Source organism: Vulpes vulpes, chromosome 5 (genome assembly GCF_048418805.1).
Source record: "Vulpes vulpes isolate BD-2025 chromosome 5, VulVul3, whole genome shotgun sequence".
NCBI lineage: Eukaryota > Metazoa > Chordata > Mammalia > Carnivora > Canidae > Vulpes > Vulpes vulpes.
This window is the reverse complement of record NC_132784.1, coordinates 113925242-113996793: the sequence shown is the minus strand read 5'-3', so window position 1 is coordinate 113996793 and position 71552 is coordinate 113925242. Positions and strand designations below refer to the sequence as shown.

At 47.3% G+C, this 71552-nt stretch overlaps 2 protein-coding genes and 2 pseudogenes across 5 annotated transcripts; 3 read left to right on the top strand and 1 right to left on the bottom strand.

Annotated features, from left to right (window-relative positions):
- The first annotated feature begins 20518 nt into the window (after positions 1 to 20518).
- Positions 20519 to 21448, top strand: LOC112910051 (olfactory receptor 10J1-like). The gene has a single exon (XM_025986290.2). It carries the CDS (start codon positions 20519 to 20521, stop codon positions 21446 to 21448), a length of 930 nt encoding a protein of 309 aa, XP_025842075.2.
- An 18506-nt stretch (positions 21449 to 39954) lies between these two features.
- Positions 39955 to 57680, bottom strand: LOC140599131 (olfactory receptor 10J4-like; annotated as a pseudogene).
- LOC112912975 (olfactory receptor 10J4-like) lies at positions 56381 to 62769 on the top strand. Of its 4 annotated transcripts, none has more exons than XM_072759728.1 (6): positions 56381 to 56535; positions 57360 to 57427; positions 58247 to 59758; positions 59994 to 60286; positions 60537 to 60945; positions 61048 to 61554. In XM_072759728.1, exons 5-6 carry the CDS (start codon positions 60551 to 60553, stop codon positions 61484 to 61486), a joined length of 834 nt encoding a protein of 277 aa, XP_072615829.1. In that variant the 5' UTR covers positions 56381 to 56535; positions 57360 to 57427; positions 58247 to 59758; positions 59994 to 60286; positions 60537 to 60550; the 3' UTR covers positions 61487 to 61554. The 4 variants fall into 4 exon arrangements, with proteins under 4 accessions (XP_072615829.1, XP_072615828.1, XP_072615827.1 ...); XM_072759726.1 differs by having other exon boundaries at positions 56382 to 56535; positions 58247 to 58837; positions 59531 to 59758; positions 60110 to 60286; positions 60537 to 62769; XM_072759727.1 differs by having other exon boundaries at positions 59994 to 60109; positions 60537 to 62769.
- A 5553-nt stretch (positions 62770 to 68322) lies between these two features.
- On the top strand, positions 68323 to 69726 carry LOC112910092 (olfactory receptor 10J1-like; annotated as a pseudogene).
- Positions 69727 to 71552: the final 1826 nt, after the last annotated feature.

The window sequence follows — 71552 nt, the reverse complement described above, 5'->3', positions numbered from 1 at the left end:
TTAGTCTTTCTAGAGATTTATCAATTTCATTGATTTTTCAAAGAGCCCAATTTGTTACACTGATTTTTTTCTATTTTCTTATTTTCAATTTCATTGACTTCTGCTCTTTATCATTCTTTTTTGCTTGCTTTGGGATTTTGTGACTCTACTTTCTTTAGGTAGGAACTTTAGATTATTATTTTGAGAGGTTTCTTCCTTTCTAATGTAAGCATTTAGTGCTATAAATTTCCCCAGCAGCACAGCTTTAGCTGCATCTGCATGATAAATCGTACATTCATTTCCATTTTCTTCTATATTTTCTTTTGAGACTTTGACCTGTGGATTTGTCAGAAACATAATGCTTAAATTTTTTATACTTTTAGAACTTTTATCATCCTTCTGTTACTTTGGGTTTGTATCCTGACCATTTTGTCTATTATGTTAGAAGACTATAGACCCTACTTAAATCTTTTACTTCAGCAGGTAGTTGCCTAATTTAGGATTAGTATGCAGGGCCTGACCTACTTTTGTTGCCTGTAGTTTCAGTAACATTTAATTTTCAGAACATTTTCTGTTTTGGGGGGTGTGTTTGGCTTATTTGGTGCTGTTGATATGACTTCGCTGGTGTTGCCTGAGGGATAGAAGGGATTTCCCCAAGCTGGAGAGGAGTCTCAGCCTGTGGGGATAGAGACTTCTCTAGACAGGTACTTGTTAGGGTTACATGCCCCTTATATGTGGGGATGGAGATCCTCTCCTACTTGTACACCCTACCCCTAAACTCATGTCGCTGAAGGATGGAGGGAAGTTGGAGGGAGGAAGGAAGCATCAGGCTCACATGTCAAAGAGAACTGGAGTTGGTGGGAGCAGCAGCCCTAGTGTTTCAGGTCAGGGCACAGAGCTACAGGCCCTTCGAGTAGAGAACACACTTTCCATGGCTACTGTTAGTGTGGCTCCCTAATGGGTCCCCTTGCGAGTAGTGATAGGCCCACCAGCTACTGTGGGAGGGACTCCTATTTGATCCAGGATGGGGGGAGGTTAGGATTTCCTGCCACTGGTGCTGCTCCTCTTACCACCTAGAATTCTCCTTTGGTTGCCTCTTGGGTTATTTCCAGGGGTTATGGTTGTACTTAAGGGGAGAGATGAATCTATAACCTTTTATCTGTACCAGAAATTCATTTTTCTGTAAATTTTGCACATTTCTTAAGTTCATTCTTTGACATTTCTTATAGTTTCGCAATTGAAAATGGCTTTTCTTCCATTATATTATTAATTGGGTTTTATTTCTGTGTAGCTAGGATGATGATAAATCTGAACCCAGACTCTTTATAGAATAATTTTGATGTAATAATTTTTCAGTGAATCCTCTTGGGTTATTTCCGAGTATTCTATTATATCACCTGGGAAATATTATAATTCTACCCTTTCCTTTACAGTTTTTATACCTTTTAATTCTTTCTCTTGATGTATTTATGTTCGTCTGCAGATTTAAACAGAGTTAAACAGAGTTGAAACAATACAGAGTTGTTTGAGAGTTAAACAATAATGGTTATAGTGATCATTTTGTTTCATTTAATGGGAGGATTTCTCATTTTCCCCTATGAAGCCCGAATCTGGATTTTTAGTTGAGATACCTTTTCATGTTAAGGAATTATTTATCTAATCCTATTTAATTGAGTATTTTAAATGAAGAATAGAAATCACATTTGATCATATGTCTCTCAGCATCTAGAGAGAAAGGCATATGATTTTGCTCTTTTTATATGGTTTATGGTTTATTAAATTTATTAATAGATTTAAAAATTCAGAACCCTCCTTGTATTGCTGCTTTAATAGCTAACATATTGAATACTTACTATGTGTCAGGCAATTTTCTAAGGATATATGCTAATCCACTGATTTCATCCTCAAAACAATCCTATGATATAGATACTATCATTACCCTCACCTGATAGGTACAAATACTGTTAGAACTACTTTCCAGAAAAGGAAACTGAGGCACCTAGAAGTTAAATAATAGGCCTAAGCTCACATAGTTCATAAATGGTAAAGTTTTGAACTCCAAGAAGTTTTCGATCCAAGAGTTTTGCTATTGATCACATGCAGTATTGCATTACACCCCGTCACAGCACACTATTTTAATCTAACACTGGTTTCTCTATTTACTTCAGTGAAATTTGTATTTTGCGTCTGCCTAGAGCCGGCAGCCGAAGATGGGTTACTTTGTTGTGAACACTATTTTGAGTTAAAAGCGATTGAAATCCAGCAGATTCAGGAAAAGCTCTTGACCTCCCCTCCTCAACTATGTACATCAGTCCCAGGAAGAGTGTTGGTAGCAGAGATTCCTCTTTACCTAAGGAACTTACTGCATAATAGAGCACCTTGGCTTTCCAAAGCTCCCCTTCTCACCTTCCCCCTGGGGGTCTTCCTCCCCTTTGTATCCTCAGACCCCGCCCCTCTCCTGAGCTCACGGAAGCTTCCCGATGCCTGTCTTTGAAATCCCATGTCTGTGTGGATTCCTCATACATTTGCTATTAAACTTGATTTTTGTCAGAGCACCTTCTCTGTGTTAGATGGGATGCTGCCTGACAGCATTAAATAAATCACTAAATAAAAGCAATTAGATCTTCACATTGAAAAATAAAAAAATAAAAAATAAACTTGATTTTCTCCTGTTAATCTCTCTCATGTCAATTTGATTCTTAGTCCAGCCAGAAGAACCTTCAAGGGTAAAATAAATTCTTCCTCCCCCACACATGTGTGTCCTGTGTACGTGTGATAAACAAATCAGCCTTTGTTTTTAATGCTGTTCACTTCATAAAATAATTTGAAGGGTTTCCTCCTTTTCTAGGCTTCCCACCTTTTTAAAGAGTATTGTGGTTATTTATTCCACAAAGTTTTGGTAGAATTATCCTGATTTTACATCATATGATTTCTAGAATTCCCTGGGGCTGAGATTCTTGTGGAAAGTTTTGACCACTTTCTCTATGACTTTGGTTCTTGTTGCTTTATGCTGATAACAAAGAAAAAGGGCAAATCTCAAATTTATAATTCCAGCTCCAGATGCAGGCTTGTGTAACTAGCCGCCTTCTTCTGACACTTCCATTTAGAGGTCTAGGATCGTTCCGAAAAAAACACACAAATTAGTGTACATCCCTCCTAGTAAATGGCACCCTCTCTACCCAGTTGCTCAATCCTAAAGCCAGTGAGCCTGTCTGGAATCTTTTTTTTCCCTCCTCCTCCCAGCACTGAATCCGTCAGCACATTTTTATGCAAAAGAGGGCAAAGATAACATCCTAGCAGAACTACAGGGTGTTAAGCAAAACAAAGTTATAAGGAGAAAATCTTCAAGAGTGCACACAATCTCCCAAACTCTCATTAACCTGTAGCTTTAGTTGTGCATAAGTGGGCTGGTTATACTGTGGGAATGGCACATTTATTTAAAAAAGAAGAAACAGGGACCATCTAAGTGATTATCTAGCAACAGGAGCTCCCAGGTGGAAATAGCCCAGGTGGGAAACAGCCATGTAGAGAGAAGGGCAGCAGGGAAAATTCGGCAGCTGGCGTCTGCGTCTTCTTCTACCCAAGTTCCTTAGAACTGCTCTGTCAGCTGTTTGCCAAGCTACTAACAGGAAAGAGAAAATGAGCCTGTGGGGCCATCTAGACTGGTGTCTCCTGACAAGCTTTGTCAGTTCTATCTTCAAAACACCACATGAATTTATACATTTCCTTCCACCTCCACTGAAACTACTTTTATCCAGAAAAATCTCTTGCTGTGCACTCCCCTTGTTTACTCTTGTTCTTTTCCAATCAATTCTCTACATAATAGCAAAGTTATCTTCTAAAAATGAAAACAAAAATTAGAAAACTAAATAAAAATTAAAACCAGATGACACCCTTCCCCTAATTAAACTATCCAATAGATTCCCATTGCACTCAAAATAAAATCCACTTTCCTCATGGTGGCCTAAAAGGCCCCACCTGTCCGTACCACCCATGCCTTTAGGAAGGACCTCATCTTTTACTGCTAATCGCCTGCTACTCAAGCACCCATCCCCATGGAAGGTTTATTCCCACTTAGGATCTTCATACTTGCCATCCCTTCACTGTAGAGTGCTGTTCTCCAGATTCCCGCTTGTTCATTCCCCATCATTCAGGCCTCAAGGGAAATGAGCAGCTGTCCTCAGGGATTCCTTCCCTGACCACTTCATTTACCATAATGCCCACCAATGACATTCCCCATTAGCTGTTTTATGGTGGTTATAGCACTTACCACTATCTGAAACAAAATAATAAGGTTGAAAATAAGAGATGGGAAACTGTTTACCAGATAAAATACTAAATAGAAGGAAGCAAAAAGCACTAATAAAAACAAACAAGCTGTGAACAAAGGACCTGCCGTCACAGTTCATACTCAAGAACATACATGATTTTCAAAGTATGTATGTAATATATGTTATCTCAGTAAGGGATAAGTGTCTGAAGATAAAGCAAAAAGGACAAAAACATAGTCATTCCTGGCAGCTAGAAGAGCAGATCTTTTAGGTCAGGTGGTCAGGAAAGGCCTGCAGTGACTTGAGCAGAAAAATGGAGGAAGGACTGAGCCATAAGAGAACCCAGGGGAAGAACACTCCAGGCTGAGATCAGAGCATGGGAAGAGCCCACGGAGGGGTAACTGGCATATGTGAGGAGCAACAAATAGCCAGTGCAGGTGGTTAATAACCAAGACAACTAAGGGGGGACGTCACATCGTAGTCTTATAAGCTATGGTACAGACTCTGAGTTTTATTCAAAGAGAATGGGCAGTCATTGTGGGAACATCTGAGCAAGGGATTACTTGATTTGAATTATATATTAACGTCTTTATTGTGGCTGCTAACTGCAAGGAAAAATCAACCCCCAGAGCCAAATGGGAAATAGGGAAAGACTAGTTAGGACCTTGCTGTAGCGCCATGTTATAGCAATGGCAGCTTGGAACAAGGTGTGCCTTTGAGTGAGGAGTGGGCCAGTTCAGCCCCACTGTGTTCAGCTGAGGCACATTCTACTTGAGATGTCAAGTGGACATCCAAGTAGGGATAATGGGCAGACGATTGAACATACAACTTCACAGACTGGAAAACAGTATAGACTAGAGATTTAATTTGTGAGGCGTTTAAACTCAAAAGAAGAAGTGATCATTAGGTTGCAAGGATAAACACAGAAATGGTCTGTAGCTGAATCTTGAGGTACTCCAACATCAAGATACTGAAGAAGATAGAGAGAGAGAGGACATGGCGGGGGGGCGGGGGGCGGAGGTACAAAATGAGAAGCACGAAAACTCTGGGCATTTTCTGGAAGCTACATGAAAACAGGTTTCCAAAAAAGAATTACTCATTTGGATCAACCACTGCCAATATGCCCAGTAGGGTTAGAATTGATCATTAGATTTGGCAAAATGGGGTGATTAGTCTCATTGAAAATAATCTGCATTGGTAGAGTAATGGTGAACAAGCCTATTTAGTGTGGATTCAAGAGCTCAGAAAGAGTAATTGAAGACTATGGAATTTCTTTCAAAGGGTTTTGATGAGAAAGGGAGTAAATAAATGGGCCTGTAGCTGGAGAAGGACGTGGGACCAAAGAAGATTGTTCTTGTTTTTTTATTCTTTTAGCACAAGGGGAATAAGAACAAAGAAGTCTGTAAACAAAAGTGATCTAGCACAAATCTGATCAATCAAAGGAGACAGGAGAGAACTGCTGAGCCAGGCCCTGAGTGAGGAAGAGGCGCCCAGCCAGGGGTGATGGAGCACTCCCCAGGGTGAGGGTGTACTTGGCTCAGAAGCAAAGCACAGGCACACGTGGTGGGTGAATGTGGTGGTGGCGATGTTTACAAGGACTCTTCTAATTGCTTTTAATTCTTAATGAGATAGAAAATAAAGTCATCTACTGAAAACGAGGATACAGAAGAACCTCTGGAAGAACCTCTGGAAGTTGGAGGACAAGAGAGAATGTGTGAAAGATCCCAAAAGGGGCGGGGAGGGGGGAGATACGTAGGGTAGGTAAGGAAATAGAGCAGGTTGCCCAGCAGCATCACTACCCCACTTACTCTTAATGTCATGAATTTTAAGTAGGACCAGTAAAGGGGTTCTGGTCACCATTTTTTATTTGTGTGGAGGTGGTTTCCCACACCACCAAGCAATTTTTCCAGTACCAGATGAGTGTCCTGTAATTCTGACCCTGTGTACCTGGAGACAGCATCAGATCCCACAGGTGAAGGGTCCAGTCTGACAAGACTAACCCACCTTCCTTCAGATGCCAGTTGCAAGCCCAGGCTGTCACTTGACTGGCTATAAATCAGAGGCTCCCGTGATCCCTTCTTTGGCTTAGATCAATTGGCTAGAGTGGCTCTCAAAACTCGGGCAATGAGTTTACTCACTAGGCTACAGATCTGTTATAAAGGATGTTAAAGGATACAAATCATCATCAGTCAGATGAAGAGACAATAGGGCAAGGTCCTGAGCAAAGGAGTTTCTATCCTTGTGAACTGTGTGTCCTGCGTCCCCAGCCTGGAAGCCCTCTGGACTCCATTCTTCTGAATTGTTATGAAGGTTTCATGACACAGGCACAACTGATTCCCTCATTAGCCATTGGTGATTGATTCAACCTCCTGTCCCTCTTTCTTCCCCAGAGGTATTGGGGGTGGGACTGAAAGTTTCAGTTCTCTAATCATGTGATTGGTTCCCCTGGCCTTGATTCAGAACCCCTTGCCCCATCCTTTGGTATTGTCCAAAAGTCACCTCATTGCCAGAGACTCCGTTGTGGTTGAAGGAGCTCGTTATGATTAATGAGACCTTCATTTCACCTTCTGGCTCTGAATCCTGAGGACGAGACACCAGGTGATACTTCAATGTAGCAAAAGATGTTCCTATTGCTCTAATTGCTCAAGGAATTCCAAGGGTTTGGGGAGCAATGAGCCCAGCAGCCTGGAGGAAGACCAAATATATATATGAGGTATTTTTTGGTGATCTGATTGACCAAATGTTTTTTTACAAATCACAATATCACAACTGGCCATCAGTGACACCAGCAAGACCCCAAGACCTGACCTTTACTGCCCACCCAGCCTGTACCCACCAACTTTTGTCCCACATTTCCTTCAGCTCTTCTTTCCAGCTGACCTGCTAACTCAGGCAAAAGACCCGATGGCCACAAGCATCCCTTGGTGGAAACCGTAACTACCCCTTCAGGCAGTAACAACTTCCCTGAGGAGGAACTCCCCCTGACCCCAGACCAGTGGGAGCTCAACCCTGACTTACACCTGAGCCGGACCCCTGATGGGACCCACAGTTACCTTCACTCCATGGTGATGCTAAAATCTCCACCCAAGCACAAGCCCATGAACATAACAAATTGGTCTGTTTCCTGAAGATGCATTTGTGACCTTATGCCCACCTCTACAAATGGTGACAAGGATCCCCTTTCTAAATATTCATCCTGGGGCTCCTGGGTGGCCCAGTCCGTTTAGCATCTGCCTTTGGCTCAGGTCAGGATCCTGGGGTCCTGGGTTGGAGCAAGTCTGGTGCTCTCCTGCTCAGCGGGGAGCCTGCTTCTCCCTCTCCTCTGCCCCTCTCCCAGCTTGTGCTCTCTCAAACAAAAGTTCATGCTAACCCCAAATAAAAGGAACCCATGCACCCTTGCTTGGGGGGTGGGGTGGAGGTGGGGGTCATGGTTTTGAAAGTTATTCCTCAGGATCTCTTTATTTGCTTCAAATAAAGTTTCCTTTGTGTGACAACTCCACCTGGTGTGGTTTCTGTGTGTAACTCACCAAGGAGCAAACCCATGCTAATTTACAACAGTGACATTTTTCATCAGTGAAGTGCTCTGGGCAAGGAACATTTGGTTTAACCAAAGCTGGTATATTTGCCAGGTAAGACAGGGGCAAGTGAATTAAAGGTCAATGCAAGGCAATGATTGACCATGACAGGGGACCTCAGTAGGGTGGGGACAAAAGAGACACCAGCAGGAGCAGTAGCCCAGAATGACAGAAACACACGCAGATAGAGAGCGTAGGACTTTATAAATTGAGAAATTATTTGGATCAGGGTACCAGTGAGAATGAGTGGGAAAGATCAGCAATAAATCAATAGACCTTTAGAAAATATAATGGAAGCAGCCTGTTTCTAAATGAAACAAAATATAGCAAATACATGGGAATAGGAAATGTGCATTTTCTTTTTCTTTTTTTCTTTTTTTTTTTTTTGCATTTTCTACATAGAGAAGATTTTAAAACCCTATGAGACACATAAAAAAATTTTTTTTTAATCTTACTTTGGATGGAAAGCCTCAGTGTTGTGAAGACTAGGGACGTTTATTCTCCTTAAATTTCTATGAATACAAATCAGAAATCAGTAAAATCGCCAACAATTGTAAAAAAAACATGAGAATAACTAGAGAAATTCCAGAGAACAATGATGGGGGCAGGTGGGGGGGATTTGCATATGGTAGCAGTCTGTAGTACTGATTTATATGGTGTTTTTATTATTCAATGTAGGACCTAGGGACAGAAACCTTTTCCCTCTTCTAGGTTCTTTGGCTGATCTAATAATTGATATAAAATTGATATAAAACAAGTTAATGGAAAATCAAAGTTTAACAGCATATATACCTCCTATGTGCATGGGAGACAACAAGAAAAACTAAGTAACCCACCCCAAATAAACAAAGCCATCACCTTAAATACAAGCAAGAGACGAAGGAATCTGTTGGAGGTGGAGGGGGGATTCCTGGGAGGTGACCAGGGAAAGCACAGTAAACAAGGTTGTTGTGCAGATTTGGTAAGACTTTCCACAGATGGAGTCACCCCCATCTTCCTGTTCAGAGAGGGAGACACCCTTACTAATGGAGATTTCCCTTATAAATGCGAATGTCTCTTACAATTCTGCTCAGTTTTCAGAGCTTCACCCCTGTGTGCTGTTAAAAATAACTGGCTTAAAATAATCCCCGTGCCAGAGAGACATATTTTGGAAAGGCAAACCCTGCTCTCCTTTCAATGGTGTTGAGACAATGCCTAAATTGGGGAATAATAAAAGGTATATCTGATTTGATTTCAAGAAATATTTCTACATTTGTTTCTTACAACCAATTAAATTCCAGATGAATCACATATTGAAGCATAAAAGGTACAAATGAAAATATGGATACTTCAGAAAAAATAATCTTGTAGTTCGGAAGGCCCTGATGCGCACATAAATACAATACTAATAAAATTTCAGACCCATAAACTCAGTAAAAGTGATACATGGAAGCAAGCAATCTGCAACATGTATGATAGAAGGCATATTTCCCTATTATAGAACTCATTACAAGAAAATGACAATACAAAAAATGAGCAAGATATGTAAAGGGACAGTCACAGCAAAGGAAGTGCAAATGACTAACAAGCATATGAAAGGATACTCAGCCTCTTTCTTAATTAGAGAAATAAAAATTCAAAAATTAATAGAGCCTCTTTACCTGTCAGCTCGCCGAACACCAAAATAATTGGTCAAAGCCTGTGGTTGGTGCAAGTGTGACTAAGGAAGAGTTCTCAGTTATGCCATATGGATGCATACATCCGATTTTGGCTTCAGTTTAGCGATAGTTATTAAGTTCTTAAATGCACCAGGAATTTCACCTTCAGGAACATATCCTACAGATACCCTCACGGGAGCGCACAATTATACAGTAAGAGTGATTCTCTGGAATACTCCTGAAAAAATGTCAAAACCCGCAAAGCTTGACTATGCGCTGATACAGGATGGGTTAAGTAAATTATGTTGTATCCTTATTCTACAATGTGCAGCTGTTCAAATGAATGCATAGATCTTCACATGCTGATCTGTCAAGACATCTCAAGTGTATTGCTACATGAGAAAGTTTATAACCGTACACAGGATATAGTCCATTTGGATTACAAAAACACATGCTCAGGTATATGCCTAGAACATTTCTAAATTCTATTTAGTAGGTTTGGTTTTTGATGCAGCAGAGGTGAGCAATTTAGAAGCAACTTTCTATGTATATTAGATGAGCAAATGTGCAAATATATTGAAAATATGAACCAGCTTTCTTACTGCCGTAGACAGGACCCATAAATGCGGGAAGGGGCAAGAGCAGCGTACCTGTGGGATAGCCTGAGGTGCAGATACCATTATGAAATCACGGATTTTAAGATGTAGATGTGAAGGCAGACACCGAGACACACACCACTTTCTAGTTTTTTTACGGCGAGAGTCTAAAAGGAATTGCACGGCGATGGCAGTAGGTTCACCTACCACCCAGATCTCACTTTCTACTACAATCCTCCGCCGAAAGGTAGTAGAGCTCCCTGCAGAAATGGCTGATTCCAGGGCCAACGCTGGCAAAATACAAGACAAACCTGGACCATCTTGTTGGGCTGGTGTATAAGGAGGTTATTAATGAATAACGGAGACAGGTCAGAGGAACAGAGCAGCCAGACGAAGGCAGTCCCCACTGCCCAATTCTGTGATGATCTGGACGTCAAGATAATGTTATAGCATCTGCCATTATCTAGTAGCACCTACACTATCTAAATCTGGTTGTATCTAAATAGAGGCCTTCCTTATATAGAACGCCAATCTAGAGCAGGAAAAATGGAGTTAGAAACTCATCAGTGTGGGATCCCTGGGTGGCGCAGCGGTTTGGTGCCTGCCTTTGGCCCAGGGCGCGATCCTGGAGACCCGGGATCGAATCCCACGTCGGGCTCCCGGTGCATGGAGCCTGCTTCTCCCTCTGCCTGTGTCTCTGCCTCTCTCTCTCTCTCTGTGTGTGACTATCATAAATAAATAAAAAACTAAAAAAAAAAAAAAAAAAAAAAAGAAACTCATCAGTGGAGCCTAAAACTCCAGGGTGAGAGTCTGAGGAGGAACAGGATATCACTCTCACTAAGTCACCGTACAGAAAGAGAAAACACTCTTCACAACAGAGAAGTCTGGTGGGCACCACCGTGGAGAAGACGTTATAGTGATGTGGGAACCAAAGGCAGAAGAAAAATTATTGTATTTCCTTACTACTTACAGCCCATTGACAAGTCCTTGAGGCAGGAAAAGTGACCTTCCTGGAGGGACTCATCTGCTTGGATGCTGTTGCTTAGCTAAGGGCAAAAGGCGATCATAGCCTGAGCCCTGGGATCCTGTAAGTCTACTTTAACATACGAAAATTCCTTTGGAAAGAAACTTTCTCAACCTTCCCTCCAAGATACACGTTGGCAGTCATCCCCAGAGTATATGACCCCCCATCCGAAGGGTGTCACTGAGTAAGGGACAGGCGGGGCTAGGGAGGGAGAGAGGGAGAGATGGGTAGGGGCTACGTGACCAGGCTCACAGAAATCCCAGGAATGCTGAGCTGCCCTGGGTGTCGGGGGTGGGGGTGGGGGGGAAGTGTCTCTCTATGGCAGTCACCTGTGACCAACGAAGAATGACCCAACCCCAAAGAAGAAGCCATTAAAGATGGTATGACCAGTCCTCAGTCAAAACCAAGACGCCACCAGAATGGTAAGGCCACAAGCTCCCCAGTCAGTCCTAAATAAAAGACTGTGGGTGGAAAAAAAAAAAAAGACTGTGGGTGGGGGCCCACATTCCCGTCGGGACCCCTCTCACTCCTGAGAACTCTCTCTGTATCCCCGCTTTGTAAAACTCTATCGCTTTGCTCACTCTCCTTGGTCCGCGAGATTCATTCTTTAACCCTGCGAGACAAGACTCTCGCTCTCCTCTTCAATGGGTCACGTCGCTAATATTGGGACACACTGACATCTTGTGTCTCCCCGCAGGGCACACTGAGAATGATACAGCATCACTTGTGTGACATTCTTGTTAAAAACTCAATCTGAATTTAATCGCAAAAGGAGATTAAACCGAAGGATGAAGACAGACGAGAAAGAATTGAAAAGGAATCGGCGACAAATGTGAGGGAAAAACTAGGATTTCTAGCGCTCCTCAGGTGGACCCAAACTAAGACATCTTACAGACATACTTGGCCTGTGGTTTGTAAGAGTATCGAGGTGGAGAAACAGATGAAACGGAGGAATCGTTTCAGATGAAAAGGCTCGGACAACACAGGATAATGAAAAGCGATGGGTAATCTTGGCTGGGACCCTAGGCTGCGAAGCTAACACGATACAAAACATGGGAGCAATTTTTGTGCTAATTCTCAAGACTTAGAGAAGTTTGAAATTGTGTCTTTAAAAAGCATCTTAAAAAAAAAGTGACAAAATTATTTTCTTTGAAGACATCTCTGCAGAAAAGGGTTCGCTCAGGAGGCCGTGGGTTGCTCAAGCCCGGCGTCCTCCGTAGCCAGGCTCAGCTCTCGGACTGGCTCTTGGCCAGCTCCCGGGAGAGGGTTCCGAGCCCCTGAATTATTCTGTTTGATAAACGTCTTGTATGTTGAGGCCTTGAGCCAACGATACCTGTCTGACCAGATCATTTATATTGACAACGTGATCTACGGTGAACCTGCTTTTGCCCCGAGGACCGGAGCCGGAGCACCGCAGCTGAGTGAGGCAGGCGTTGCAGGGCCGAGGGAGTGACCCCCAACAAGACCCCTGAGATCCCCTGGGGGACACCACCCTGCACTTGCTGCCGTGCACTGGCCCTGGACGTTCACACATGTCCCCGTGACCCCACTGGGAAAGGACACTTGGAAGCTGAAATGGGGTTTCTCCTGGACTTTTCGCCCCCGGCTCCTCCTCCTTCACTGACTCGCATCGGCACCTCGCCACTGCAGTAAATCCTAACCACGACCACAGCCATTTTTCTGCATCCGGGAAGTCCTTCCTGGACAATCGCCTAGTTTGATGGCGATCTTGAGGACCTCCAACAAAAGATTAAAGACGTTTCAGGATATGGAGAGACAGCCTGAATCAATCCATCCCCCTCGCGATGTTTGGATTCAGCCCAGTTTCAAACTTGACCTAAAATGTGATGAAGAAGCAAGGGTCCAACTACCTAGAAAGGAGGAGGAACTGATCTGGGATCCCTGGGTGGCGCAGCGGTTTGGCGCCTGCCTTTGGCCCAGGGCGCGATCCTGGAGGCCCGGGATCGAATCCCACGTCAGGCTCCCGGTGCATGGAGCCTGCCTCTCCCTCTGCCTGTGTCTCTGCCTCTCTCTCTCTCTCTCTCTCTCTCTGTGACTATCATAAATAAATAAAAATTAAAAAAAAAAAAGAAAGGAGGAGGAACTGATCTCTCTGATAAAGAAGATCATAAAGTTTTCACTGCTAAGACAGTGTGACCTTGTCCCAGGGAGTCAAACTGACCAACGGAGAAGAAAAGAGTTCCTTGGCTGACCCGTGTGTGCGCACGACAGGGAGGGATGGCGGATCGAATCAGAGGCCAGTGGAGAAAGGAGGCTCTCCAAACAAAAGTGCCAGGGTGATTGGTTGTCCATTTAAAAATAGAAAAATGCATTTAGATGTCTGTCTTAGCACGTATACGGCAATCAGGCTTAAATATGAGCAGGATGCTAATATGCTCAGAAGAGAGTCAGATCATTGCAACGTGAAGGTAAAAATGCAAGGAAGATGCAGAGAGCGTGAACGATGGAAGACGAGAATGATACACTTGACTACATTATGATCATTCTGTTCAGTAAAAAGCAGTTAAGAAAATGAAAAAACAGGGGCGCCTGGGTGGCTCGGTCGTGATCCTGGGGTCTGGGGATCCAGTGCCGTGTAGGGCTCCCTGCCCAGTGCGGGGAGCCTGGCTCTCCCTGTTGCCCCCACCCCTGCTCATGCTCCCTTCTCCTCTACTAAATACAATCTTTTTTTTTTTTTTAAAAAGATTGTATTTTTTTATTCATGAGACACACAGAGAGAGGCAGAAACACAGGCAGAGGGAGAAGCAGGGAGCCCGATGCCGGGGTCATGCCCTGAGCCGAAGGCAGCCGCTCAACCGCCGAGCCACCCAGGCATCCCACTAATAAATAAAATTAAAAAAGAAAAGAAAAGAAAGGAAAAGAAAAACCATCAAATGGCAGCGAATATTCCTATATTAAAGGGGTGGCACCCAGAGCTAAGAACCCGTCATGACAGAGCAAAGAAGACACGACCCAGTAGGAAAGGGGGCAGTGACAGGAACGAGGGTTCTGGGCCAGACCAATATTCACAGCTAAGAAACCTGGAAGAGACGCTCACCCCATGAAGACTCGGGAAGCTCCCTCACCCCCACCCCTGGCAGCGACAGGTGCGCCGGGGACCCGGCTGTCCGCAGAGTGTGCCCGCGCCGCCAGCCACCCAGCACATCTGGCTGTCGAGGTCCTGCCACGGGCCATGTGTCCCTCCTGCCATGAGCTAGGGCCTCTCCTGAAGGGGAGACACCTTCGCTCGAGGGGGTGTGCGTGGAAATCCCGGGAACACGACACGTTAGAAGAACACGGATCTGGAAACTGGAAACCACCACAGTACCACCCCCTGGCCCAGGGCACGAGCTCGTGGACCATTCCTAAGCAGCCGGGTGCTAAACCGCAGCAGCCTCAGCATCTTGGAAACGCGACACTGAAGCTTTTCAAAGCGAATTCCAGTGAACTGTGTCCTATGGCATATGTTTTCCCAGAGCTCAGAAGTGGCTATAGACAAACAACACGTTGCGTGAATGGACCTACGAAATCCAAGTCTGAAATCAGACCAAAAGCGACATGAGATTGGAAAAGCACAGGCCAGGGAGGGGCAGGCGGGGACAGCCGCTAGAGGCGAGCCAGGAGCTCCCAGATGTTTATGTTGTTCCGCTTCACAACTTGCATGACTTCATTTATTTAATTTTTTTTAGATTTTATTTATTTATTCATGAGAGCCAGAGAGAGAGAGGCAGAAACACAGGCAGAGGGAGAAGCAGGCTCCATGCAGGGAGCCCGCCGCGGAACTCGATCCCAGGTCTCCAGGGTCACGCCTGGGCCGAAGGCGGCGCTGAACCACTGAGCCACCCGCACTGCCCAACTCGCATGATTTTAAATGCGGTGTTGAGTATCTAAAAAGATAAAGATCTTAAAAAAAAGATCACAGTGTGCCGGGGCCGCACGAGGCCACGCGACCCCTCACGGGCTCCTCGCCACGCGGCCTCGGTCCAACAGCTGAGGCGGAGCTTCACGAGTCGTGCCAAGACTGAGGCCCCGTCTGTGCCTTGCGGTCGTCGCCCAGCATCTGAACACATCGTGTCCCTTCCCATGTTGGTGCCGCCCCAGGTTTCCAAGGTGGGATTCGGTGGGGATGGGAGACCTCCCGCCTGGGGAGACGTGCACGTCCCCCCTCGTGCTCCAGGAATCCCCGGCACACAAGCATTTCACACAGGACGTTAGGGTCCTGCAAACCCTGAAGTAGGAACGTCCAAAATCAGCCTGGTTTTAACCTCGTCTCCCTCTGAGTCTGGCCCGTCTCAGGCCGCCGGCTAAGTGGCTGGGGCAGACTGCTTGGGCACCAAGGGACGTCCCACCTGCCTCCCTGCCTGCGCAGCACCCCCGCCCTGGAGACCCAGCAGGCTTGGTGCGGCCCATGCGGGGGCCAAGTCCCCGGCCCGGTCACAGGGGATCACGCAGCTTCTGTCCCACTTGCCCCCCACGGCCTGCCCTTGGAGCCAGAGTGCCGGGCAGGGAGGCAAGCCCAGGCCATCTGTGGGGACCAGGTGGCAGCATTTCAGGCGCTTGCTTGGCATCACAGACGGGCTCGAGGGTGAGCCCCAGCCAGGCCACAGCTACAGGGCACTGGTCCCCGCAAGGCCCGTCCCCGCCGCCCGCCGCCCTGAGCCCGGAGCTCTGTGCTGTGCCGCCGACCTGCACGCTGGACGGCCGAGCTCGGCACAGGCCCTGGCAGACGTGGCCGAGGGCACCTGCCCCAGGCCAGGCCTCAGCCTCCCTGGAGCTGGCGCGGCCACCCCTCGAGACACCTGCTGGCCGCCAGCTGCTCAGCAGAGCCCTAACCGCGGCCCTTCCCCCTATCTCGGTGATTCATAAACTCAGGATTTGGCCGGATTTCTTTTTTCACCCCTTGAAAGGTAAAAGGACACCTTCTCTACTGGAAAGTTAGGGTTACTAGAGCACCCTCCTCTAATGCGGCCTAATTTGGGGGCCGGGGAGCTCAGACTGCCCAGGAAGCTCCCCCTGCCCTGAAGGTGTGTTGGCAAAGGTGCCCTGCTGGTCTCTGGCCCAAGAGGCGTGATGGTGGCTTCCATTTAGGGGAGGGAGGCCCCCCTCATGCCTCAAATCGATTTGTGTCTCCGGTGACTCCCAGGGTGACAATTTCTCCGTTCTCACTAGAGGGAAGGAGAAACCAGCAAGGCGACCCAGAAGCGAGAGACCACCTAATTCAAGCCAATCCTACTTGGACGCCGAACCAGCAAACGCTGTAACGCAAATGAAGAGACCATTTGGCTACAAAAAAACAAGAGGAGAGGGTGAGATGCCAGCTTCATCGATGACAATTCAATGAAAAATTTTGAGTTTCTTTTTTTTTTTTTTTAATAATACATACAATTTTTTAAATTTTTTTTAAATTTATTTATTTATGATAGTCACAGAGAGAGAGAGAGACAGAGAGAGAGGCAGAGACAGGCAGAGGGAGAAGCAGGCTCCATGCACCGGGAGCCCGACATGGGATTCGATCCTGGGTCTCCAGGATCACGCCCTGGGCCAAAGGCAGGCGCCAAACCACTGTGCCACCCAGGGATCCCAAATTTTGAGTTTCCTACAAAATTCTAGTTTGGCTCATCTTTCCTCTTAGGTCTCTGATACAGATAGGGATACAGGCAAATGGTAACCAACATTTTTTTTTTGTATTTGCTATAAACTCCATGTTATACTTTTCTAAATTTAAAAAATGACCACAAGTTCAGTAGAGAAGGAAGTGGGAATAGAGAAAAAAAAAAAAAAAACCTAGGGATGTTTTTCAGGTTTGTCAAGATATGAATATAGGCACTTCCTTTCTGCCGACTGTTGAAAAATTAACTTGGAAGGACTGACAAGGGTCTGTAGGTTAGATGGGTTAAGCACAGAGGCCACAGGCTGGGCAGCTCTGATGTCGCCACCGGGCCTACATAAAGGAACCAAAATCTTTTTTTTTTAATATTATATTTATTTATTCATGAAAGACACAGAGAGAGAGAGGCAGAGACACAGGCAGAGGGAGAAGCAGGCTCCATGCAGGGAGCCCGATGTGGGACTGGATCCCAGGTCCCCAGGATCACCAGGGCTGCCCAGGAACCAAAATCTAAGCCTGTAAATGCCTCAAGGTCATGAAATCAAGACACTAAGGAGAACCAATCACAAAGAGCCAAGTAGGCTTGACTCTACAGCCAGTTGCTCTTCCCTCACTTTGCTTCCACCTTTTCTCTAAAAGCATCTCTGCGAGCTCCTGCTGGGAGAGCACTCCTAACCACTTCCGTTTGGGGCTGCTGGACTGGATTTTTGCTCACATAAACCTAACATTTTTAATATGTCTCAGTTTTTTTTTTTTTTTTTAAGATTTTATTTATTCGAGAGAGAGAGAGGCAGAGACACAGGCAGAGGGAGAAGCAGGCTCCCTGCAGGGAGCCAGACGTGGGACTCGATCCCGGGACTCCAGGGTCACGCCCTGGGCCAAAGGCGGCGGCGCTAAACCGCTGAGCCACCGAGATGCCCACATCTCAGTTTTAGTTTTGTAACATTAAACAAAAAGTAGTGAGCATAAGATACTGTCAAGGAAAAGAAGTGCATGGGGTCGGGGCTGGGAGGCCAGTGTGGCGATGGCGCAGCCTGATGGTCCCTGAGGGAGAAATCCCAGCTCATGCAGTGGTCTCCGGGCCATCTAGAGAGGTCTACGGAGCGTTGCTTTTCCACTTCTGAATCCCACGGGACAGAAACGATAGCCAGATTTGACTGCTTAAGTTTAAGAAATAATTGAAACAAAACAAAACAACAAAAAACCCCACTCACCACACCCCAGCTTCTGATACTGAGCAGGGTCCTTGACGACTGGGAAAACCGCACGGGTCCCTGGAATCCAAGCAGTGGCTCTTAGCTAGAGCTCACTTGGGCTTTGTAACCATGGTTTTCCAAGGCCCCACTGTATAAAAATAGAATATTTATTTAAAAAATAAAACCTGACAAATAAGTCGCTGCTGTTCCTACGTGCAGGGAAAGTGCTGTGCGGTTCCCAAAGCGCAGGCCCAGGCAACATGGGAAACGAGCCCCACACATAACGAGGTCCCCCGGCACCTGCTGTCGGCTTCCTGCAGCCCTGGGTGCTCAGGGAAGGGCACCCAGAAGCCTCGAGAGAGGGTTTTCAGAGAACTTTCCCTGAGTGTTAAAAGCTCGTCCTCGAGCTGGAGGGAACGTCTACTGTCCCAGGAGTCCCCTGTAACTTTCCTACTAACCTCCGTCCCCGGACTGGCCCTGGGGCAGGTGCAAGGATCACATACATCCAGGTGCCTTTTCTCCACGACCATGATTAGGGAATACTTGTCACCCAGGGGCCACGTCTCTGGCCTCTCCTCCCATTTATCTGTGGACCCACAGATTTGCGGGAGGAAAAGTAAGCGAGCTTTCAAAGAGGACTTCAAGGGTTTACAAAGGGTCACGGGAGGAACCACAACACATATATATGGGTTTTAAGGTTGTTACAGGGCTGGGCTGAGAAGGGTTTCGGTGTCTAGAAATATTTGTTTTCCTCCTGGATGTGGCGTTTCCAAAGATGCCCTGCCAACCCTAAGGAATCAGGACTCCCCGGGACTGAAGGGCATCTTGACTACTAGGAAGTGGGGCCCCGGCACTGCTGAGCTGTGATTTCTGGGCCCCGTTCCCTAAACCAGTCTCCGGCCCGAGCCACTGCCGACGAAGCTTCACGGAGCAGCTTTACAGTCGGCCGCTGCGCATGACGTGCGCCTCGACGCCAAACCACCCTCCTCCTATAGAAATGGTCCCTGAGACCCCACGTAAGTTTTTGGGGTTTTGTTTTTGTTTTTTCAACGTCACAGCATTTTCTTCCATAACGTACTCTCAGGAGCAGAGGCATTAGCCATGCCGCTCCCTTACACCCTCCCACAGATTCCCTTTACTAAAAGTGGCATATTTCTGAAAAGCAGACTAATTTTAAAAGCGCTCAAAACGCTGACCTCTGCTACTTACCCCCTAGTACGCCATCCCGCAGTGGGGGTGACCTGCTTTACTTCCAGGCTAAATGGATCATTTAGGCAACACCGTTGTTTCTATTATTGAATTTATTATTATTATTATTTTTTGTAGCTCACCTGTTTACACGATGATGGGGTGGTTGGGAGTCGGGCAAAGGCTGTCAGAAGAACCGCACCACATACGGTGTGTTTTCTGCCCAGACGTTAATAGTGTCCTGCTTTCTTCTAGGGCCATAATTTCAAGGTTAGAGTTCAGCCCCATCCTGTGGCAGTTCGCTGCTGTCAGGTGCACAGATAGACAAGGACACGGGGTCTAAAGACACTCAGTCCTCCTCTTTAGGGCAAACCTCGCTGTGGCGCCCCACGCTCTGCTTCCTAACGGCCGCTTACTGGGCAGAGCACATGACCCGTAAGGACCCGGGCCCAGACCCCGGGCCCCACATGGAGCACGCCACAGTCGCAGAACAACGGGACCTGGCCCTGGCGCGCGTGGTTCAGGGGTGCAGCTTTGGGCCATGGGGGCAACAACGGGAACAGGATTGCAGGACTCGGCTTCAAGCCCTTTTTATTTTTGCCCCCAGGTGATTCTGGGTCAGTTACTGCGTCCAAAGACCACCAGGTATCCTCGTTGGCCCCGCTCCACCCGACGACAACGACGTTAAGTGCATACGAACGCACTGGGGTCACCGACACGCACAAGGCGCCGTGGACACTCTCGACACTCAAGAGCCACTGGGCTGCTCTGTGCCACCGACCTGTGCGAGGATGAGCGTGAGGATGCCAGGTGCCCAGAGGTTGGGTGGGGGCGGCCAGATGATTCTAGAGGGCATCGTGGGCTTTGGGCGGCTCTGAACACTGACCGGTATTTAGGAAGAGGCTGGAGGCTGAGGGGAGTGGGACCAGCAGAACTGGAAGGGGAATGCAGTATGGGTGCTGCACCCCAACCCTAGCTGCTCAGGAGCGAGCCGGTGGCCGCAGACCCTAGAGCTCCCCGCGCCCCGGCCCCCCACACGACCGAACCTCGACATAATCGACAATTTTCTGAATTTAATGGAAACACTTAAAACTTCGGTATCCTGTTCATATGAACGACTCGACAACGGCATCATCACTACAGTCGTAGGAAGATGCGGGGCCTGGGCTGGAGACGGCGATTCCTCACCCAGGACAGGTCAGCCCCCGAGGGGAGGTGCTTACCGCCCTCGACTCGAAATGCCATGTCCTTTCTCTTAGTGAGAAAACAGTGTTTCCACTCTCTATGCCCCAAAGAAATGAACATGATGCGAATTTAGATAAACGGAGACCCGGGCAGTCGGACCACAAAAGCTTGGCCAGCCTCGCCGAGAGAAATCACCCGTCTAGGTTCCTCGGGTGATTTGTTTTTCTTCCTTTCTTTCTTAGATACTACCTACGACTTAATGGAGGGAAAGAATCACACTTTGGTGAGCGAGTTCACTTTCCAGGGCTTCTCGAGCTTCGGCGAGCACCAGCTCACCCTGTTCGTCGTGTTCCTTGCACTCTACACCTTCACCCTGGCTGGCAACGTGGTCATCGTGACCGTCATTAGTGTTGACCACCGCCTCCACACGCCCATGTACTTCTTCCTGAGCACACTCTCTGTTTCGGAGACTGTGTACACCCTCGTCATTATACCCAAGATGCTCTGTAACCTCCTAGGCCTGAGTCAGCCCATCTCCTTGGCGGGCTGTGCCACCCAAATGTTCTTCTTCATCACCTTGGCCATCAACAACTGCTTCCTGCTCACGGCCATGGGCTACGACCGCTACGTGGCCATCTGCAACCCCTTGAGGTATGCGGTCATCATGAGCAAGGGAATATGCATCCAGTTGGTCGGGGGAGCCTGCAGCATTGGCCTGATCGTAGCCATGACACAGGTGCTAGCTGTGTTCAGGCTGCCCTTCTGTGCCACGAGGGTGGCCCACTTCTTCTGTGACATCCGACCCGTGATGAAGCTCTCCTGCATTGACACCACAGCCAATGAGATCCTGACTCTGATCATCAGTGTGCTGGTGATCCTGGTGCCCATGGGGCTGGTCTTCGTCTCCTACGTCCTCATCATCTCCACCATCCTCAAGATCCCCTCTGCCCAGGGCCGGAAGAAGGCCTTTGCCACCTGCGCCTCCCACCTCACCGTGGTCATCGTCCACTACGGCTGTGCCTCCATCGCCTATCTCAAGCCCAAGTCGGAGAACTCCAGGGATGAGGACCAGCTGATCTCGGTGACCTACACGGTCATCACCCCGCTGCTGAACCCGGTGGTGTACACCCTGAGGAACAAGGAGGTCAAGGATGCTCTGCTCCGGGCCACTGGCAGGAAGCTTTCCTGATCAGATAGACCCGCTTCGTTGAGGGTCCTATAAGATTCTCTAGAGCAGGAAAGCAGAGCAGTGCCCACAGTCCCTAGGGTTAAAATTCTGGAGCCTACTAAGCAGTGGGTGGCTGAGAGGAGAACAAAAGCACTACAGAGTCAGCCCTGGAGAAAGGGACACATTTTCCCCAGGGCACAAGCAAGCCTGCACCTCACACGCAAACCGGATGGTGGTGGGCACTGCACCATGTGCACGGGATGAGATCAGGACAGAGGCTGGATTAGCCAGGGCAGGCTGCTCCGGGACAGGGCTAACATTTTAAATGCATTCTGTAACACTAGTTTTGGACACGGGGTTTCCCCACGCCCACTTACACAGGTTTAAGTCATAGCGGAAGTACTTCCCTTGTGGGCAATTCAAGCTCCCTGCATCCTAGACACCATAGTAAATGGATATCAGAGATCAGAGCATCTACCAATCCAGTAGGCTTAAATTCTGGATCTTTTCCCCTTTAGCTCCAGGTTGGCAATAGGGGAAAAAGGAAACCTGTTTCCAGGATCATGTCAGAGAAACATTTTCAGAAAGTGACTAAAATCCCTCCATGATCTAGTTAAAGCTGTAGTGGCAAATACATCACACTGGCATTTATGAGACCATACAGGAGACGCGTGGTGATACAATCTGTGAGTGACTCGCCCATCAGGGAGATGGGCTTGCCTCGGGAGGGGCTTTCGTGGGGCGGAAAGAAGCAACAAGAGCAGGGGAGTAAAGGAGAGAGTCCACAGCAGGGATGAGTGGGAGAGGGTCAGGAGGGTGTACGTGGTAAGGACAACGTAGTCGTCCATAACTTAGAGACAACCAAAGTGATTCTAGTCATCCATCCTCCCTACCATGACTTAAGACCCACCAGGCCCTGAATTAACGGGACATGTTTCGCTGGCCATCTCCACTTCCAGGACCCCTGCCCTCAGCGTGTCCTCCACTCCACACTGCCTTCCACCCCAACCACACCTAGTGACTGGTCCCTTCCCCTTTCCCATCCTCAGGCTCTTCTACTGCTACGGCCCCTGGATGGAAACCTCTCATTGTGACTCATTTTGAAACCCCAAACCAAAGCCACTCTCCTATGAGCCTTCTGATGAAGGAATCAGTCCACCCACTTCCTCCACCCCGCTACCTCCCACTCGTGCATTCACACGACACTACAGCGAACTTCCCCTTGGGGTCTTCACGGACACACATGTGAACTGGGCAGTGCCGCGGGGCTTTAGTGCAGAGCGGCACCTGCTGGGTCACGTCTCACTTGTACCCGGAGATATGGTCCTCACAGGCTGTGCTCTCCTTGAGGTTCATTTAAAAAGTAGGGCTGTGTCTAAGTATCTCTGAAGTAGCTCATTATGGTTCACTCTTACATAGATTCAACTACGAGCTTTATTTTTTAAGAGATTTATGGTGAAATCCAAGAGAACCCAAAATAAAGGTACCCTGCACTTTTACTAAGTAAATAAAAATTTTATTTTAGACTAGTTACCAAAACGTGCCTTTGTCCGTTTGACCTTCTCAACAGAAAATCTGCATCTTCCAACTTAGCTATGTCAAAAGTCAGGTAGTGCTTTTTGGAGGTTGGCTGAGTGATGGGAATGGAACATAAGTAGTGGAAGAAAAAGACTCCATCTGGGTCCTGCCGAACTTCTTACCATCTACATTTGGATGAATTATTTAGCTTCCCTAAGACACAGTTTCCTTATCTATAAAACATACCCAAAGTTTGTGACAGACACGTGAGACAAGAAACGTGAAAATCCTTTGCAAACGATGAAACAAATTCTTTAGATTTCTATTAGAGTAAGAACAAAGCAACGTCATCTCCATAAACTTCCAGTCGTATCTAACAAACCCAGAGTCCAACCCCATCCACCTGAGGCAGCCACTGCCCTCAGAGATTTCCAGGCTGCTCTTCCGGCTTCCAGCCATCCCTCTGGTTTCTACACGTGGCTCGGGGTCTCTTTCCTTGGATGGTCTGGAGGGTCAGGACGGCAAGGTGGCTTCTGGAGGATCCTCCAGGCACAGTGTGGTCACGAATCTGAAACAGTGCCTCGAGGAGCACCAGGTGCCAGAAAGCGGGTGCTGTAGTTGGCTTCCCCAGGCCCAGGCCACCACCCTTCGCTTCTCAACTGCTTTCTTTCCTTAAGAGCATAAAATCATAAGATGCTTGAGTTTAAGACACACTTTTACTCCTCCCCAGCAGAGGATCTCTAAGGAAGTGACTGAGTCTTTCCTGTTCTACGAAATGGGGTTTACCAACGTCTCCTCTGTCTTTCCCATTTGGCTGTCGTAAGAATCAACTAGACTGAAGACAGTAGAAATTGCTGCGGTAACCACAAAAAAGTGTTAAGATAGCATATTATCATCATGATCTCTAGATTCTTACCTCTCCAGTTTCTCCTGGCCATTTTTATATTATTTCGCCAATTGTTGACTCCTACCTTTCTCCCACAGTTGCTTGTGCTCTATGGCTATTGCACTAAGGTCACATAGGCGCGGTGCCTTGCAAAAAAAAAAAAAAATCCCCATGCCTCGCATCACTGTATCTTTTATTAGCAATTCCAGCACTTACTGCCTACCCTCCTGCTCAATAACAAGCACCTGCCCTCTTTCTAGTACCGTGATTTCAAATTCTTCACCATGACCCACAGCCCTCAGTAAGGAATGCATGGTCTAACGTAACGCAGTGTGCATGCATACATCTACAAGCTGAAAGAGCTCACAGAATACTATTTATCCTTACTACTTGCAATGCATTCTGATGCTTTTCATTCTAGTCTGTTCTAGTTTGGTTTGTTTTTGGTTTTTTATTTATCAGAGAAAGAGAACGCACACAGGGGGAGCAGCAGGAGCAGAGACGTAGGGTGAAGGAATCCCAACCAGACTCCACGCCAAGCACCCGACATGGGGCTCGATCCCAGGACCCTGAGATTTCAACCTGAGCCAAAACCAAGAGTCAGATGCTCAACCGACTGAGCCACCCAGGAGCCCCCAGTCTTTTCTGTTCTAATTCATTTTAGTCAAATGATGTTAATGAACAGAGGTGCAGATACAACATATGTTGGCCAAATACTCAACAGCTGAAAGTACAAGTACTCAACTGAGGCTAATGCTGAAGCCCAATACCATCAGACTAGGTTTCTGGGCTACTGAAATAAAAATCTTACTGATATTGAACATCCGGTATTCGTATTTAAACACCGGACATTCCAAGGAGGAATACTTACTCTTCACTGTAGATGCTGGGTTGTTGCCGTGGTCACACACCTGGGATACCAGGTGGGTGTGCTCACTCCTCACATGAGACACAGAGACTGGCAGAGAACAAGATCATCTTGAGGGATACATCTCACTTTTCTCTAACACTTTCTTCTATTCATATTCTTCATTAAATATGGATTAAAAATAATTTATCCTGAATACGGTCATCGATGAGCATGGTGGCAAAATTAAAATCAAGCTGTAAATTAAGGACTTAAATAGAATTAAAAAGCTAAAACTATAGGGCTTCACAATTGTTTTATTTAAAATCATGATTACAGGCAGCCCGGGTGGCTCAGTGGTTTAACGCCGCCTTCGGCCTGGGGTGTGATCCTGGGAACCCGGGATAGAGTCCCATGTCATGCTTCCCTTTTAAAAAAAAAATTTCATTTATTTATTCATGAGAGATAGAAAGAGAGAGAGGCAGAGACACAGGCAGAGGGAGACGCAGGCTCCATGCAGGGAGCCCGATGGGGGATTTGACGTGGGATTTGAACCACCCAGGCTGCCCCCATGTCATGCTTCCTGCATGGAGCCTGCGTCTCCCTCTGCCTATGTCTCTGCCTTTCTCATGAATAAATAAATAAAATATAAAATAAAATCATGAATACAGAACACCAGATAATTTTACAAAGACTAGAATTCTAACACCTAATTTCCATCATTCTGCTTTGTATATTTAAATTTTCTAAGTATTTATTGGCTTTACAACATATAACATTCTTTCTAAAACTAAAAATCAACATACAACCCTCGATAGTTATCTGAAATGTGATTTTCCCAAAACTCTTAAATTTGTCCCCAAAATCAACAATTCCCAATTGTCAATTGCTCATGCATTTTACTTTTGAAGTAATAAATGTAATGTATACCTCAATTGATTGAATTTTAACATGTAAAACATATAAAGCTATTTTGATCTAAAGCCACAGAATGATTAACTATATTTGAAAATGCATATTTGGATTTTTTTTTAAAGCCAGTGGCTTGCTTTGTCCAGATTCCTGATGTTGTCAGCCTGATTGGAGGTGACCATGTATGCTATGATGTGATCATTATTCTCCTCCAAGCTCAGAGTTGCCCCAAAAATGGTATACAACATTTTTAGCTATTGACTTTGCAAAGACTAAAGACCAAGGTAGAAAGAATTAGTAGACTCTGACTAAATGCCAAAAGCAAGGTCAAACTTCGATGTGCTCCTGGGGTGACCCTCTAAAGTTAGGGTGATGCCACAACAAGGTGCTGCACACGTGAGCACCTCCATGCTGGCCAGGATGAGCATCTGAGAGGGACGCCACCTATTTTTGTTTTTTTTAAATTCTGAAACAGTGACATATTAATTGGCATTTATCTGATTACAAAAGCAATACTCTCACTCTTGGAAAAAAAAAGCTTCAAAAATTATAAAGAAAATGGAACCTCTGTCTCTGAGGTTCACTCTGGAATAATGAATGCATACAGCATGTTTCCTCCCCACACTCAGCAGCCCCACCCCTACCAAACCCTAGAAGGGAAAAAACTTTGAAGTAGGATCCTATAGCCAGTGCTTAGAAACAGAAATACATTTTTTAGCGAGCTACAAAATACATGGCATGACCTAGAGATGCAGAAGAAATGTGATCAACTGGATGAGGTACCTCGGAGGCAGTGGGAATCAGAAGGGAAGCCCAGTACAAAAGCCACTTCATACCAGAGGTGGAAGAGAACCAGATCGATGGGAAATGGCAGGATAAATAAATATAGGGTAGTAGCCCAGAAAAAAGCGGCCCTCCCCCTCATTTCTTGCTCCCAACAGAAGAGTATTGGTGGCTTCCAGACAGAAGCAATTCCTGGAGAGAAAGCGACAACTAGCAACACAGGGGTCCGGCTGTAACAGATCGAGGAAACAGGACATGAATATAGGATGAAGCAAATATGTACCAGAAGTCTTGAGCTCAATAGTAGCAATATTTTCTTTGTAAAATAATTATAAGAAAATTAAACTCACTTCTCTTACTCAATGTGAAGCTATACATACTGGTTAACACTAGTCATTACTTAAAACAAAGTTATAGGTATTCTGTTAAATATAATCGAAGGGGAGAAGGGTGCCTGGGTGGCCCAGCTGCTTGAGCCTTGACTCTTGGTTTTGGCTCAGGTTGTGATCCCAGGGCCGTGAGATCGAGCCCTGCGCTGGGCTCTGTGCTCAGCAGTCTGCTAGTCTGCTCCCTCTCTCCCTCTCGGACCCTCCCCACCCCCCCACTTGCATACTCACTCTCTAAAATACATCATCTCAAAATTAAAAAATATAATTGGAGGGTAGAGAGAATGTCGATGAAACACAGACTTTTACATAGGAATTATTTGTGGCTTTTCCCTAAAACCTGACTAAATTTCACTTCAGAACAGGCTCACATTCACAGCCAAGAAACAGGGATATGACAGCGGGCATGCGCAGCAAAATCATGGAATCTGGAAAGGGGATTAATACGTGGTCTCTGTCCTCCGTGTGACTTAGCACAGAGATCACAGATGTGGAAGGTGCCAGAGGCAGAAGAAACACCAGAAACACTGATTTCTTGCCCAGAATGCCAGAAGTGCTCTTGAAGGGGAGAGCAAGTCTTTCTGGACCTAAGAGTGTACAATTAGTTTGGTAAAACACCGTTGAAAATATTTAATATTTATACAGCCAGAGCCTCTCCCCTACCTGCTCAGAAGGCCGGAGGGTGGCTTTCTGGGGACACTGACAGAGATGAGGTAGGCTGGGGGGCCGGGGGAGGTTGGTACAGTATTTTTTAAAAGGTAAGGAAGATGTAAAGAACATCAACAAGACTTACAGGACACTGATGATAAGGCTTACAGCTCCCAATCAGGAAAATGAAGGGTTGTCCTCCGGAGAACTTGACATTCCATGAACAACGACCAACAGATAAGGAAAGTTCAGTGTCCTACGTTAGAAGAGTAAGCTTATAAGAGAACCAGCTTCGCCACATCACTCAGCTCTATCCCCCTAGAAAGTAAAGCCCTCCGCTGAACATACCCCAGCCCTTACGCAACACGGTTACCAAATAGCATGTTGGTGTATTAGTCACATTACAAAGGATAAGGATCCCCAAGCTTTTGGGAATAACATGAAAACAGGTATCATCTAATAAACAGGTAACAGAAGAACATGGAAGAAGCAGATACAGGGCAGGGAGTGGATTAAAGTCTTTCTAAAGATACATACTCAACATTTTCAGAAGGACATGACAAGACACTGTATTGGTGAAATAAAAGCCGTTCTGTATAAAAGGCATGTCCTGGGAAGCAGAAAGAGCTTTTTTACAGATTAAAAATACATTACCTGAAATAAAAAATTAAATAGGAGAGTTGCAGGAGAAATTTGATGAAATGTCTTGAATAGCAGAACAAAATGACAAACAGGAGCAAACTAAGGGGCCAACAAATGAATACCGAAAATAAATAGAAGATGTTTAATATTTGACTAGGATAGACTCCAAAAATAAGTAGAAAGGGTTAAATTTTCAAAGAAATGGTAAAAGAGAATTTCAAAGAGCAGAAGGGCATGAGTTTCCAGACCAACTGTCTCCCACAACCAAAGCAGTCATGACACATGCAAAATGCACCTTCATCTAGTTTCTAAAAACCATGTTACAAAGGTGACCTTACAGATTTTAAGATTGAAAAAACCCCAAATGTAGTAATAAGCAATGAACAGATCAAGAATCAAAATGGCTTGGACTTTACACTAGAAGCTGGAAGACAATGAAATAATGGCTTAACATTTTTAAGAGCAAATTAGTCCTGTTCAACTTAGAAATAGAAACTGCCAGTTATTTTACCATGGAGAGATGGGTTTATTTGAGAATAAGAGAATTGCAGTCTGGGACAAACAAGCTGCAGCACAACTGTAAGCAAGTCTGGGGAACAAAGGACAAGCACCTTTTTTAAGGAGAAAAGGGGGGAGTTGTGAGGTTTGTTCTGAACAGGAAGTCCATTGGAGGAAACTAGGAATTCTGAATGTGGTGGCTTCTCATGGGCTGAGCCATTGCTGGGGGGGATGAGCAGCACCTCGTCCTCCTCCTACAGTAGTAGAGTGGCATCCATGTTCAAGGTCAAGTCCATGTAAGGTCAAGTCCCTCTCTTCCTGCTAGGTCTGAAGTCAATGAGGAGTGGTAGGGCTGCCCACACCCCTGCCCAAACCTCTCAATTCCATTTGTGAGGCTTCCCATTACTAATTTTTGTGTCTTAAACTAGAAACATAAATTCAGCAAATTATCAATCAATTGTGAGAGTAAAATAACATTTTCCAACATGTAAAATCTCAGCATTTTGCCCCTATCTCCTCTTTCTCAGGAAGCCATTAAAATGAGGATGTACACCATTAAGAAAGATAAAGGATCCAGGAGATAGTGAATCCAGAAGAGGAGAGATGGAAGGGGATCCCCAGGTTGGAACTAAAGTGTCACATCCATAGCCTTCCAATCAGCGAAGGAGCAACTGAGCAAAACCAGAGAAAGGCAGAGGGTTCTTGGTCAACTGGCTCTGTGAAAAGAAAAGGACAGGAAAATTAACAGATGCCTGACATTACAGACCATAGAGAGGTTAAAAAAAAACAAAACAAACAAACAAAAACAAACAAAAAAACGCTTAGCCCTCTTGTTCAAGAGATATGTAATTATAGTGTATGATGGATCAGCTGTGAATATTATTCATGTAATCATTATTATTGAAACAGAAAATAGTGACAACCAAAATTAGAATGTACACATATTTTGAGAAAGAGGAAAGAGGAAACATGTGAGTTAGGAACTAAAGATGAAAACAGGTAAAGTAACTGAAAATAGTGTGATGGTTAATGTTATGTGTCAATTTGGCTGGGCCGGGCCACATTGCTAAGATACTTTCTCAAGCATCAATCTGGTTGATGTTCAGAGTGTTTTTAAGGGAGACTAACATTCAAATTGGTGGGATTTGAAAATATGGGAAGAGCCCAGATGTTCATCAATAGATGAATGGATCATCAATAGATGAATGGATAGAGAAGATGTGGGGTGTGTGTGTGTGTGTGTGTGTGTGTGTGTGATGGAATATTACTCAGTCACCAAAAAGAATAAAATCTTGTCATTTGCAATGACATGGGTGAAACTAGAGGATATTATGCTGAGCAAAATAGGTCAGAAAAAGACAAATATGATTTCAGTCAGTCACATGTGGAATTTAAGAAACAAAACACAGGATCATAGGGAAAGGGAGAGAAGAATAAAATTAGACAAAAATCAAAGAAGGAGACAAACCATAAGACACTCTTAACTCTAGGAGATAAACTGAGGGTCACTGGAGGGGAGGTGGTGGGGGGAATGGGGTAATTGGGTGGTGGGCATGAAGGAGGGCATATGATGGGATGAGCACTGGGTGTTATATGCAATTGATGAATCACTGAACTCTCTGTCTGGAACTAATAATGCACTATATGGTAATTAATGGATTTTAAATAAATTTTTAAAAAACAAACTAAAATAAATAAATCAGTGAGCTTTGAGTAGGGAAGATTTCCTCTATAATGTGGGTGAGCCAGGTGAAGGCATGAGTAGACAAAAAACAAACTAACTAACTAACCTACCATGAGGAGTGGAACTCAGCAGCCAGTCGCCTTCAGACTGGAGCTGCGGCACTGGCTCCACCCTGGGCCTCCAGCCTGGTGGGCCACCTGGAAGACCTGAGATGTGTCCACCTTCATAATTGTGGGAATCAGCTCGTGAAAATAAGTATTCATCTCCTCTCTGTTTCTCTCTCACACACACAGATATATAAAATAGACATATGCAACTGATGAATACGCGACTCTACATCTGAAACTAATGCTGTACTCTATGTTTGCTAATGAATTTAATTAAAAAACACACACAGACGTACATATTCAATTGACTTAATTTTTCTGAAGCCACCAAATACAGGTAGCCTCTAGAGAAAAGAAAAAGGGAGGAAGGAAGACAGTAGAAAATCATTTCCTTATATATATATATAAATAAATAAGTAAATATATATATATATATACACATACACACATTACACACACATATATATTTCAGAAATATTTGCATTTTATGTTTATTTATTATTTACTATGTGCTCTATTTCTAAAAAAAAAAAATGAAAATGTTAAAAAAAAAGTTAAGGGTAATCATTAGGTAAATAGCTAGACAATGCAAAACTTTCACACCAGGGTAGACCATGTAAAATAGACCATATAAAAACTGATTAGATCCTGAGAAAAGGGGGAAAAAAGGAGAAACATGGTAAAAGGAAAACCCAAAATAAGAATAAGCTTCCTATAAGAATTATATAAATATTAGTTGAACTAAAATTCATCAAGGAGAAAAGACACTAAAATGAACAAAGAGGTAAATGTAGTTCACAAAGAACTATATTGAAAGAACAATTCACCAAAAATGCGTAGCGGCCAACACTGGTACGGACCTAACAGCCAAGCTTCAAAATATATCAGGCAAACACTAACAAAACCACAAGGAGAAACCAGGATTGTAAAGTCATTGAAGAGACATTTTCAAAACACTGGTAAAGCAGACAAAGTGTGAGAAAATACAGAAGTTTATGAAGATTGAGAAAAAACACACTTAATTAAAAAAAATTTTATTATAGTCAATTTTATCAATTTTAAATTCTTTTCATATACACACAATTTTTGACAAAAATCTGACCACACTCTTCACCCCAAAGAGATCTCTGTGAGTTTCAACAGACACATACAGCTTTCACAACCCAGGCAGTAAATTTAAAAAGGCAGCCACAAAAGTTGGCCACTCCTCCCTTGCTAGCCCCTTCCGAAAACCATCCCTACATCTGCGAATATAAAAATATATTTTGCAAAAAAAAAAAACATAAGTGAAAGAGGAAATAAAAATGTTGTTAAAAATTAGAAACTATTTGAAATTAAAAGATAAAAATGAAGACTACTAAAACCAGAGCAGTATATTAAAATATAAATGTTAAATTTGTACCATAAATTTATATCATAAATCCACTTCTTAGAAAAACAAAAGTAAACTAAGTGTTTAATTCAAGAATGCAGAAAAAAATGTGTTTATATAAATGAAGGCAAAGATAAATAAAAAATAGAATTTAAAGAATTAAGTAAAAATCACAATATAAATGAAATCTTGAAAATATTAAAGTTTTAGTAGGTACCATTGAGAACCGATGAAAGAAAAACCATCTAACAGAATAAAAACCACAAACAGAATAAAGACCTAACTCGGGATAGGGATATAATAAAACTTAAAATTATAATAGCAATAAATACTTTAGGTCAATTTGAACACAGACCAAGTGTACAATTTTAATAAAATGTTAATTTATAATAATGGGCTGAGAATAATTAGAAAATGAACAGAGCAATAATAGTGAAGAAAAATGAAAATGACAGTCAAAATGTAGTTTTCATCTTCATTCAAGATAAAGACATGAAACCAAACCTTTAAGATATGCACGTTCTTTCAGATTTTAAAAATAGAAGAATCTCAAATCATGAGGCCACTAGTCTGAAAAACTTTATGTCCGACCAGAACAGGTAGTTAAAAATACAAAATTAAACACCAATGCAATGAGGGCAATTATTGAAAATAAAATTTTTTTTAAAAGAATTCATAGCTAAGAAAAAAAACCCCAGCAGGTCCAAGTCGGGTTCCGACAAGGAACAGCTGGATGATTTAATATTAAAAGAATCAAAATATTTATTGTATTAACAATTAAATAAAATTTATGATTTCAAAAGATGAGAAACATAAAATATTAGCTATAAGTCCAACATCCAGTTGACCATAAACATTCTTACTAAGCTAAGTGTAAAAAGGAATTCCCTTTATTATTATTTTTTTTTAATTAATTTTTATTGGTGTTCAATTTACCAACATACAGAAAAACACCCAGTGCTCATCCCGTCAAGTGTCCACCTCAGTGCCCGTCACCCATTCCCCTCCAACACCCGCCCTCCTCCCCCTCCACCACCCCTAGTTCGTTTCCCCGAGTTAGGAGTCTTTATGTTCTGTCTCCCTTCCTGATATTTCCCAACATTTCTTCTCCCTTCCTTTATATTCCCTTTCACTATTATTCATATTCCCCAAATGAATGAGAACATACACTGTTTGTCCTTCTCCGACTGACTTATTTCACTCAGCATAATACCCTCCAGTTCCATCCACGTTGAAGCAAATGGTGGGTATTTGTCGTTTCTAATTTTTTTTAATCTCATTTACTTATTTGACAGAGAGCGAGCGAGTGAGCCAGCGAGCAGGAGCAGGGGAGGGGCAAAGGGAGAGGGAGACACGGGCTCCCCCCTGAGCAAGGAGCCAGACGCCCACCCGGCTCCATCCCAGGCCCCTGGGGTCATGACCTGAGCCACCCAGGCGCCCCATGCAATTCCCTTTACTTATGAACATCTGTCAGAAGCCTGCAAACATCCTTTCGTGACAACACATTTGAGTATTTAAGTCAGGGGAAAAAAACCCCAAAACTATATACATATCAGCAAACATGGAAGACAATACAGGTATGTCTTGTCTGCAGTGCTCGCCTTCTCCTGACTTACAATACAACTACATCAAGCAATCTCCACAAAAATGAATGTGCAGATGGACTCGTGACGTGCAAAGACATAATACAGCAAGAATAGCACGAGGAGAGGTGAGGGAAGTATCTACACTGGAGATTTTAAGTAAAAATCGCAAAATAAATGAAGTCTTGAAAATATTAAAGTTTTGGTAGGTACCATCGAGAACTGATGAATAAGGACCTAACTAGGGATACAATAAAACCGTTAAAATTATAATAGCAATAAACACTTTAGATCAACACAGACCAAATGTACAATTTTAATAAAATGTAAAATGCCAATTTTGTTTCTATGCCAATTAAGTTGGTATTAATTAAAACTAAATTTTTTTTAAGGGGGGGAAAAATTGTAATCGTCCTCAGGGCAACCATTAAGAAATCGACTTCCAAAAAATCCAGGAAGGAAAAAGCAAGGAAATTAAAATGGTACGCTGGGAACTATGGCAGCAAAGGCGGCAGTGATGGACCAGAGGGGAGAAAACCGCGTGACAGAGGGAAAACCAACAGTAAAGTAGGAGAGGTAGCTCCCACCTGGTCAGCAACTACGGTAAACCCAGTGGAGCTAAACAATCCAATCAAGAGGCTGAGATTGGTAGAATGGATTAGAAAATATAACCCCACTCTACAGGGTCTACAAGTCAGACTGTCGATCCCAAGAGACAAATAGGGTAAAATTTTAAAAATGGAATTAGATACGCCAGGCCGGCAGACGGTAAGCAAAAAATATGTGGAGTGGCTATATTAATATTAGACAAAATTAACATTAGGACCAAAATTGTTACGAAAGTAGGACATTTTCTAAAATAAACTGATGGAAGCTCAATCCGTCAGGAAGAAAGGACAATTATCGATTTCACGTGTACCTGCCAACAGAGCCCCAAAATACACGGAGCAAAAACTAACAGATTTGAAGGGGAAAATGCACAATTCGATAATAGTTGGAGCCTTTAGTACTCTGTTCAATAACAGATAAAGCAACTAGGCGCAAGACCGACGCAGGAGTGGATGTGAGCACTGCTGTGAGGCGGCTAGACAGATATGCACGGAACATCCCCCCAAACTACCAACATACGCATTCTCGTCCAGTCCTCAAGGAACATTCTTCAGGACAGACCATATGTTAGACCATTAAGAAGCCTCAATAAATTGAGGTGTATTGAAATAAAGTAGGTGCCCTGGCAGCGGTGCAATTAGAAATCACTAACAGAAGGAAATTTGAGAAATTCACAAATGCATGGAAATTAACAGACTTCTAAACAATGACTGTGTCAGAGGAAAAAAATACAAAGTACTTTAAGATGAATAAAAATGAAAACACATCCCAAAACTTATGGAATACAGCAAAAGCAGTCCTTAGAGAGATATTTATAGATGTAAATGTGTGTTTTAAAGATGTTCTCGGGGCACCTGGATGACTCAGTGGTTGAGCGTCTGCCTTTGGCTCAGGTCATGATCCTGGAGTTCTGGGATCGAGTCCCACATCTGGCTCCCTGCGGGGAGCCTGCTTCTCCCTCTGCCTGTGTCTCTCCCTCTCTCTGTGTCTCTCATGAGTAAATAAATAAATCTTTAAAAAAAAAATAAAGACGTTCTCAGGGCACCCGGTGGCTCATAGTCAGTGAAGCATCTGCCTTCAGCTCAGGTCATGATCCCAGGATTCTGGGATGGAGCCCCACCTCGGGATCTCTGCTCAGGAGGAGTCGGCTTTCCCTCTCCTCCCGGCTTATGCTCTCTCTCAAATAAATAGTCTTAAAAAAAAAAAAAAAAAAAAAAAAAAAAAAAGCTCTCATCATTAACCCAAGAATCACCTGAAAAAACTAGAAAAAGAGCAAACTAAAACCAAAGCAAAGAGAAGGGGGAAAAACTTAAAGACTGAATGGGAAATAAATATAGATAACAGAAAAATGGAAACATTAATGAAACCAAAAGCTGGTTCTTTAAAATGGTCAACAAAGTTGATAAGCCTTTAGCTACACAGACCAAGAGAAAAAGATGACACAAATCGTAAGGTTGAGAATTAAAGAGAAGATATTGCCATTGACCTTATTGAAATAGAAAACCATAAAGGAACGCTATGAACACTGTGGGCCAACAAGCTGGGTGACCTAAATGAAGTGGACAAATTCCCAGAAAGTCACAAACTAGCAAAACTGACATAAGAATAGAAAATCTGAATAGGCCCACGGCAAGCACAGATTGCACCGGTAATGAACAGAAGTCTCACAAAGAACAGCTCAGAACCAAGTGGCTTCACTCATGAAGTCTAAAAGACACTAAAGAACTAATACTAATCCTTCACAAATTCTTCAAAAAAACATGGAAGAGGAGGAAACGCTTCCCAACTCATCCTATGAGGTATTATCTGGACACCAAAACCAGACAAAGGCATCACCAAAATAAATAAATAAATAAATAAATAAATAAATAAATAAATAAATAAATAAATAAATAAAAAGCGGGGTTGGGGAAGCTATAGACCAATATTCTTGATGAATTTAGTTACAAAAATCCTCAACGAGATGGAATCCAGCAACAATTCCACTCTGGGGCATAGATTCAAAAGACATGAAAATATGTCCACACAAAAATCTGTAGATGAAGGTTCATAATAGGCCTCTATGCATTAGGGCTAAAAAGTGGCAACAGCCCAAATTTCCATCAACTGGTGGCTGGATACGTAAACATGGTATATCAATACATTAGAATATTGTTTGACCATAAAAAGGAATAAAATATTGATACACGCCGCAATGTGGATGAAACTCACGTTGTGCTCGGTCAAAGAAGCTAATCACAAGTCACGTGGTATAAAACCTCACTTAGAAAAGGTGCGCAGAAAAGGCAAATCCACGGGTAAAAAGTCCATCAGTGTTTGGAGAGTGGTTGGGGGAAGCGGAGAAAGGAAGAGTGGCTGCTAAGGGCTACGAGGTGTCTCCGGGGATGATGAAAATGTGTTGAAATTAGCGGTGATAGTTGCACAACTCGGATTTTGGTAAAAACCACCGAACTGCTTTCTCTAAAAGGGTGCATTTCACATTTTGAATGCCGTCTCAATAAAGCTGTTGTATATTTTTGTTATGTGTTTGTAAGGTGTTATTACTGTAAATGGATATTTTTATAGGAGATCCTTCTGGAGAATATTACGTCCCTTTACGGAAAAACATAAAGGAAACACTGCATAAATGGGGCCATATCCATTGATGGGAAGATTCAGGGATGCAAAGATGTCAATTCTTCCCAAATCGATTTACAAATTCAACACAATTGCAATAAAACCCCCAGTAAGGTGCTGCGTACATGCTGGCAGATTCTAAAATTAGTTCCGAAGTATAAGTTCACTCCTTTATTTAACAAATATTTATTGAGTGCTTATACTTTTATTAAAGCTTCTGGGGGTACAACAATCCAAATGATAAACCACCTCCCTGCTCTTGTGGGGCCTATATTTAGTAATGTGCTAAAATAGACAAGGCTACTCCAGAAAACAAATTGCAGTGGGTTTTTACTTGATCTGGAACATACCAAGATACATCATAAATCTATATTAATTAAAACAGCATAAAATTGGTACGGAATAGCCAAAATAGATCCACAGAGCAGAATCCCAAAACAGATCCGTACCCATCTACACCCATTTGGCATAGGACCAAGAAAGGACTGTGATAGAGTAGGTGTCACCTAGAAACGTGCAGACATGAAGTTCTCATTAGTTGTTTTTGTTTTTGTTGTTGTTGTTTTTTTAAACTGCACTTCCTAAAAAATAAAATAAACTGCACTTCCTGGCTCTGAACTCCTGTGTGCTTAGAGCTGACTACTAAAAAGGAAAGGAGGAAAGGAAAGGAAAGGAAAAGGAAAAGGAAAAGGAAAAGGAAAAGGAAAAGGAAAAGGAAAAGGAAAAGGAAAAGGAAAAGGAAAAGGAAAGGAAAAGGAAAAGGAAAAGGAAAAGGAAAAGGAAAAGGAAAGGAAAAGGAAAAGGAAAAGGAAAAGGAAAAGGAAAGAAAGAAAGAAAGAAAGAAAGAAAGAAAGAAAGAAAGAAAGGAAAGGAAAGGAAAGGTAAAGAAAGAAAAGAAAGGAAAGGAAAGAAAAAAAGAAAAGAAAAGAAAAGAAAAAAGAAAGAAAAAAGAAAAGAAAAAAAGAAAAGAAAGAAAAGAAAAGAAAAGAAAAGATCCATCAGTTGTTTCTCCTCCCATTTGGTCCCAATAGTCCAAGGGAAGGGTCTCACTTGAGGTTCAGCTGTTGCTACGAAGCAAAACAGACTCTAACCTGCTGGTCGGGTCAGGAGGAAGAGAAAATTCACAGGAAAGCAAGTTTCGGGAAGCCTGACTTTCACCCAGGCACTGGGCACCCAGGGGTGATGAAAGTCCTGATCCCACTGGACAGGTCCCGCCTCCCTTCTTGCACCCGGACGCCCTCTTGGATGCTCCTTCTGATGCACCAGATGCTCCCCGAGGACGGAGGCTGGGACGGGAGCTCCTCCCTGGTTCCTTCGCTGACCCCCCACCCCCGGGCCCAAGGTGTCCCCTTGTCGCTTCCAGTTCTTACTTGGCTCTTCAAACCAGTGTGACCAGTGAGAGGACAGGCCAGGTGGAGCCAAGTGGGCCGGTACTCAGCTCAGGTGCACGTCGAGGGCTCGGCGACCCTCGGGGGGCCCAGGGCAGATTGGCACGACTAAGCCAACGTCCTTTACCCCATTCACTCGTCCCTCCCGAGACCCAAGTGCCTCAGAGGCCACGGAATACACCCCGTGGCACAGAGCACACATGGACCCACTCATGAAAATCCGGGCTTCTGTTAAGCCAGGCGCTGAGAACATTAGCAGGAATGTAAACAAGTGTCACTCTCCTAAACATTCTTCGTTTTGGTTATTTTGCTCATTTTTCATGACCATGTTATTTCCATTGTCACGCGGATTGTCATTTTTAAGTGACTAAAAAACGTTCTGCAAAAATGTTCAGTTTTAATTTCTATCATTGGTAAACACAAACCAAAGCTCTTGGGTCTTCAGTTGTTTTTTTTTTTTTTTTTTTTTTTTAAGAGTTGAAAGGGCTCTTCGGTCACAAAGGGTGGGATGGTCCTGGCTTTGTCAAGCCAGCTGCACTGCATCAGCTGCGGAACGCGGCCCTCAAGGGACAGCGCTCGGGCACCCAAGGCAGCACGGGGCCCATACACTAGGTTTTCAAGGACACCCTATGGTTCGAATCGGGCAACACGCCTCCAGCCTCTAGCACGGTCCTTGGGGCAGAGTAAGTCCTTCGTGCATGAGCGAATCCTCCCTCGACACAGGCTGGGAGTTAACTCCACAGTCCCCTGGACATAGGAAGACGCCTGTGGGCCTCCGTCCCCCTATACCTCCTCCACTCATGCCTCCAGCTCTGGGCAGAGCGGGGACAAGAGCAGATCGCCAGGACCCAGAAAGGCTGGTTCCGTCTAGGAACCCCCGTGTTGATACCACATTTGTATTCACCCCAGAAATTACGCAGACCCGACGTAAAGAAACTGGAGGTACGGCAGCCAATACCAGCACCTGGGAATGAGCCTCCAGACAACCCAGGACTGAGTGAAGACTAAGGAGGAAGGACGCTGGCACCTGTTCCTGGCTCTTGGTCCGTCCCCCGCGGGCCTGCAGGACAGGGCTCTGCAGGCGTGCGGCCTGGGACAGCGACACGTTGGAAGGAGCCCGGCCGTAGCCCAGACATCTGGGTTCAGGATAATTTCCCGGGGGAGGACAGTAAAGCCGTGATGCCCATTTCTGGTGCAAGTGTCCCGAGGAGGAGGAATTTTTTTCCTAAAGTGCACAAAGCCCCCCACAGACCAGGAGCAGTCCTGCCTATTCACTGGAGGCCCGGATTCCAGCCATGGAAACCTTGCATCTTGTAAACAGATTCGCTAGAAAGAACAAGAGACCAGAACAGAAGCAGACCCCAATCCTGAGTCCCCAGCTGTCTACTTCTCTACGCCTGGGCCCATCGCTGCCACGTGCACAGGCCTCCATTTCTTTATCTACAATCTCTTTTTCTTTTTCTTTCTTTATCAACAATTTCTAAGTGTTGTCTTGCCTACCTTGGAGACCACGTGAAATCCTGCACATGGGGGCGCCTCATAAACTATGAAGTGTGTACAACGATGACTTTATCATCAGGGTGATGTTGGGTTCCAGGCTTTACCCCCCATATAGGGGGGATGCAGGCATGAAGCAGCCCTTGGGAGGAGGAATGGCACCCGGCGAGGCTCAGCACAGACTCCCCAGGGTGGGGTGAAAGAGACCAGCTAGAGAGCGCAGAGAGCGCCGAGTGTGTCTGTACTAAAATTTGCAAACAAAACGTGAGACCAAGTTGTACGAGGCACAACTTGACCAATCCCATCTCTTCTGAAGGCTCCCTGGGCTCAAAGCAGAATAAAATTTCTGGAGCTTTTTTTCCAAGGTGTCCAACATGAATCTTTCCTTTTTTATGTGTTATTCGGCAGAAGAACTGGCCAGAACCCCGGGGCCTGTTACCTGGGTTCATGGGAATATGGTTGAAGTGTGACAGGAGACGTCTCCTGAGAGGACACTATAGGAACAGACCCCATAGGAGGCTCTGCGGAGAACCACAGCATTCCTGTCAACGCTAAGGGGGAATGAGCACTTGAAGGGAAGCTGTCACAATCTTGACACACTGAGGGTTGAGTAGTATTTTCGGCATGGCTCTGTGTAGAGAATCCTTGACCTCCTTGCTCCTTAGATTGTAGGCAGTGGGATTCAGCAGGGGGACGATGACTGTGTAGGTCCTGCCCCAGGGAACTCTGGGACTTGGGCTTGAGGCGGATGATGGAAGTGCAGCCATAGAGGATGATGACCATGGTGAGGTGGGAGGCGCAGGTGGCAGAGGCCTTCTTCTGGCTCTCAGCTGAAGTGATCTTAAGGATGGTGGAGATGATGGGGATAAAGGCGATGAAGACCAGGCCCATGGGTAGAACCAGGACACAGATACTGACAACAAAGTTGATGATCTCGTTGACAGTGGTGTCCCTGCAGGCCAGCTTCAGCAGGGGTCTCATGTCACAGAGGTAAGAAGTAAGAAAGGCATCACAGGGACACCCGAGTGGCTCAGCGGTTGAGCATCTGCCTTCGGCTCAGGTCATGATCCCAGAGTCCTGGGATCGAGTCCCACGTCGGGCTCCCTGCAGGGAGCCTGCTTCTCCCTCTGCCTGTGTCTCTGCCTCTCTCTGTGTGTCTCTCATGAATAAATAAATAAATAATTTTTTAAAAAAAGAAAAGCATTTCAGAAGGACAGGGCAGGGACACCTGGGTGGCTCAGTCCATTGAGCATCCAACTTGATTTCAGCTCAGGTCATGACCTCAGGGTCGTGAGATCAAGTCCTACAGTTAGGGCTCCATGCTCATTTTCTCCCTCTGCCCACACCCGCTGCTCATGCCCTCTAAATAAATTTAAGAAAAAAAAAAACTGGCCAGATACAGAAGTTACCTGGACGAGGACGTGTCCAAGCCAATTCTTAGTGACATGGATGCTCACTGCCCAGGCCTCTTACATAGGAGGACTGTGATGGTGAATTTTGTGTGTGAACTTGACTGGGCTGAGAGGTGTCCAGACAATTTGCAAAACATTAATTCTGGGCATGCCTGTAAAGGAGTCCTTAGAATATACTAACATTTGAATCAGTAGACCAAGTAAAAAAGGTCACTCTCCCCCCGTGTGGGCAGGGATCATCCAATCTGTTGAGAGTCTGCACCTGTTGAGAGCAAATGGCAGACGAAGGGCAAATTCCGGGTCTGTGGAGGAGCTGAGACATCTTTTCCTGCCCTCAGATATCAGGGCTCCTGGTTCTTGGGCTTTAAGACTCAGACTGGGATTTACACTCTCAGCTTTCTTGGTTCTTCAGGAGATCATGGGGCTTCGCGGCCTCCATGTAAGGCATGTGAGGCAACTCCTATAGAAACTCTCTTACACACTATCAGCAACACCTATTGGTCCTGTGTCTCTGGAGAACTTTGACGGTAGGTACAATGACTGAATGCCACAAGGGCTGCCCATGGTTGCACAGTGATCACAATGCATGGCCGTGAGTGGGAAAAGCATTGTTGGTTGCGCAGTTGAGACAGAAGTGTGGGTGGAATAGTCCTGAATGGCAACAGGCTAATGAGGACTCGGGAGGCCAGACAGAAGGTAGGGGATGACAGCCACAGTGTAGGAGTTTATAGCATGCTCAGGAAGCAGTTCAAGGGAGTATGGAGATGATGGTCCAGACAAATAGTCATGAGGACAACAAGGCCAGAAAGAGTCAATAGGTACAAAGTTAGAAGAAAGAAAAAAAAAAAGGACAAGCCTATGCTACTACCGAAAGGTCTGGATCTGAATGAATTGGACAAAGGGAAGGAAGGGTGAGGCTCTCATTGCCCAACAGGTTGCACTGTGCTTTGAGCTGTACTCTTGAATAACGCCCCAGGCCTCAGGCATCACCAGTGCTTTTCCACCAGCTAGGAACTCAGCACTCTCGAGAACAAATCAAGAAGTTTATCATGATTTGCCTCATTTACAGCAGGAATGAGAGGGAGGAAAAGTTTCAACATAAGTGGACAGCAGAATTATGAAAACAACTACTATACTTGATGATTAAAGAGGTGGGTCCAGGTCAAAGAGGCAGCAGGTGTTGAGTGACCCTGGCACATCAGCTCCCTCTGTACCACCTGGGACTGATCCAGTCATCTCTGTCAACATGTATGGCCAGCACAAAGTGGCCTGGGAATGTCCCAGAACGGGTGTTCTTCCCAAATATTCTGAGTCCTGAGCTTTCCTTTCCCTAGCCCTGCTCCTTCACGTACAGAAGGTGACTAGTACAAGGGCAGGCTGTGGAAGGGCCCTTGAGCTAGGATACTCACCCTGTTTCCAGAAGTGGAGGCCAATGCTCTTTTGAACTAAGTTCGGTCATGTTCCTTGTTTTAGACAGTATCCTTTCTAGAGAAAAAAGCAGTAGCTGGTGTCAATAAGTGACGTTGACTTTTTCTAACTCTTTCTGATGTGAAATTTCTGAATGAAAAGAAAGATATAGAGGGGAGTTATTTTCCAAGGGTTTTTGTCTCCCCCCATACCTGTACTTCATAACAATGGCTAATAGTGTCATCACTGTAACTATAATTTTTAGTGACTATCCCTTCCACGATCCTCCTGTGTTTCTTAATGACCCATTTCCTTCAAAAATGTACTGCATGGACTTTATCCCACTTTTGCTTTCCAGTCTAGCAGAAGCAAGAATCAGCCCATTTCCCTGTGGGACATGGGTCATCTTCTTTGTGTTCCTATCACCAATACATGGCAGTTGTGGGGTAATACCTTGATATGGCTGATTGACTCTTACTTAATTCAAGAACTAAAAGACTTGTGTCCTGCTGGTATCCCCAATGTGTGCCACAGGATTCCTCCTAACACTAAGTTCAGGTCAGAGTCAGAGGCTAAAAAAAAAATCTTATCTATAGAATAAGAAAGAAAGATCACATGTGACTTCTCTTCAGCAATCATACAAACAGAAGAGTGGTGGGAAGTATTTAGTGTTGACAGAAAACAATGACCATCCTAGAATTCTGTACCTGCAAAATCATCCTTTAAAAGTGAAAGAGAAATAAAGACTTTCTCAAACAAAAACAGAGATGTTGTTTTCAGTAGACTGGTCTTCCAAGGAATGTTAAAATAAATTCTCAGAAAGGAGGAAAATAACATCGGAAAGCCTCGGGCCCAAATGGGTTCACTATAAAATCTACAAAGCATTGAAGGAAGAAATTGTACCAGTTCTTTTCAATCTCTGTTCAAGAATAGCATAGGGAATAGGTCTTAATTCATTCTAAGAGGACACCATTACCCTTTTTTTTTTAAATAAAGATTTTATTTATTTATTCATGAGAGACACAGAGAGAGAGGCAGAGACACAGGCAGGAGGAGAAGCAGGCTCCATGCAGGGAGTCTGATGTAGGACTCGATCCTGTGTCTCCAGGATCACGCCCTGGGCTGAAGGCAGCGCTAAACCACTGAGCCACCCCGGCTGCCCGATGACACCATTATCCTAATACCCAAACCAGACAAAGACATTACAAAAGAAAAACACTAAAACTATAAATGTCTCATGAACATAAATGCAAAAGCCCTCAACAAAATATTAGCAAATTGAATCCAGTAATGTGTAAAAAGGATTATACACCACAACCAGGCAGGATATACACCAGGTATGCAATTCTGGTTCAACATTTGAATCAATTACTATAATCCATCACATCAACAGGCTAAAAAAGAAAAAAAATTACATGAGCATATCAATAGAAAAAATATTTGACAAAGTCAACACCCATTCATGATAAAAACTGTCAGTAAACTAGGAATAGGGGAAAACTTCCTCAATGTGAGCAAGAATATACAAAAACAAATCAAAAAAACGCTATATAGGTAATAGCATAATAGAGTCTAGGAGCTTCTCTGTGAAGATCAGATGCAAGATAAGGGAGTCCTGTCTCATCATACCTTTTCGAGATGGTACTGGAAGTCCTAATTAATGCAATAAGGCAATAAAAGGTATATAGATTCAGAACGGAAAAATAAATCTGTATTTGTTCAGAGTATCTATGATTGTCTATATCACAACTTGTTGAAATTTTGTCACAACTGTCCATGTTGAAAGTCCAAAAGAATCAACAAATTCCTGGAACCAATGAGCAACAGCAAGGTTGCAGGACATAAGGGTAATACACAAAAGTCAACTGCTTTCTTATACACCAGCAACGAACAAATACAATTTGAAATTGAAAAGGTCATTTATGTTGGCGCCCCATAAAAATGCAATATTTCGGTATAAATCTACAAAATATACACAAGAACTATGTGAAGAAAACTACAGGGACTTCGATAGATGAAAATAAAAAGCTAAATAAATGGAGAGCTATTATGTGCTCACAGACGGGAAGACTCAATGTTGTCACAACGTCAATTCTTCACAAATAGATTTGTTCAATGTGATCCCATACAAAATCCCAGAAAGTTCTTTGGTGGGTATCAACAGACTTACTATAAGTTTGTTTGGAGAGGCAAAAGATCAACAGTTGGAAAAGTGGTACTACCCAACCCCAGGAATTACGGTAATCAAGACAGCATGGTGCTGGCAAAAGAATGGACACATGGATCAGTGGAAAAGAACAAAAAGCTCACTAATAAACCCACATAGAGACTGTCAACTGATCATCGACGAAGGAGCAAAGGCAATACAATAAAGCAAAGACAGTCTTTTTAACAAATGGTGCTGGAACAACTGGACATCTACATGCAAAAAAAAAAAAAAAAGAATCTAGACACAGATCTTATACTCTTCAAAAAATGAGCTCAAAAGGGATCATGGAACTAAACAACAACAACAAAAAATTGCAAAACTCTAAAACTCCTAAAAAGACAACAGAGAAGAAAACTTCAATGACCTTGGGTATGGCGATGATGGTTCAGACACAACATCAAGGACACCATCCACTAAAGATAAAAACCTCGGCTCTGTGAGAGATGGCGAGAGAAGAAAAAGACGAGCCACGGACTGGGAGAAAATGCTTGCCTAAGACATACCTGATATATACAAAATATACAAACAAGTTTCACACTCAATGAGAAAACAATCTGATTTAAAAAACAGGTCTAAGACGTGAACAGGCCTCACTGAAGCAGGCACACAGGGGGCAAACAAGCATAGGGAAGGATGCCCCACACAGGTTATCGGGGAAATGCAGGTTTAAACGAGATACCACTACATACCTATCGGAGTGGCCCAGATCCCCAAATCCGGACCCCTGGCAACCCCAAATGCTGGTGAGGACATGGAGCAGCAGAACAGTCAGTCATCGCAGGTGGAAATGCAAACTGGTGAAGCCGTGTTGGGAGACAGCTTAGTAGTTTTTTACAAAACTGAGCACACTCCTACCATATGATCCAGCAATTGTGCTCCTTGGTATTTACCCAAAGAATCTGGAAGCTTATGTTCACACAAAAAAAAAACTGCCCGTGGATGTTTATAGCGGCTTTATTGACAATTGCCAAAAGGGAGATGCAGCCAAGATGCCTTCACTAGGGGAATGGAGAAAGAAACTATGGTACATAGAGAATGGAATATTGTTTAACACTAAAAACAAGCTATCAAGACCTGACAAGACACGAAGAAACTTAAATGCGTATCATGAAGTGGAAGCAGAGGATCTGTGATTATTGCACGTACGAGTACGTGATATTCGGGAAACAGCAAATCTATGGAAGTAATGAAAAGATCAATGGTGACCAGAAGTTGAGCAGGATGGGAGGCGTGAATAGGCAAGGACGGAGGATTTTCAGGGCAGGGACAACACCCCATATACTGTGTTAGATACATATCGTCTTACGTTCATCTAAACCTACACAACACACACCACCAAGGGTGAACCCAAATGTCAACTGGACTCTGGGTGATGATGACGTGTTGATTTAGGTTCATCTGTTGTAACAGACATACCACCCCCTAGGTGGATGCGATAATAAGACAGCTGAATGTGAGCGGGAATAAGGGGTATACAGGAAACTCTGTGCCTTCCTCTCGATTTTGCTGTGAACCGAACTCAGCTCTAAAAAAAAAAAAAAAAGTCTTTAAGACAAAACTGATTGCCATTTTAATATATTATTCAGATACAAACTTTTAGGAATGAGTTGGAGTGAGCTACAAGTTTTCTTCAGCAGGCACTAGCAACCCAAGCCAATCTCCCAGGTAGATCTCAAATGTCCAGGACCCTGTCGAGAGCAGAAACTGGGGAAACATTTTTAACCAGATGAAACAGATATCAGACTCTGGCCAGGTCAACAGGGTCACAGGGTTTGGTCTGATTTACAGGATTCACGGGATCAATTCTAGCTAGAAAAAGCCACGTGAAGTGCAGGCCATGGGGTGCTGAAGAAACATTTCCTCTGTGCACAAAATTAACAACAGAGCTCTTGGCCGAAAATGCTGGAAGATCGGCCGAAGGCAGAAAAATAAGCAGATTGGAACTAAGAGCTTCTAGTTGATAGAACAGGGGAACGGGAAGGTTGATGGACAAGAGGAGCCAAAGTGAGTTTAGACAAGAGTCTTCCTTTAGCAATCCAGGTACCAACGGTAGAGAGGAAGGACTCAAAACTCTTAAGAGTCCGCACGCTACCTGCGTGGTATGTTAGTAGTATGCGATCCCTGCATCCCTGGAAAAGCAAAAATACACGATCACTTTTGATATCAAAATTGTTCTACGTAAAACCATCTATTTGTACTGCATTTCACGTAGTTACGGTTCATCATTCCAGCAGACCCGAGTTCTGGTCCAGCATCCCTTCCTTCAGACCGGAGTACCCCCTTCCACACTCCTCTAAGGCAGGCCAGCCGCCAACACCCACACTCAGGTCTTCATTACCCGGGAATATCTCTCTTTTACCTCCGTTTTTGAACAGTAGTTTTGCTAAATATGGAATTCTTGATCTCAAACCCGTGGGCACTCCTCTCCGAAAGCTCCAGGCTGTACTGAAGAGGCAGCTGCGGATCCCCTGCCAACAGACGGCCAACCAGGGGCTCCCATTCATTCGCATCTCTTTTCCTGAAGCCACGTTCTCCGTTTGGGTGCTTCAACATCTCTTTGAAAAACAAAACACGCCAAAAAATAAAAAATAAAAGATAACTGATAATATTTTCTCTTCCCCCAGTAATTTCAATGTGTCATCCCATTGCCTGTAGATTCCACTGTCCCACAAGTCGGCTGTCAATCTCATGTGTGAGGATTCATTTATTTCTTGCCAACTTCATGATTTTTATCTTTACCCGTCAACAGTTTGTGATGTTTCTACCCACGGCTGTCTTTGTGTTTACCATTTTTTTTGGTGGGGGGTTGGTGGGGTGAGTTTCTTGGATGCACAATGTTTCTCAACACAGTTTGGAAGGGAGATTGGCCCCAACAGACACCGAAAGAACCAAATGTCTTTTCTTGGGAGAAGGCAGTGTGTGCTGGATTTCCCACTTCCTCTCTGGCTCTTCTGTGCGCCCTCCCTCCTGAGCCGCACTCTCTCTCCAGGTGGGGTCCAGACCACTCACTGGGTTTATTGAGGCAGCAATTGCATGCCAGCATGGCAAGGTAGCTCCACCCCACTATGCCCACCTGGCCAGGTACAGCTGGAGCCTCTCCTCCCTTCCACAGACAGACTCTGCTCTTCCTGGGAACAAGAAGGTTAATACATTAAGTTTACTTGCATCTCGCTCCCAGCTGTTCTAGAACTCATGGAACTGAGCCACACCTGCAAACGTAAATGGCATCCCTCTCCTCTACCCGTTTCTTCCACAAATGACCCTGCTTCTAATAAATTGAAAGCATCCTGTTTCTTTTTAACTTGTTTTTATCACAGACGCTTTCTCTCAGTTGCTTGCTGAGTCTGCCGCTATAAACTGAAATGTCCAAGGACTCACATCTGGGTTTTTTAACCTTCCTTCCTGAACAGGTGCTTCTACTGAGCACCTTAGTGGCTTCCATTCATCCCTCCTTCCAATTGTTTTTGTTGAATAGGTAATACACCGCAGAATAGGTAATATTAAATATTGCTCTGCCTTCAGTGTCCTTCCTGTCCCTTTTAGAATGCTGACTCTGAAAACATCACCAAAATAATCTGTTGATGAACAAAGCTGAGTTTATCCCTGTCTTGATAAGGGAGAGTATGACCTTGACACCGACTATGACCCTCTAGCATCTGCCAGAGGGGAGTGAAAAGTGAGGCTACTTGTGATGTTTTGGGGTGAAGTGTATGGTAGGTTTTTCAGCTCAGGGGTTCAGTTAGGGCCGGGTGAATAGCATGATATAATGCTTTAGGATCTGTGGACTCCACAAAGCAAGACTTTTGAGGTAAGGGTTCCGAGTGCCTTCGAGAGGTGACTATCATGTGGTGCTACTACGGAGCTGAAGAGTCTGGGACGCCTGGGTGGCTCAGACGGTTGAGTGTCTGCCTTTGGCTCAGGTCACAATCCCAGAGTCCTACGACTGAGTCTTGTATTGGGCTCCCTGCTCAGTGGGGAGCCTGCTGCTCCCTCTGCTTGTGCTCCACACCCTGACAAATAAAATCTTTAAAAAAAGAGGGGGGGGGGGAGAGTTTGATGGTCATTGAGCTGCGTTTTTTCTTGTGAAGGTTCGTAAGAACAACAATAAAGTTCAGAACTTTTGTTTTCCTGGGTGAGGATTTTTTGGAATGCTGACGCCATGCTGACCAAGACAGTGCAATAGTAATGTCATGTTATTAAAAACAAATGAAAGGAAGCCTGGGTGGCTTAGTGGTTGAGCGCCTGCCTTCGGCCCAGGGTGTCACCCCGGGGGTCCTAGGATCGAGTCCCGCGTCGGGGTCCCCGTAGGGAGCCTGCTTCTCCCTCTGCCTGTGTCTCTGCCTCTTTCTCTCTGTCTCTCCCGAATAAAATCTTTTAAAAATAATAAAAATAAAAACAAATGAATAGCCGAGTCATGTCAACATAGTCCATAAACACGCACCCTCCTTTCTCCTTCCTACCCTGTAATCCTTCCAGGAAAGACATAGCATATAAATATGCAGATACGCCCTCAAATACAAGCTAACATACAAGCATGCATGCGCTTCCTGTCCCTTTTAGAATGCTGACTCTGAAAACATCACCAAAATAATCTGGGTACACGTTAGTAGTCTTCCCACTACGCTTAACAATACCTTGGATGCCCTTCCACAGAGTACTTAAAGATTCATCTGAATTTTTTCTTTAAATGGCAGCATAATTTTCCATTTCATAGATAGGTCATTATTAACTCAGCTCATTGCTGACAGCCTTTTTTTTCCAGCTGTTGCCATTATAAACAATTCTATAATAGACAACTATAAACATGTCATTTCATACTCAAATGAACACAAGGAAGTGAAATGCAAAGTCAAAGGCTAGGATCATACTAAACTTTGATAGACTATCACATTTCTCTCTATAAAATTTCTTACCGTGTCATCTCTCACAAAGGAGGTGTCAAGATGCAATTTCCCACCATTAGGTCGCAAAGAGCAAACACAGCACGTAGTGAGAGGAAAGAGGGCTCAGTGGTTAAAAGCTTGGATCTGGAGCCGCTCTGCCCAGGACTGAGTCCTGTTTCCTCCTAGTGATGTCTCCACAGACAAGTCACTTCTGTCTTGGTTAATCTCAGAGGTTGGCTTAACGATAGCAATGCCTCCAGAGTCGTGGGGATCAAAGTGGTTAATACAGTCGAAGTGTCTAGAAAGCTATCCGGGACCTGGTAAATGCGATATAAGGAAGCTAAGTACGCAATAGGTTTGAGGCTTCCCACCAGCAGACACTAAATTCCCAGTGCCTAACTAGGAAGACTTCCAGTGACTTTAGAGCAGGGCCTGGAAGCTAAAGGTAAAGGCAACATTCCGAGGAAGCTTGCGTGGATACAATCCATTCTGTGACTCGTTTAATGTGGCTACACATCCAACCCCTGTCTCTCTCTGTGATCAGCCATAAAGTTTGCAATTGATCTTAAGGGGAGAGGAATCCCAAAGAAGAGCGTTTATGTATTTGTTCACACACTTTCTAGTTCCCTACATAGGATAGGATCTATAGAGACGCAATGTGGTCCATACTAGCTTCTCAATAAACATTTATCAAACGAATAACGAATCAGAAAGAGCCTCTGATGTTAAGGGACTCAGAACACCGTTAGGAGAGAAAAGCAGATGGGAATGACCGTACGTACGGAATGGTGGCAATTAGTACAGGATGCTACAGGGCAGCCCAGGTGACACAGCGGTTTAGCGCTGCCTGCAGCCCAGGGTGTGATCCTGGAGACCGGGGATCGAGTCCCACGTCTGGCTCCCTGCATGGAGCCTGCTTCTCCCTCTGCCTGTGTCTCTGCCTCTCTCTGTGTCTCAATAAATAAATAAATAAATAAATGATAAATAAAAAATACAGGATGCTACAGGAGCAAGCGTAAGACAAGGGTCACGACACACTAGAAAGCAGTCATCCAAACCAGTAAGGGTAGGGTGACCCATGCACGTGGGCCTAAGGGGGCATCTAGTTACAGGGACCAGCATTTAGAAAGATTTAGATGAAGCAGCAAGAGAATCCCCACAGCTCAGGGGTTAAGGAAAGGTTCCAGAGCCAGAAGGTACTACCCCTGATCCTCACTCCACCTCGGGCACACGCTGCTCTCATCCAAACAGCGGGCGACTTTGGTACCTAGGATACTGTAAGGCCCACACAGGTTGAAGCACACGCCGTTAAGAAAAATGGCCCATAGCGGGATCTCAAGGTCTCGGAAAATGTGGGCCCTGATTATCACTGTTAGGGAAGGTCGTGTCACGTTTAGGAAATGCAGAGCGGTTCTGCACGGGGCTAGGGCCATGTGACCTGTGGCAGCTTTAAAGAGGCTGAGACCTTGGGGTCCTATTGTAAGGAAAGGAAACCCAGCTGGGACTTTGGGGTTGAACAGTGCCTCGGTGTGTGGGATGCTCCAAAATACAAAAGTTGAATATGATTGAATCAAATGTGTCATTATGTGCTTTCTACTCTTGTGTGAGCTGAATAGGCCTGCGTTAGCCCCGTTCACACCGTGCCCCATATACTGACACGAATCACATCCCTTCTCCGCCTCGGCCACCACAGACCTCAGACCCTCTGTCCCATCGGGCTACCTGCACACGGGACCCCGGGCACTCGCGCAGGGGCATTTCCCAGCTCTTCTCCAGGGCCGTGGACAGGGGTCACCACCTGCATGAAGGAGAACCAAGGGTGTGTGAGTCCTCTGTTTTTACTGCTCCCTGATGAAATCCTTTTTTCTTTTTTCTTTTTCATCTTTCAGGCCTAAATACTTAGAAATTGCCCACAGGGGCTTCACATTCTACTTTCTTTTAAATTAATAGCTCAAAGGACTCTATGCTTTAATCATACTCTCTGCTCTCTACTTAAACGTATTATTTTACATTTCCTCGCTCCCTCTTCCTGCCAGCTACAAAGAAATTCCTGCCATTTATTTTCATTGACTTCTTATCTTCCGATCTTTGAGTATATACATTTCTATTAAGATAAATAACCACTTATCTTGACCTTTATTACCTACCTCTAATCTAAACATAATAAAGATTCTTTGTTATCTTAATGGTTCAAATATTAGAAAACCTTTCCAAATTGTGAAACCCAAAACATATTATTGGTTTTATTCATTCAGCAAATGGTTCATCTAGCCTCTTAAGAATAATACATTCCCTCCAGGGGCACCTGAGTGGCTCAGTTGGTTAAGCGTCTGCCTTAGGCTCAGGTCGCGGTCCTGGGTCCTGGGGTCCTGGGGTTCTGGGGTCCTGAGGTCCTAAGGTCCTGAGGTCCTGAGGTCCTAGGGTCCTGGGGTCCTGAGGTCCTGGGGTGCTGGGGTCCTGAGGTCCTGGAGTCCTGGGGTCCCAGGGTTATGGGGTCCTGAGGTCCTGAGGTCCTGGGATCCTGGGGTCCTTGGGTTCCAGGGTCCTGGGATCCTGAGGTCCTGAGGTCCTGGAGTCCTGGGGTCCTAGGGTCCTGAGGTCCTGAAGTCCTGGGGTCCTGAGGTCCTGAGGTCCCAGGGTCCTGAGGTTCTGGGGTCCTGAGGTCCTGAGGTCCCAGGGTCCTGAGGTTCTGGGGTTCTGGGGTCCTGGGGTTCTGGGGTCCTGAGGTCCTGGGGTCCTGAGGTCCTGGGGTCCTGGGGTCCTGGGGTCCTGAGGTCCTGAAGTCCTGAGGTCCTGGGGTCCCAGGGTTCTGAGGTCCCAGGGTCCTGTGGTCCCAGGGTCCAGCCCCACATCTGGCTGCCTGCTTAGCAGGAAGTCTGCTTCTCCTTCTCCCTGTGCCGCTCCCCCTGCTTATGTTCTCTCTCAAATAAATAAATTCAAAGAGAGAGAGAGAGAGAATACATCCCCCATTTAAAAGTCCTGCCATTTTCGCCTCTTGGATGGGGCTCAGTGCGTCTGCACTTGCTGCCAGAGCCAGCATGTAGCCCCACTCGCCACCACACACAACCCGGTCCTTCCCTGCGTGAATCTGCTCTACCTATTTGAACTGTGATAACCGTCCTCGGGGCTCACATCTCTGAACATCTGGAGACAGAGGCGCCAAATGCCTTGGTCCCAGATTAGTATTTCAAGGCCCTTGAAGTGTGTGATGAAGGCCCAGAATCCAGGAGCCCAGGCAGGCGGGATTACCGCACTTCCAAGCAGATTCGGGTTCCCCGCGCTCAAGCTCCACTTCTCTAATGCAACTCATTGCACGTCCAATAATTTCCTGAGCCTCTTCTGTTCCCGTGTGGGAGCCAGAGCTCGAAGAACCGGTGTCCACGTCGACAGCAGGGGGTGAGCGGTGCTAGCTTTGGTCTCGGACCCAGGAGTCGGTGTCCTCTGCCCACGTCTGTGATGCGGCGTCAGGAGAACCCGCCAGTGAGGTAAACCTCAGACCCTGCAGGGCTCTTGACAGCGGCTGTATTTCAGTTTTCTTAATTCTCTAAATACGGCTCTTCCAGGACCCGCAGAGTGGGTGTCGTGGGGAGATGGCTGCAGTCCCGTGTTCACCACAACGTCACTCACAACAGCCAAGACATGGAAACGGTGCAAGTGTTCATCCACAGATGTGTGGGCAAGGATGCCGCGGGGGACAAGGGGTGCACGCGCACCCACGCATGCACACACGCATCATCCATCCATAAAAAGGGAGGAAATGCGGACGTTTGCAACAACCTGAATGACCCGGAGCACATCACAGGAAGCGAAATAAGCCAAACACAGGAAAAGAAATACTACATCATCTGTCTTCTATGTGGGGTTTAAAAACGTGACAAAAGAATAGAATGGTGGACACCAGGGACTGGGGGGCGCTGGGGAGACGTCGGTCAGAAGAAAGAAACTCCAGTTAGAAGTTGTAAGGATCTACTGTGCAGTGAGCGTGGTGACTACCGTGAATGACGCTATGTCGGGTACCCGAAACCCGTCGGAAGAGGTCCTGAGTGTCCTCTATGCACGTGCACGTGCACACACACACTTGGGCACACACACGGTGCTGGGTGTGCTGACCAGCTTAATTGTGGCGATCCTTTCACGATGTGTATATCAAATCATTGCACCGTACAGCTCACATATATAGTTTCCATTTAATGAAGCCGGGGGTCAGGGTCCGGGAGAGATGCCAGTGAGGGAAAGCTCCAGGATTAGAGCCCCCAGAGGAGTCCCGGAAACAAGCCAAGCCAGGCTGGAGCTGCAGGAAAGAGGACTGCAGCCAGCTCGACAGACGGGGGATACAGACACACAGAAGCGACCAGGTATGTTTGACCATACGTAACTAGTGCTGTGGGAAGATTTTTACCTTTGCACAAAACTGATAAAAGAAAAAAAAAACTGAGGTTGGATTAATTATAGATACTTCAAAACTGAACAACGAAGAGGGCTCCACTCCTAAAATTTAGTGAGAAAACAATGTTGCAATGGAAGATGCACTTCTACTATGCTACATGGCTCGGAATAATATTTGCATATTATAATGACATATGTTCTGAAAACAGATTTAATTTTTAGTGGGAGGATGACAAGAGGAGAAGTATGTGGGTATGTTTGTGTTCGCGTGCACATAGCGTTGTGAGCTGGGAAGGCAAGAGAGGATGCCTAAAATCTAGGAATTAAGAAATATCATCAGAGGCATTTTTTTAAAGATTTTATTTATTTATTCATGAGAGACACGGTCAGGGGGGGTGGACAGAGACACAGGCAGAGGGAGAAGCAGGCTCCATGCAGGGAGCCTGACATGGGACTCGATCCCAGGACCGCAGGATCACGCCCTGGGCTGAAGGCAGACACTCAACCACTGAGCCACCCAGAGCCCTATCAGAGGCATTTCACATAAAAAGCAGCAGCAGCTATATGGAGGTGAACACCATGAGGAGTAGGCAAAGAGGTGGAGAGCAGGTGCTTCGAAGCCACAAGAATCATGGGCAGATAGGGAACTGTTTTAATAATGAAGCACCATTTTTGTATTTTTTTAATTCTTCATTTGGATTATTTATAAAAACTAAATTATTCAATTGTAAAAATTCAGTTTGACTTTTGGATGACTTAGAAGTGGTGTATATATAACCAGAAAAATGAGTCAAACCAAAGCCTGGCAGAGCAACAAACAGAGCCAGAAATCATAGTAAATGGAAAATAGAGGATGACAGTAATTTCCAGCAATTTCTCTAATTATAAAAGATGTGAACAGATTAGGTTAATCAATTGAAACAAAAAGGCTCTCAAATTGAATTTTAATAATCCAACACTACGCTATCAAAATAAAATGGCACAGGTTGAAAGGCAGAGGTTGAGGGGGATCCAGGAAAATGCTGATGGAAGGAGGTGATGTACTATTACTGACATCAGACAAAATCAGATACCAAGTGAAAACCAGTAAGGGACCTAGACTACCAAGCAAAATAATTCACCAGGAAATTGTTCCATTCATGAATGTACAGGGTCCTAACAGCCTAGCTATAAATTGTATTATGCAACAATTGATAAAACCACTGGGGGAAATTTAATACCCAATCACAGGAGGTGGTCATACAGCACCCTCGGAAACTAATAAAACAATAAAGGGTTGATAGAGCTAAAAAGGGTCGAAGGACGATTAACAAGCCTCATCTCAAAGTCTAACCTTCTTACCGAGAATGTTCACTCTTCTGACCCCAAAGGATGCCTTGACAAATTCCAAAGTATTGATCTTATATAAGTAGTCTTCATGGACCATGATGCAATAAGAAATCAAGCCTCATCCCTCAAAAGTAGCCAAACCCTCGATTACCCCTCCTCATAGATGTGAATATTTACTTCATAAACACTTGCCAGCCATTATTCCAAGTACTCTCAAATATTTACTCATTCAATCTTTACAACAGCTGCTTTTGAGGAAGTTACTATCATCCCCCACATTTTAGAAACGAGGAAACAGAGACGTGGAGAGAAGGAACAGCTTGCCCCAAGTCAGGAAGAGGTGTCAGAATGAGACAAACCAGCTCTGTGACTCCAGGGTCTGAGCTCTGGACTCTTTATCTCATACTCATCCTATTAACAAACATCTAAATAAACAGAGTTAAAGACATCATAAAAAGAAAAAAATTTTAAATACATGCTACAACTACGATTTAACAGAAGCACTACAGATCAAAATAAATGAGGAATATCCAGAGCCGCTCTCAGAAAGGAATTTATAGCTTTTTATATGTTTACTGTAAGGGGGAAGATAAAAGATTCTGATCCAAAAAGCTTGGAAAAGAACAAAATAAACCCCCGAAAACAGAAACAAATAATAACAAAGTAGAATTTAAAATACCAAAGTAAACATGAAACAACAGAAATTCTTTTTTTTTTAATTTGGAATCTTTGGAAAGATCAATTTACAACAATATTCAACAACTATGATAAATTAGACTAAACAAGTAAGGTAGGAGAAAAAAGAATACCAGGGTAGGCACACATAAATTATAAAAACATACCTTGAACAACTTTAATCTATATGAAAAAGTATATAAAATGGGCAAACTCAGAAGAAGATATAAATTACCATAATTATACCAAGAATAAAAAATTTATTGGGATAATAACCCTACAAAAATGGAAAAGCAGCGGGGGAGGGGGCGGGGAGAAAATCTAGCCCTTCAAAAAAACAAACAAGGAAAGGCATCAGGTTCAGAACATAGAAAAGGTGTGAAATCTCCCCAGTATTTAAAAACCTTGCTAACTGCCAATGCTCGGTACCAAAAATAGGCAAAGAAGGGAAAGATAACTAAAAGACAATCATTAGTGGATAACGAGTAGATGAAAAAAAATAGCTAATTGAACCCAAATGGGTACATGGTCTTGGTCTTTTGCCTAAGTAAGGGTTTTCCTTAAAAATGTAGGAGTCAGCGCTAGAAAGGTCTATTAATGTGAATCACCACCCTAACCAGTGAAAGAGTAAAAAGCGAAGAACCGTATCAATGGGTACAGAGAAGGAAGCAGCTGAAAATTCAGGAGACTACTCGGTAAACTTGCAGACAGACCAGGAATAGAAGGGAACCCCCCTTCCTCCGGCGGAGGGCGACCGCCAGAAATGTACAGCCAGCACCCCCTTTCCTGGTGACCCAAGCATGAGAAGCATTTGAAAGATTATTTCAGCGAGTGAGTGAGCATGAGCGTGCATGCGAGTAGGGGAGGGTAGAGCAGGGGGGGAGGGTCAGAGAGAGGGAGGGAGGGGGAAGGAGGGGGGACAGAGAAGGGGAGGGACAGGGAGGGGAGGGGAGGGAGGGGGAAGGAGGGACAGAGGGGGAGGGAGGGGGAGGGGAGGGGCAGGGAGGGGAGTAGACGGAGGGGAGGGAGGGGGAGGGAGGAACACAGGGGGTTGGGAGGGGGACAGAGAAGGGGAGGGACAGGGAGGGGAGGAGAGGGAGGGGAGGGAGGGGGAAGGAGGGACACAGGGGGAGGGAGGGGGAGGGGAGGGGCAGGGAGGGGAGTAGAGGAAGGGGAGGGAGGGGGAGGGAGAGGAAGGGGGAGGGAGGGGGGACAGAGAAGGGGAGGGGCAGGGAGGGGAGGAGAGGGAGGGGAAGGAGGGACAGAGAGGGGGAAGGAGGGGGAGAGAAGGGGAGGAAGGGGAGGGCGAGGGGGGACGGGAGGGAGGAGCAGGGAGGGAGGGGAGGAAGGGGGAGGGGATGGAGGGGAGGGGAGGGGCCCAAGGCGGTCCCTGCTGAGGCCAGCAAGGGCCGACCCAGCAGCCTGAGCCCAGGCCCGTGTGGCTGCCGCGCCCCCCGCGCCCCCCGCGCCCCCAGTGCCCCGGGAGGAGGACTCTCGCTAAAGCGGGGGGGGGGGGGGGGGTAGGTAAAGCCCCAACCTCGGCCAGCGCAGCTCAGCGCCAGAGGCCACGAGAGCAGATATAAAAAGTCAGACGAAAAAGACAAAACTGCCAAAATAAGCAGGTGATGTCATCAATGTATTTTCTCTCCTCTCAGAAAAGAAAGCCGCGAAGAAGCAGGCCCAGGTCCTCCCGTCCTTCACATCCAACCTCGTCTCCTGGCAGGTAAACGTCCGCACGCGCCAGGGTCCGGGCGTCGTCGGGGGTGTCGGGCTCCGACCGCGCCCTGACTCGGGGCCGCTGCAAACCCCGCCCAGGAGGGACGCGCACAGGGCGTGGTCCAGGCGACCTGGCCTGCCCTGGCTCGGAGGACCCCGCACGTCCCTGGGGTCCCCCGGGTCCCCCGTCCCGTGCCCCCGCTCGGAGCCCCGCTGCCGTCCGGGTCCCGGCAGGGGCTGGCCTGGCGCTCGGCGACCATCCCGGCAGGTGGGGAGGACGGCAGGTGGGGGAGGACGGCAGGAGGGGAGGACGGCAAGTGGTGAGGACCGCAGGTGGGGAGGATGGCAGGAGGGGAGGACCGCAGTCGGGGAGGACCGCAGGTGGGGAGGACGGCAGGAGGGGAGGCCCGCAGGTGGGGAGGACTGCAGGTGGGGAGGATGGCAGGAGGGGAGGACCGCAGTCGGGGAGGACCGCAGGCGGGGAGGACGGGAGGAGGGGAGGACTCGAGGCGGGGAGGAAGACAGGAGGCGAAGGACGGCAGGAGGGGGAGGATGGCAGATGGGGGAGGATGATGGTGGGGAGGATCGCAGGAGGGGAGGACGGCAGGTGGGGGAGGACGGCAGGTGGGGGAGGACCGCAGGTGGGGAGGACGGCAGGTGGAGGAGGACCGCAGGTGGGGAGGACGGCAGGCCTGCCTGCCCCCAGGGCTTCCTCAGGAGGGGCCCACTCCAGCGATGCCCTGGAGGGTGACCCGCAGAGCAGCACAAGTGGCTGGGGGGCGGGGCCGATGGGCGTCGGGCCTCCGCTTCACCCCTGCACCCACAGGCGGGAAGGCCCAGTGAGCAGCGGCTGGGAGCACCCACGAGGGCAGGCATCCCAGTTCCGGGACATCTGGATCTGAGGGGGCCGCCCGGAGCCTCCGCTCGCGAGCCCCTGACCAAGCTGCACCCTTCCACCGCAGGATTCGGAGGCCACGCTCCCCCCACCCCCAACTCGTGCCCCAGGGGACCCAGGGGCTGCTGCATGCTCTCCGTGTGCCCGCCCCGAGCCCCCGCCTAACGAGGTCCCCAGGCATCACGGAGGCTTGGGCGTCGCTGCTGCCTCCTTGGGGACAGTCGCCGCGGCTTCCCGGGGCGCAGGGGGACGGCCCCCCCGACAGCCTGCACCCACTTAAGGGAGGGGCTCCGGGAAGGCAGCCGGGGCCTCGGGCTGTTGCTCCCACATCCCACCAAGCCGGACAGGATTTCCCAGACAGGCCCCGGACTCCGCGGGGCTCCACGGCTTTCTTCAGGGCCTCCCCTCCCAAGGCTTCGCGTGTGCACTGCACCCCCCCCCCCCACCCAGCACAGCAGGAGCAGGACCCTGGCCAGCGTGGTGGGTACTGAGGCCGAAGCCCCCTGGTCCGCCTGGCGAGGTGTAAGTCCCCCCACCCCTTACCCCCACGCAGGGAGGCCGGGCTTCCCCACCCCTGCTCAAGCCAGACCACCTCTTCTTTTTCCTCCCTGCCCCGGAGGGTGTGGTCAAGTGGGAAAACCAACAGCTGTGCTGTAAAACTTAGGGAATAAAAAGCATTATAAATACCAAAAAAATCACTCAGAAAGGGTGATCCGGACATGAGCCTAAGTAAATCAGAGGCAAGAACTTTCAAAGAGCTTAATTGGTGCATTTAGCCCCAGATAGTGGGCTTTAGGGCATCGCTCGGGGAGGACTGGGAACCAGGGACCTGGGAATGCACAGTCCCACCCGTCCCCCTCTGGCACACTCTGGGTCTGGGGGGTCCAATGGGGTGAACCTGAGGCATCCCCTCTACCCACAGAAAGCTTATTTCCAGGATAGAGGAGTCCCCACCACGTCCTCCTCCTCTGCACCAGGTAGAGGCAGAGGCCGGGAGGTGAGGGTCAGAGGGACGCTCCCACAGCCCGGCTTCCCGGGACAGGAGCCGGGGCAGGACCGCCTGGACGCGGGCACGGCCGCAGAACCGCTCTGCTGGGAACGGCCTGCTGCCCCCCCACACCCTCCTGCCCCGGCCCCCGCCCCCCACACCCTCTCGCTCCCCTGCTCCCATGTTTCCTTCTGTGCCACCTCCACCCCCACCCCTGTCTCCAAAAGCCAGACCAGCCCCTCGAGCCCTCAGGCTGCCACAAACGTTCCAGCTGGATGAAGACCAGCCACCCTGGAACCTTGGGCCAGGCCCAGGAGAGAAGCAGCGAGGACCGCAGCACCACCTAAAACACCCCCATTTGAACATCTACGCTCGTCTTCCCCCGTGTGACCATGTCCCCGCGGCCTACTGTATACCCCCTCTCTGTGCTCAGTGCCCTCCGGGCTTCTTCTCGGGTAAGTCTCCCACCACCAGCCATCGGTGGTGGCGATGGGCCCTGCCTTCGTCTCACGGGGCGGGGGCGGTGGAGACAAGGAGAACCCAGGAGGGAGTGGGAAGGGCAGGTCGGGTGAAGGTGCGGGAGTGTGATGCCCCGTTGTCCCCGTATCAGGGGCTGTGCTCGGCTTCCCACGCGGCAATGCGCATCATCTCCATAGTAACCCTATGAGTCCGTATTATTCCATTTTGTAGATGAGCAAATGCCGACGAGTGAAGTGAGCAAAGAAGAGCAAGCGTCCCCGCACTCAGCGGGGGTAAAGCAGGGACGCGTGTGCCCTGAGGATCCTGTTCCCGCTGTCTGCGTGCAGGTACCGGTACTTGGGACCTTTCGGAGGTTTCCGATGCTTGGCCGCTTTGACTAGAGCCCAGGAAACAAGCAGAGACGCCGTCCACGCGGGAGGCAGGGGCCCGGACGTGGGAAGAAAGCAGGGAGCGGTCGAGCTCACAGCCTGCGCCGGGCCACACGCCAGTCGCCCCAGAGAAAGGTGCAGAGTCTCTGCTCACCCACCCTAGACTCCCAGCCTCCCAGTGACCCCCCACAGCCTGGCTCCCTTCCCAGCCGGCCACCCCGCCAGCCCCGGGCACGCTCGCTCCCTTCCCTGCCCCAGGCACCCCCCAGCCCAGGCCCGCAGAGCCCCGGGAACCAGAGAGCCCAGCCAGCGTCTGGGAGCCTCAGGTCCCCGTGCCTGGCTGATGAGGACCCGGGTCTCCCACCTTCTGCCTCGTGTCTTTCAGACCCGGATCCTCTGATGCCGAGGCCCAACGCCACTGCTGTGACGGAGTTTACCTTCGAAGGCTTTTCTGCTTTGGGGTGGCAGCGCAGACTCCTCCTCTTCGTGGTCTTTCTGGCCTTGCACCTGGTGACCCTTGCCAGCAATGCCCTCATCCTGGTGGCTGTTCGCCTGAACCGTCACCTCCACACCCCCATGTACTTCCTCCTGAGCGCGCTGTCCCTCTCTGAGACCTGCTACAGTGTGGCCATTGTCCCCCGCATGCTCTCCGGTCTCCTGAGCCCCCGGGAGGCCGTCTCCATTGTGGGTTGTGCCACTCAGCTCTTCTTCTATCTCACCTTTGGCGTCACCAACTGCTTTCTGCTCACGGCCATGGGCTACGACCGCTACGTGGCCATCTGCAACCCCCTGCGGTACGCGGTCATCATGGGCCAAAGGACTTGTGTGCACCTGGTGGGTGGCTCCTGGAGCATGGGCCTGAGCACGGCCATCATCCAGGTGTCTTCCGTGTTCAGCCTGCCCTTCTGTGACGCCAGCGTCATCTCCCACTTCTTCTGCGACATCCGGCCCCTCATGAAGCTGGCCTGTGCCGACACCACCATCAAAGAGCTTCTCACTTTGCTCATCAGTCTGTGCGTGCTCGTCTTGCCCATGGTCCTCATCTTCATCTCCTATGTCCTGATTGTCTCCACCATCCTCAAGATGGCATCAGCTGAGGGCCAGAGGAAGGCTTTCGCCACCTGCGCCTCCCACCTCACTGTGGTCATCATCCACTATGGCTGCACCTCCTTCATCTACCTAAAACCCAAATCGCAAAATTCCCTGCAGGACAGACTCCTCTCCGTGACCTACACGGTCATCACGCCCCTGCTGAACCCCGTGGTCTACAGCCTGAGGAACAAGGAGGTCAAGCAGGCCTTGCTCCGAGCTGTGGGCAGGAAGCCTCTCCCGTAGGCGCCCGCTGGGCTCCGGAGTTTCCACGGTTTGCTGCGGCCTCGCGGCGAGGGAGCCAGGGGGCTGCGAGCCGAGGGACCCGGTGGAGGCGGCAACAGAGAGGGAGCGGGTGGGGTTAGACCAGGAAGGAAAACACTAATGAGGGACGGGGGGGGGGGGGGGGGGGGATTCCGAGGACCCGCAGTTCCATGGGGACCCAGTAAGAGAAGACACATCCAGGAGCCCAGACCCTGTCCCACGATGGTTGGCAGGAGGGAGCGTGAGACCCAGCAGCGAGCGGGGGGCACAGAGCACAGCAGCTGGCCCGGGAGCCTGCAGGCTCGGAGCCCGGCCTCAGCCTGAAAACTGGGAGCCCCGAGATCCAGGTCCTCCGTTCCTTACACGTAACACTCTCTGCGCTATATTCCATAGGACAATAAAAAAAAAGGATGTACCCCACTTGCAGGGACCCCAGTCGTCCGTGGCAGACACAGGCCCTGAGAGCCAGGGGACAAGCGGGATGAGATGGGTAAAGCGAAAACTGCAGAAATAGCTTCCTGGCTACTGAGGGTCTCCGGAGTAGAGCCCCACCCCGCCCCCGCCTGTCTCTCCCATAGCATCCCCACCCCACGCCCGGTCCCCAGAGGCCTGGCTGAAGTAACAGGCCCTGCAGCCACTCGGCCCAGGTGTCCTCGGCTCCCAGCCGCCCCCCATCCCTGCCCTGAGGAACCACCATGGCCGAAAGGAGGCTTTCTTTGGGGCGGGACAGGGGTGGGGCACGAACCCCATCCCACCTTGGCTCAAGGTGCAACTAGAGTCTCCTGTGGGATCGGGCTGCAGAGAGCCTGGGACGGGACTACATCCCGGCCGAGCCCGCCCCGTCCCACCTGCTTCCCTCACTCTGGGCTCTGCGCGCACATCCTCCGTCCCGCACACGGGGTCAGGTGCAGGCTCTGCTTCAGGTCACCCCACCCGGGCCAGGGGTGCCCCTGTCTATCGGGCAGTCACTCGGGTCCCTCACATCTACAACAGTGCCTGGTCCAGAGCAGCCACCCAGTAGTTATGAAAAGGAGGAAGAAAGGAGGAAAGGAAGAGGACAGCTGTGAGCAGCTACGGTCCAAGCGGCGTCAGCGACCGCCCTCTCTGCTCGCGGGGCTTGCCCCTGCTCTGTGACATCCTTTTCGTGCACTTCTTGAGTGCATCCTAGATAGCCGGCATGGATTTTAGCTTTGAATTCGTTTAATCCTCACTGTTAACCCACGAGGTACGTATTTTATTAAACTTACTTTACAGATGGGGAACCCAAAGCCTGAAGAGATGGAGTAAATTCCTCAAGGCCATAGCGCTCGTATGCGGAGCCTAATTAGGACCCGAAAACAGGCAATCCAGCCCTAGAGTCTGTAGGTGCATTATGGGCTCATGACGATTATCTTACCGGCTTCTCCCCTTTACAACTGTGGAAGGAGCTCCATGCGTCGTGGGTTTACACATCACTCAAATCCTGCTAGGATGTCCTTGGGTCTCAGAAATCAGTCTGGAAGTCCAGAAATTACATACTGAAAATAGGCTTTTTTCCCCCTCGAAAACCTTGGTGCATCTTTCCCTGCTCGGCACAGCCCTCAAGACGCAGAGGATACAAAGTGGGGCAAAGTCCACAGGAGGGTGATGGGGTGATGGGGTTCACGCCCATCAGATTACCTACCCTGACGCATCCACTTCTCCGTCCTCATGACCTGGAGTAGGAGACACTTAGGCAGTAACATTATAGACGGAGCACAGGTTTGGGGCCAGAGAGGCCCACATCCCAATCCTAGGTCTGCCGTTATACATGTGTGCTCTAGGAAGGGGACTTCACCTCACGGGCCTTCCTTCCCCGTCTGCCCGTGGGGCCGGCAGGATCAGCCTTCTAAGGTCATCGTGAGGACCTGAGAATCTTAGGGGCCTAACACTTCCTGGCTCGTGGGAAACCGCTGAACTGGTTGCACCTCCTCTACTCCCACGCCCACCACATACCGCTCCCTAGGTCACCCTGAGGTCAACATCAAGTCACCCCAATACGGACACACAGCCAGTCTTGACAACCAAGTCCTCATTCATAGAATGAGCTCCCCCTTCCTGGGAGGGACTTCGAAATGGGCCCTACCTCCACCCCCCCCACCCCCCAGGTAGCCTCTGATCCTATAGTTCAGTGCACAAAACCTACTCTCCCACTGTCTTGCAAGAATCACTTCCTGGCTATACCTGCCGTGTGTCAATAAACCACTCGCTTCCCTTCTCAGTTCCAACCCCAGATTCCCTTCCCCTACGCTTGGCCCACTTGCTGGCCTGTCAACCGCTTCTCATGGTGTCTCTTCCACTTCTCCCCTGGTTGCCTCCAGTCACGGCAAGAGTCCCGGGGTTCAGGGAGTGCCACCTTCAGAGGGAGGCTGAAGACGCATGAAACAAAACATGTATACCTATTTTTGGACTATAACCCATTTGAAAGCATCAGTTGCTGAATTCACAGAAAAAAATAAATTCTGAAACAGAAAACCATCCATAGATACAAACAGTACAACCATATTATTTGACTATTTCCAAGCTGGAGATCTATAAATATATATATATATTTTTTATAAGATTTTATTTATTGATTCATGAGAGACACACAGAGAGAGAGAGGCAGGCACAGGCAGAGGGAGAAGCAGGCTCCATGCAGGGAGCCCGATGTGGGCCTTGATCCTGGGTCTCCAGGATCATGCCCCGGAGTAAAGGCGGCACTAAACCTCTGAGCCACCTGGGCTGCCCAAATATTTTCAAATTAAAAGGAGTTTTTGGGGATCCCTGGGTGGCTCAGCGGTTTAGTGCCTGCCTTTGGCCCAGGGTGAGATCCTGGAGTCCCCAGATAGAGTCCCAGGTCGTGCTCCCAGCATGGAGCCTGCTTCTCCCTCCACCAGTGTCTCTGCTTCTCTCTCTCTCTCTCTATCATAAATAAATAAATAAATAAATCTATAAATAAATAATCTATAAATAAATCTATAAATAAATAAATCTATAAATAAATCATAAATAAATAAATAAATAAATAAATAAATAAATAAATAAATAGTTTTCACACATATAAAACTAGACACCGCTGCTCTGGATGAGGAGGATAGGGCTGGGATGGGAGATTCGAAAAAACTTCACTGCTGTGGACTGAACCATGGCCCCCCATTCGTATCCTGAAGCCCTATCCCCAGTGTGATGGTATCTAGAAATGGAGCCTTTGGGGATTAGCTTTAGATAAGGCCATGAGGGTGGGGTCCCAATGGGGACCCTTTAACGAGAGATGCCCAAGAGCTCTCTCACTCTCTCCACCATGGAGGACAGAGTGACACCAGCTATCTGCAATCCAGAAGGCAGGCCCTCACCAGGAACCAAGCCCTCTGGCACCTTGTCCAGGATGCTCAGCTTCCAGAACTGTAGAAAGGATGTTGACCTCGGTCAAATGTGAGGTGAACCCTCTTCCGACTTCTGGGACCCCCATGACACTTCTCACACATCACCAGTATCCAAACTGCGTGGTGATGGGGTAGGGGAGGGGAGTGAATAGCTGTAGATAGCTTCTGGCTAATAGGAGTGCAATCTGATCGGACGAATTCACACTAATATTTAAATTACTAATACCCCTTCCCCCAGCCTCAAGACTTATCTGCTTTTTTTAGAAGATAAGTCCTTAACTGTAACTTTAGAAGAGGAAGTAGGTCTGGACCTGATTAATCCTAAATTGATGAGATGCCATGAAGGAGCCCTTGTAAGAGCTACAGGCACCTGGCCCCGCAACAACACGGTCTGTGGGGCTGAGGAAGTTGAGAGCAGGTGGGCTGCTGTCCCGCCAGCATCCTCTCTGTGGCTCCCCCACGTGCTTGTTTCTGTCTGATGCCCAAGCCCAGCGGGCGGGCCGTGGATGGTACAGTGTGCTCCTCATAACCTCTCATCTGTGAGTTGGGGATGACACAGACATCGGAGGTAATCTGAAGGACTGAGACAGGAATGGGTTAAAATATTCAGTATTTGGTGATTCTGAAGCTCAGCCTCTCGTTTTCACCAGGTACCGCATTTTTATACCATGTATCTAAGTGCCCCATTTCCAGACTCTCCCTAATTTGTCCCAAAGCAAAGGCATCTTAAAGCCTTGAGCTATTTTGTTCAACTTTCCTCCCTCCGTGGCGGGACCCCACAGCCACCAGTCACACCTAGTGGCTGACCATTAACAGAGGTCATTTGGGCCAACTTATCTGGGCTAGTAGGAAGTGATGCACATTGGAGCTTGGTCAAGGCGTTGGCACCAATGCACCTGAGGAGAGCGATTTAGGAAATGATTGGTCCACTCCTCTCCCCCTTGATCCACACGCTCAGTTATGAGGCCTCCTGGCTCACCTCAAATGTCTCTCACATCCATCCCTCCTGTCTGGAGCACTGCCACCATCTAGATCAATCCCAGCTGATCTCTGGCCTGACCTGTGGCATCAGCACCCTAGGTGACCTGGCCCTTCTCACCCACCCCGGATCACTTTCCCACAGTTGCTACATCGATCCCACAAAGAATCAAAGTCACCGGCAGGCAGGGGGAAGGTGCAGAGTAGCTGGTGGTAAGAGCCAGTGGCCCTGTAAGGGCCAGTTACCAAGGGGCTTTGAGACCCCGAATGGGAGCAGAGAGTGACAGCACCTGGGAGGCCCTTAAAAATGGTAAAATCCAAATCCCTAAGACCTTTTGTAGCCCGGTCTTTACACTACAGAATTTTTTCTGTGATGGATCAGAGTCTAATCCAGGACCAGAGCCTCCGGGTCCCACTCACATGTGGTATTACTAGGTTCACTATAACTGCTGTCGCCTGGACTAGGTAAGCTTCTCAGAGGCTGGGGCAGCATGTGCTCCGCCCCCAGCAGCGCCCAGGATGCGTGCACACAGAGGGGGGCACACGTTTAGGGAAGAACATGCTAAGCCAGAGATGAATTAAGTCGCAGGAAGTCTTGGATGGGGACGGGGGTCGGGGGATAAACTTGGCCCTGGGTCTCAACAGACTGGAGGTTTACGGAAGGGACTAAGGGGTGAGTCCTGGGTGAGCAGCGAGGGTACTGAGCGCTCCCGTGTCCTGCGGCCCAAGAGGGTCCTCAGCTCCCGGCACACGGCGCCCACCCCCGAGAACCACCGGGCCGCCCCTGCTACCTCTGAGAGAGAACCAGACTCGGCCCGGCGGGGACCTGAGCATCTGCACCCACAAACCCACGCGGCACCCAGCATGTCTCCCAGTCTGTGAACTACGGGTTTCCATGGCCCGTCTGTGGAGAAGCCCCATGTGGTTAGGGTTGGGCAGGTGAACGCCGGCCACGGGCACCAGCCTTATCCGATGCTGTTTCCACTTGAAGCACGAACCTGTCCTGAGGGCCCCAACTGCCACCTGTGGGACCCGGTACGTGGGCCCTGATGGAACATCTGCATCCTCCAGGCCCCAGGAGGGGTGTTCTCGGGACATCCTCAGGCCGTGAGCCCCCGGGGACCCACAACCCCCTGCTGCAGTGGCAGGTGGCGCTGCAGGCCCTTCCTCGCGTGGCCCCGCCCGTCCCCGCACACACCACCCCAGGAGGACCAGGTAAGTGCTCTTCAGAAACGGGACCGAGAGCGGCCTGCTGCTGGTGGGCGGGCTCAATCTGCCGCGGTATCAAGCAGCCCCTGCCGCCACCCCCGTGTGGTTGTGCTCGCTCTTCTTCCCCTTGATTTCCGTGGGGATCAGAGGCTCCCTCGGTGGAGGCCACTCGCTGGGGCCCAGCGGCCGTCCTCCTCCCCTCCGGGTGGGCACCAGCCAGCTGTCCCCCCACCCGACTCCGGGTGTCCCAGTCCCTCAGGACAGACCCCACCTGGTATTTGGAACAGGACGGTTCTTCCTTGGGTAGGAGCATCCCCTGGATGGCAGGACACTAAGTGGGTTGCCGGCCGTACCCACATCCGTCACTACAACACTCAGAAGCCGTGCCCCACGTGCCCGCTGCCCCGTGGCTGGACCGCTGCCTCTTTCTGCCCAGAGGCCCCAGGGAAGGTCAAGGTCTTTAGCTACAAACGTTGGCGTCACTTGACTTTCTCTATTCGGAACCGTCTCCTGTCGCCGCTGTTCTCTTAGCGTTTCGAGTGTAAGTGATTAACAGCTGGTAGCCAACTTCCTTTAAGTATATTTTTATAAACTTGAAGGAGGTCTACTACTAGCCTACTAACCTTCATCGCTGATGTGATTTATTTTATGTACAAAGTCTTTCTGAATATGCATAAGCAAATCAGAATATAATTTAAGTGCCCTCCCTACAGGAGCTTACTGTCTAAGGGGACAAAAAATGTGAAATATTGCGTAAATTGGACTGAGCCCCATCCTTCAATGCAATGATGTATCTTTAGCCTCTCTCTGTTTTTCATATTCAGGATCTGCTTTAGCTTTAGAGGAGAGACTTGAATTTGCTGCATCTTCCCTGGCACGATTGTTTGTCTACCTCTGCAGAGAGAGTGTATGCCTACTAAGCTGCAGCGGCTATAAATTTGCCTCTTAGTTTAGGGAAGGCGAAGCTGTAGTGTAGTTTATAATGTGAGTCGGTGCTGCAAGCCATCAGCAGACTTCCATCCTGCGGAGGGCAGTGGGCAGAGGACGGTGGTCAGTTAAGACCTGCCTTTTCTTCCTTGAAAACAAGATGGACCTTCCTGAGTCAGCTTTGCTCCCACTTCCTAAAGGATCGGCGAGGTAACGATTCATAGTCTTAAAATAAAAAAAAAAAAGAAAGTCCCCAGTCAATCTTTAAACTGGTTTCAATTCTCTAATTCATCCATAATCCCAAGCTGGGGAGATGCACAGATGGAGGAGGAGGAACGCAGTTGCAGAGCGTTTGTGGGCAGAGGTGCGGCCCTGGCGGGGAGACGGTCATCCACGTAAATAAGAGCACATCGCGCCACAACAGGTGTCGGTGGGCTGACGCTTCATCAGCCCTCAAGGAACTGGGAAAGATTTAAACAAGAGAAGAAAGAAAAAAATAAATAGATAAACAAGAGAGGAAGAGGAGGGGCAGTCCAGATGTCAAGGAGGAAGAGTAGGGTGAAGCAGGAACATACGCAGTTATGTTGTGGGAATACGAAGGAAGGAAAAAAAGAAGAATCTGAGACCACAGGGAATCATGATAGATGGTCACAGCATAAAAGTATTTTAAATAAGCCCAGAGATTAACTTGAATGCATTGGGAAATGTATCCCCAGGTTTACAGCTGAGAACTAAATGCAATCAGTTTGAGAAATGTGCCTCCACGGCCTTGCTGACACGATGCGCGTCTGCTCTTCCACGTTTCAGGCTTAGCAGCTGCTCATTGGAGACAGACAACCACACTTCCAGCACTGGGTTGATCTTCCAGGGCTTCTCGAGCTTCCGCGGGCACCAGCTCACCCCTGTTCGCCGTGTTCCTTGTGCTCTACACCTTCACCCAGGGTGGCAACATCGTCATCGTGACCTTTGCCTCCACACGCCCATATACTTCTTCCTGAACACGCTGTCTGCCTCCGAGATGGTCTACACCCTTGTCATTCTCCCACAGATGCTCTCCAGCCTCATGGGTATGAGCCAGGCCATCTCACGGGCAGGCTGTGCCAACCAGATGTTCTTTTTTGTAACCTTGGGCATCAACAACTGCTTCCTGCTCATGGCCATGGGCTACAACTGATACATGGCCATCTGCAACCCCTTGAGATATTCAGTTGTTATCAACAAGAAAGTGTGTCCAGCTGGTGGGGGCAGGGAGCCTGCAGCATTGCGTTGATGGCAGCAATGACACAAGTGACATCTGTGTTCAGGCTGCCCTTCTGTGCCACGAGGGTGGCCCACTTCTTCTGTGACATCCGACCCGTGATGAAGCTCTCCTGCATCGACACCACAGCAAATGAGATCCTGACTCTGATCGTCAGTGTGCTGGTGATCCTGGTGCCCATGGGGCTGGTCTTCATCTCCTACGTCCTCATCATCTCCACCATCCTCAAGATCCCCTCTGCCCAGGGGTCACCTGCACCTCCCACCTCACCGTGGTCATTGTCCACTATGGCTGCGCCTCCATCGCCTACCTCAAGCCCAAGTCGGAGAACACCAGGGATGAGGACCAGCTTGATCTTGGTGACCTACACGGTCATCACCCCGCTGTTGAACCCGGTGGTGTACACCCTGAGGAACAAGGAGGTCAAGGATGCTCTGCTCCGGGCCACTGGCAGGAGGCTTTCCTGATGAGAGATGGGAAGTGCTCCCCTGAGGTTCTCGGCATCTCCTCCCAGCAGGAATAGGAGCAGAGCCACATGCCCTGGACTCCCAGAGACCTGCCCCGTAAGGAAGCAGAACAGCAGGAGCATCCAGCTGTGGGTCTGAGAACTTTAAAGCCCCTGAACAAAGCATTAGGCCTGTTTATGTGGGTAACTAGACAAACGAGGACAGGAATTGCCTGAAGAACAGATCAGGAAATAGTGTGGGCCCCGGATTTTTCAGTGACTTTTTGGTTTCTAGTGAAGGCAACAGAGAAAAAGCAGAACCCAGGACATGTATTTTTCCCCTACAATCCCTTCCAACTTAAGAACATGAGGACTTCTCAAGCTGGAGCCCTGTTAGAATCGGTTTTTATATGACATGTCAAGTAACAAGTGACGGTGTGGATAGGGAGAGTGGCCTCCAGGTGGGCTAGCAAGGGAAAATAGATTTCCTCTCCTGGCTGTTTCAACTTATCCTAGTTTCTAGCAAAACTGCTTATTAAAGATGGTGATGGACTATAGACAGTTTAATTAGAGATCCTCACAATTGCAGATCTTGTCAGTCTTAAGGGCACATTCAAAGATCCTCCTGGGTGGGTTTGGCTGTTGTTGAATCAGATAGCGTGTAATGGGCAATAACAATGCACGAGCCATGTCCTGGATTCTGGGGAAGGCCGATGAAGAAAACTCTACGTGCCTGGCCTCAAGAAGCTCAAACTCTAGCAGCAGAGGCAGTCATTTAAAAGTATGATTTCAATGCTTTGTAACAGGTCATATTATACAAAACACTACAGGAGGATGGGAGGAGGGGTGGAGAGCAAGTGTTGGAGATGTTGGGGAAGCCTCGGAGGTGGTAACCCGTCGTGTGAACTGGCTTTATTTAGAACCTTTGTTGGAGAGCGCCTGATGAGCAATTTGTTGGAGGAAAAGAATCCCAAGGAGAAGGAGCTATATATTCACAGATAAGAAAGAAGAATGTTCAGGAGATGAAGAACTAATCCGTGTGCTGACACCAGGGACAGTGGGCGGGGGGATGTGGAGGGAGACAGGACCAGAAGCATAGGCTGGGGTCCGATTGTGAGGGCTTGGTGTACCGAACGAAGAAATTTTGGCTTTAACTTTTAAAAACGGTGGAAATCACCCAAGATTTGGGAAAGCTAGGATTCAGTATATGAGGCATTTGTGTGAATTGTTGGCATCCTCCTGTCCTTACCCAGCAACACGGAGACATGTAAGAAGTTGTATGGATCTGTAGACTCTAAGCCAAGAAAATTGGGGGAAAGGAAATGTGAGTAGAGTATTTAGAGGTAATACACAGAAATAACTATGTATGTGTGATGAAACCGAATCAATCAGAGAGCGCGGAGCAGAGGCTGGCGGAGGAGTTTGAGGCTCAAACGAGGACCCAGAGAAGGAGAATGGGGACCTGCTGTTGAGTCAGTGACCAGGCTGGACTTCAGACATGGGCCACCGTGGATCCACCGGAATTCGAGGGTGGGTGCATGACTCAGAAGACGAGAGAGAAACCCGCAGAGCACATGCATCTGCTCTCCAGACCCTAATAGAAACACCAGGCCTCCCTTGGGGTTTAGAGAAGCCATGACAAAAATCAAACGATGCCTGAAGCTCCCTAGGATCGACAGTGGCTCAGAGTAATGAGGAGAAGTTACTAATTGGCGCAGGAAGGAATGTAATGAAGAGAAGCCAGGCCAGCAGGCACAGGGCGTGGGCCACTGGCTGGGCACTCCGGGAGTCCTTGCTGCGCGCCACGGGCTGTGCCAGACGGGACACAGATGCGGAAGCCCCGCGCCT

Coding starts and splice junctions, on each gene's coding strand:
- LOC112910051 (XM_025986290.2), top strand. CDS start 20,519: ATGGAGGGAAAGAATCACACTTTGGTGAGCGAGTTCACTTTCCAGGGC.
- LOC112912975 (XM_072759727.1), top strand. CDS start 60,551: ATGCCGAGGCCCAACGCCACTGCTGTGACGGAGTTTACCTTCGAAGGC.